Source organism: Grampus griseus (genome assembly GCF_964374135.1).
Source record: "Grampus griseus genome assembly, chromosome: 3".
Classification (NCBI taxonomy): Eukaryota; Metazoa; Chordata; class Mammalia; order Artiodactyla; family Delphinidae; genus Grampus; species Grampus griseus.
This window is the reverse complement of record NC_139019.1, coordinates 149,069,580-149,141,668: the sequence shown is the minus strand read 5'-3', so window position 1 is coordinate 149,141,668 and position 72,089 is coordinate 149,069,580. Positions and strand designations below refer to the sequence as shown.

Genomic DNA, 72,089 nt, shown 5'->3' with positions numbered 1-72,089 from the left:
ACTAAGGAGAAAGACAAAACTATCCAACCATTGGCCAATTAGGTGATTTGGTGTCTAAATTAAAAACAGCTATTTTTCTCCTCAGGAGCTAAAACTGCACTATTGCTGAGTATGTATCTATATGACTCACTATGAGCAAAGACGGCTCTCTGTATTCTCCACGGTAGACGTCAGCAAACTAGAGTGGGCATATGCTGCCACTTCAACATCCCTTCCCCTTTGGGAAACCACCCGTCTCTCTCAGTCCATGAGGTACTGGTGTGGCAGCCCTCCCATTCCCACCTCCCACCCCCACCATGATCCAGATGAGCTGCAGTTCAAGGATCAGCACAAGACCCACACCAGAAGAACCAGGGTCAAACTTGTGAGTTTAGTTGGAACATGAAGAAAAGGGCCTTTTCTTTCCCTGAGGGTTTCTGAGATAGTAGCACGGAAGCCTAGAACCACTGTTAGCCATATTTATTAACATATGGGAAGAGCCTGCTTGACAAAAAGGACAAAACAAAGGGAATCAGAGCTGGGAATTGAGGAAGTATCATCCTGGATCAAGCCATGCCTGAAGGCCATGCAAATGTTTCATTTCTCTTTAATACCTTTTCTTTTCTGTTCAATATGAGTTGGGTTTCTGCCACTTGCAAAGAAAGTAATCTTAACTTAATCCCTTACTCGTTTTCTTGTCCCTGGCCTTCCTAGCTCAGCTCAGCAGTCTCCACTATGCTCCCCAGCTCTTATAGGCCTAACCCTACTGCAGTTTCTTAGCCCTTCATTCCGATGGAGAGAGAATGTCTCAAACTCCTCATCACTCACCCTATACCAACACTACCCAGTGGAGCCATTTGCAGACTCAGGGGCCCAGAGAAGCCCCTGAGGCTGTGTTATTGTCCTGGAGCCCAGTTCTGGCTCTCTGCCTTGGCAGCAGCATGTCTTGTCTGGAGCTCAGTTCTATATCAAGTTTGCAGGCCCTGATTTGGGGACTTCCGTTCCATTGGTCCAGTGTCTGAACACATCATACTGGCTGCCCACCGAGCCAATTGCTTTTCTCCCAGCTACTCCAAGGCAGATCATCAACATACCAGCATCTTTCAGCTTAGTCATAGCCTGACTCATATCAAATTTTTGACACCATTTCTATATCTGGCAAAGAAATGGCTTGGAAAGTCAGACTTGGGGTAGACTACTAAACTGAAAATAAATTCCTTATGGAGATCATTTAAACTTAAGCCATTACAAATCCAAGCTGTAAGAAGAAGGAAGGCTAAGACTTTCTAATGACCTGACAGTTAAAATAGTCATCAAAATCCAGCCTGATTCTCTAAGCCATGATTTTAAAGTCCTATTGGGAAAACTCACAAGGACAGAGTGGGTTTATGCAATGGTGGGACAATTATGGGAGTGTTGAGAGGAAAGAGAGTGAACTTTCTCCTCCTCCCAGCTTCAGGGAGGCCCAGATGTGCAGCCCGAAGGGTCCCAATGCCTGTACTGGAGAACTGAATGGCTGTCCCTGAATGCTTCCTTCGAGACCCATTCCCAGGTGCAACCACACTTGGCTCAGACTAGCTCAAGGAAGAAGACCAGCTCCCCTTCCTGTGAACAGAGAAAGAGACAGAGCTCAGAAGCCAAGGGCCCCAGGTCGGTGACAAGTCCTTTGCACTGCCTTGGATGAGACCCATCGGACAAGGAAAGCCTCCTGGTAGAAACCCACTGATTAGAAATTACGATGGGCAAAAATGACAACAGCCGTCATCTGCCAAACGCTTACTCCATGCCAGGCACCATTCTAAGGCATTAGGTGCACTATCTCAGCTAAACCTCACAATAACCCCATGAAGTCAAGATAATATTAGCCCCATTTTATGCAGGAGGAAGCTGAGGCTTAAAAAGGTCAAATTCCTGTGCAAGTTGTTTATCGCTGTGTTAAAAGTTACTCCAAAACTATTCCCTGGTGGCCTAGTGGTTAGGATTCTGGGCTTTCACTGTCATGGCTCAGGTTCAATTCCTGGTCGGGGAACTGAGATCCTGCAAGCCACCTGTGGAGTGGCTAAATAAAAAAAAAAGTTACTGCAAAACTTAGTGGCTTAAACCAATTTTATATGATCTCAGAGTCTCTGTGGCTCAGTAATTTGGAAACATCTTAGCTAGGTGGTTCTGGCTTGTAGGGGAGGTACGGGTAGGGGGGTCTCTCAAGGGGTTGTTGTCAAGATGTTGGCCAGGGCTGAAGTTAGCTAAAAGCTGGGGGATCCATTCCCAAGATGGCTCACTCACATGGCTGTTGGCAGGAGGCCTCAGTTCCTCATCAGGAACTCAGCCTCTCCACAGGGCCGCTTGAGTGTCCTCACAACATGGCAGCCACTGTCCTCAGAGTGAGTGAACCAAGAGAGAGACCGAGGAGGAAGTCACGGTGCCTTTTACATCCTCATCTCAAATGTCACGCAATGACACTTCCACCACATTCTATTCATTAGCAGGAAGTCACTTAGCACAGCTCACACTGACGAGTAGAGGAATCAGCTGTACCTCTCAAAGTATGGAAGAGTTTGTGAACATATTTGAAAACTCCCAGAGCACCTTATATAAGATCACAGTGTGGCTGAGCCAGAGGATAAGCCCCTGCTCTTGCCTCACAGGGAACAACGAAAGGAAAACTTTTTTCCTATGTGTCCGGGAACGTAAACTCCAGGTACATCATTTGAACAGATAATTATACAAAAAGGGTGTATATTGTAAAGGAAGTCTTGCATTAATCCTTCCAGAGATGGACTGAGCCAGTGGTTCTCAGTGCGACCCCAATCAGCAGCAACAGCCTCACTTGGGAACTTGCTAGAAATATAAATTCTTGGGCCCCACCCCAGACCTAGTGAGTCAGGAACTCTGGGGACGGGACCCAGCTATCTGGGTTATAATGAACCCTCATGGTGAGTTTGATGAACACCGGTGTTTAAGAACCACTTGTCTATGTATTTACAAGCAAAGCATCAAGCAACTTTAAGCTCCTGATGTGCTCCCGCCATCTAGAGTGTATTATGAATAAACTTTTGTACATCTTGAAATTACCTTGTAAGCATCACAATGATGGTGTGTTGCATTATGCCTGAGTGAAAACCATGATGCCATGATATCTGTTGCCTGGCTTTGGTAATTTTTTTTATTTTAATGTCATGGGAACTCTTCCCAAATGGAAGTATCCCACAAGTGCCTTGATGTCTTGGAGGCCCTGCAACTTGCCTACAGAGAAGTCATTTCAAGATGGTTCTATCACAAGTCTTCTCATATGGCAGGGCCCACAATATTTTCTTTTCAAGTTTAAGATTGTTCACCCCGGGCTTCCCTGGTGGCGCAGTGGTTGAGAGTCCGCCTGCCAATGCAGAGGATATAGGTTCGTGCCCCGGTCCGGGAAGATCCCACATTCCACGGAGCGGCTAGGCCCGTGACCCACGGCCACTGAGCCTGCACGTCCGGAGCCTGTGCTCCGCAACGGGAGAGGCCACAACAGTGAGAGGCCCGCATACAGCAAAAAAAAAAAAAAAAAAAAAAAAGATTGTTCACCTGTTGATATCCTGCAGTTTTTCCCCTTTCATGCAAAGGATGTGTGATCTCAGGATGTCATGGAAAGATCCTATGCCTGTTTGACTATTATTGGAACTTCTCATTTATGGAAATCTGATTGTGATGTATGAATTGTATTTGTTGAAATTATACTAATGATAATGGCAATAGGAATACAGCAGCTGTACCCCATCTAAAGAAAACAAAATATGCTGAATTCTAATCCTGACAATTTAGGAAATGACTCTTTATTTTACCGAATTTATTCCAGGTAAAAAAGAGCTCCCTAAAGGCTTCCTTTAGCTGCAAGTCTCATGACCTTTAAGTATGATTCAATTTACAAAAAACCATTATTCACTCATGCAGTGTTCTGGGAATGCATCCACATAATAAAGTGACGTTTGCTGGACAACAAAGGCATGATGACAGTGCTGATGTCCTCAAGTTGTGTTAACACAAGCAACACATCTTACCTTTTTATATATCACACATATTAGAAAAGTAGTAACAAAGATAAAACGTCAGACCTCATTCTTTTCTAGGCATTAGATCAACAAGAAAGAATCTGGGACTTCTGGGTATGTGTCAAAATATAGACACTGTGTGTGTGTATACATGTGTTTCTAGGGTACATTTCTATACCTGTAGCAAGTCTGTTCATGTGTGTTGTGTTAGTCATCTATCGTTGTGTAACAAATCACCCCCAAATTTCGCAGCCTAAACAACAAACATTAACTCATACAGTTTCTGAGAGTCAAGCATCTGCAGTGACTTGGTTTTCTCTTCTAAAAAAGTTAAACATAAAACTACCATATGACCCAGCAACTCCACTCCTAGGTATATATCCAAGAGAATTAAAATCAGTTGTTCAAACAAAAATTTATACAAGAATGTTCATAGCAGCACTATTCACAATAGCCAACAGGTGGAAACAACCCAAATGTCCATCCGCTGATGAATAGATCATCAAAAACTGGTATACAATGGAATCTTATTGTCAGAAAAATAAATGAAAGTCTGATACATGCTACATTACAGATGAACCTTGAAGATATGATGCTAAGTAAAAGAAGCCAGACACAAAAGATCACATATTACATAATTCCATTTATATGAAATATGCAGAATAGGTATTCATAGAGACAGGAAGCAGAGTAGGGTCATGGGGAATAGAGGGAGACCACGTACTGTGTACAGGGTTCCCGTTTTCGGGTGATGAAAATGTTTTGGAATTAGATAGAGGTGATGGTTGCACAATATTGTGAACCTAATAAATGCCATTGAATTGTACACTTTAAAATGGAACCTGTATCATTGTATCTTTTGTGAATTTTGTCTCACTTTGACACGGAAAAGGAAAGGAAAGAGAAAAGAAAAGAAAAGAAAAGAACTTTCCCAAGGTCACACAGCTAATATATTGCAGGATTTGGACCTGGGTGGTCTGGGCTCCAGAGCTGACACCTTCCTCAGATTGGGAGAAACATATCAGACAATTAACAGAAGTTTCCTGGATGATGGGACTGAAGATGATTCATATGTTCTTTTTAAAAATGCTCTGAAATTCCCAATTTTTCCTACTAATGATAATAAATAGTTGCAATGTAATGATGGGGATCTGTGGCTCTTCCACGTGTCAGCATATGACCAAAGGCTAGCCTTGCTTACTTGATGTCATTAAGCAGGGTAAATAACACCTGGGACCGTCAATTTCTTTATCTATTAAACGGGATAAGAGAAATGAGAAAAACATCTATCTCAGAGGATTTTGTGGGGCTCAGGTGACAGAAAGTGTGTGATAGGTCCAGCCCGGCGAATAGGGGATAAAGAGGAGGTCATGAGCATGATCAGAAAGAACTTGGGAATCGTTCCCACTGGGGTTCAAAACCACTCCCATTTATTGACTGTGATTTTGAGAAAGACCCTGTACATCTTTTGGGCTCAATAGGACCTACCTCCTGGGTTTTTTTTTTTTTTTTTTGAGAATTAAGGGGCAGCCCCTGCTAAGTGCCAAGCGCAGTGCCTAGTGCATAGCAGGTACTCAACAAAAAACAGCAAGTGTCACTGATAAATGTTTACTCCCTTCTTGCAAGGAGAGGGATGGGTGGTGTGTGGGAGACACTGAGGGGGGATGCACCTCTGCCCCTAAGTTTCTAATACCAAGCTGTAAATGGTGTGTCCCATTCTCCCTAGGTATAAAGGAAACAGTCACCCCCGCCAAGGTGGCTCCAGGGTCATTCTGTTCTGTGCCCTGCTTTGCCAACTGAAAGGGACACAAGGAGAGAATGGGGGAAATTGCAGTGCTAGGTGGGCAACCAGGCACCTGCTAAGTCTGCCAGGCTTTACGATGCTGGAATTTAAGAGTTGGGGCAGTTGTGGAGAATGACCAGGGTGCTTGAACTGGGGGCTACGGAGGAGGGACTCAGAGAGGTTTGTCCCAAGATCCACTTTACTCCTAAGATATTCGCCCCGAATGAGGTTACACAATCAACTGCAAAGATATAAAGGATGCGGTTCATCATGCAACATCAAACCTGGGTCAAACCTGGGTCCTATTTGCAAATTAATATACGTATTTTTCTAAATGTTGTCATCCGGTGATTCATATGGACCGTGCTTGTATTTTTAAAAAGCACAAACTATTTTAAAATCAAGATCAAACTTACGACGCCAGTATTTTAAATACAGTTGAATATATTTTACTTGGTTCTAGCATTTCTTCTACTCTTCTTGTTTCTATTATTGCGGGAGCCTAGCAAACTGGGTGTGGCCAGGCCACTCGAGATGCCCGGGGCCGGAACAGCTCCACCCACGGCCTGGCGTCTTGGGAACGGACGAAGATCCGAGCCCGCCGGTGGAACGGATCTCAGGGCAAGCAGAGGGGATCTCAGGGGCCTCCGCACCTGACAGGCTCCCTACACCCTGGCCAGAGCGAACTCAACAAAAGGCCCCGTGAAATGCAGCGGGAGAAAGGGCTGCAGCCCCCGTGGGATGGGAAACGCTGCTGCCAACCAGCCCCCGGGCCGTGCCGTCCTTGTCCCCGGAGTGAACTCTCCCTCTCTGCGCCCAGCTAATGGCGGGGCGCGCGGCCGCGGCCCCTCTTCTCCCTCCCTTTAAAGAGAAGGGCGCGATTGTGTGGATTTCACAGTCTGAGCACAGCTGAAAGGGATAGAATTAAGTCTCCCTCACGGCTCTTTTCAAGGAGGCCGAGACTGCGATTCGCCTTCATTCAGAATATATGAAGCTTTTGTGCGTCGGGGCCCGGCAGCCGCGGCGGCCCCGCTCCCCGGCTGACTCTCTTTACAGTGGAAACGTACAGTAATTAACACGGGTTCCGCTCCCGCCCGCGCCCCGAGTTGAAGGGGGCCGCCGCCTCCGAGCGCCTGGGAACCCGGGCCCGCAGCAAAGGCCCGCATTTGTCCACCTGAGAACGCCACGGCGCATTTGTAACACTGGCCTTGCGGCCTGAGAGCCATCCATTTTGGCTCCAAGCTGCCGGGCCGTCCGGGTGCGCGGTGGCCCCCGCATGTGTTGCTAATAAAAGCCAAGCGCGCCTCTTTACCAGGCGAGCCCGCGGCAGGGGGCACTGCCCGGGCTGGGGGAGGAAGCCCAGGGGCCGGCCCAGGTGACCCTTGGGGGCTTCCCCATCTCTGATTGTGAGGAGTCGTGATTCCGATGGGGCAGGACGGGTGTAGACAAAATACTTTACCCTTCCTCCATGGGAATTGTCACCATGAGATTAAAATTTAATTTAATTTAATTTATTATTATTATTATTATTTTTTTGTCTAAAGGAGATGAAATCTGGCCCGAGTGGCTGAGGCCTGCCAATATTTTGGCTGTGCTTAGTTTTCAAGCTTCTGTTTTTGTCACTCTAGTCGGATGATTCATGCTGGAAAGCATGTTGTATCATTTATCCAGTAATGCAGCCTAATAACCACCCCCCCCCCCCTTCAAATACGTTCCTTAAAGAGCCAGAAGAATTTGTTCCTGTAGACTCAAACCTATGTTCTTAATAAAGGCTGATTGAAGAAATGGAGCTCAGGGAGGAAAAAAAAAAAAAAATGGTGGTAGAGAAGGGGGCTAAGTTTGCTGATGAAACTCCAACACTACCTGGTTGTCCCCTTCCTTCCCTCTCCATCCTGGTGGGATTAAAATATGTGGTTTAACACAAAGTTTGAATGCAAAGTTAATTTTTAAAAGCCATCCCTCTCCCAGTGTCAGCACTAGAGGGATGACGATGTTCAGTGTTGAGCTCTGTAAGGAGAAAAGCGGTGTATTAGACCAGTGATCACTGAAGTAACTCAGTGCCTGCCTGTGTTTGAGGGTCACGGTGAGCAAGGCCTCCAGAACAGCGTTCAGTAGGCTCCTTGGGAGGTGGGTCACCTGCTTTGATGTACTACGGGCCTCTTAGAGCAGTTACCTCCATCTCTGGGAAAAATCTCCCCTTCATTTCAGCAAGGTTGGGGAAAGTAACTAGGCCCCCAGACTAAAATGACAGCCCCCTCCCTGCTGGACAAGACTCATTATTAAGGCAGCAGAGCCTAGTGCTAAATTAAGCCCAAGGGCTCTGTCTGGGTTCAGCTGCTGGTGCCACTTACTCTGTGTGGCCTTAGACATGGGAAGTCCCCTTACTGTGCCTCAATGCCCTCCCCTGTAAAATGGGGACGAGCTACCTGCCTTTGTAGGTGTAGTGGTCATCAAATGATATAACACATGTTAGCTATTGGTTCATTTTTAATACTAACTACCGTTGGTTGAGCACTCACTCTGCGTTACGTTTATCGCATCATTCCATCATCAATGGAGATTATTATCCCCATTTCACAGATAAGCAAACAGGTACAGAAAAAGAGAGGTGAAGGAATTGTCAACATGTCACACAGTGGTTCTAAGGGCCATGGTGCAATTTCGAGTCATCCTGGGAGCAGGGAACAAGGGAGAAATCTGGCCAACAGTGAGACAGGGTACGATCTTCAAGGCTCTCTGTTGGTTGAGAAATGATTGTTAACCCTTTGAAAAGCGGCCTTAAAACCTATATGCGACTACAGTTTGGGTGGTAGAGCACAGCAGAGTGGCTAAGAGGCTTAGTTCTGGCATCAGAAAATCCTGGGTTCAAATTCCATTTCCACTAATTACTAACTGGGTCACCTTTAGCAAAGTCCTTAATCTCAATCAACCTCAGACTCTTCATTTCTTTTTTTTTAAATAAATAAATAAACTTATTTATTTATTTATTTATGGCTGCCTTGGGTCTTCGTTGTTGTGCGCAGGCTTTCTGTAGTTGCAGCGAGGGGGGCTACTCTTCATTGCGGTGTGTGGGCTTCTCACTGTGGTGGCTTCTCTTGTTGTGGAGCACAGGCTCTAGCTACATGGGCTTCAGTAGTTGCAGCACGCAGGCTCATTAGTTGTGGCACACGGGCTTAGTTGCTCCGTGGCATGTGGGATCTTCCCAGGCCAGGGCTCAAACCCGTGTCCCCTGCATTGGCCGGCGGCTTCTTAACCACTGAGCCACCAGGGAAGCCCTAGTCATCTCTTAAGTGGGCATCACAACAGTCCTTGCCTCAAGGGGTTCTTCCATAGATTAAATCAGTCAATGCACATCTGATTAGCTATTGCTCTTAGGGAACACTCATCCTACCTTGATTTGAACGGTGCTGATACTTGGTCCACCTGTAACAAACCTTTCTCACAGGCTGGGTGTTCTGAATTGCACAGCTAGAGGTTTATTGCTTAGCATGTTACATTTTACGTGTCAGTGTCACATGCTTACTCATTTAATCCTCCCTCTGAAGCTCAACATCTAGTTACAGGCTGAGCAGGAAGTATTTCTCCTCTAGTCCCAATCCTTCCCCGCCTTCCTCTTTCTGCAGAAGTTTCTGCTGAGCCCTCATCCTGGACTCGGTCCTGCCATAGCCCTGACATGACACCCTGACCTTGCCCTTCCTAACACTTAACACGTGCTCCACTCTAGTCTTCCAAGTCTGATTAGGGAGTTATGAAGACAGGCGTCATACCACTCTTGTTCATGTCTCTATACGTGCCCAGACTGTGGCCTTGAATTTTATTCCCCACTAAAAGGGACCAGAACTCCTTTGGAGAAATGGCTGATTCCATGTCTGAGGCAGGAAATGTACAAGGTGAGGCTGGATCATCCTTTACCAGAAAGCAAGGAGGCTTTCATAGGTGATTGAAGTTATATTAAAAAGGCAGGAGCCAACTTAGAAAAGCTCAACTTGGTCAAAGAGGAATCATTTATGCATCCAGAAAATAACTGGAATATATTGAAATACATATAATATGTTTAAAAAACATGAGTCCACTGACCTTTGGAGAAGGCTATATGACCAACTCATTTTTCTGAAAAATGACAACTAAAGAGAAAGGACGGAACATTCCTCCTGCCTTTACATACTACCTGTAAAGGGCATCCAAAGAGTTGATGGAGAGGAAATTCTCTTTATGGAAGTATTATGGCTAATAAATGAATAGGGAATGATAGAATTAGGATGTCAGTATTTCACAATCCCTAGTAAAGAAATGAATCCAGGACTTGATCATTAATAGCTTTAAATATCACCAAAAGCGAGACAATCAGCTGTTAAGTGCCCTGTGATAGAAGAATATAACACCATCTAGAAAATAGTCTTTCCAGAAGTAGAGCTTTAATCTGATCAAGCCTCTAGACCTAACTGACCATTTGTAAGAATTACAGGGGACAGAGGCACCTGTTAAAGGATGCCATGGTTGTGCAGGAAAAAATCTGTGTGTGTCTGTGGGAAAACATACAGACAAAAAGCCTGGTTTTCTCCATTGGAAGAAAAAAAAGGAGAGAGGGAGAGGGAAATCTCTAAGTTAAAAAAAAAAAAAGACTTTCAGAGACATATCAACAGATTGCAATATATGCACCTTATTTCCATATCAGTTGCAGTATATTGTAATTTTTTTTTTAAATTATGGGACAAAGAGATTTAAACACTACCTGGATATTTAATGATAATAAGGAATAATTGTTAATTTTTAGTTGAGACAATGTCATTGTGCTTACATTTTTTTAATAATTTTGTTTTAATCTTTTAGAGATACATGTTTAAATATTTATGGGTTAAATAATATAATGCCTGAGATTTGTTTCAAAATAGTCCTGAAAAAGAGGAGAAATGGGTGGGAATGTTAAGGTGTAACAAGATTGAGCATGAGTTGATAATTGGTAAAGTGGGTGATAGTAAGTGGAGTTCTTTATCCTATTCTCTCTCTTTTGTATATGTTTGAAAATGTCCAGAATAAAAGGGGAAAAGGAAAAAAAAAACATTGCAGGTATCAGCGTATGTCAGTTAAAAGAGATTTTGGGGAGTCAGGGAACTCTTAGGAAAAGGGAGGCCCATACTCTCCCTGTAACTTTAGGTGGATTTCACATAATGAAAGAATGTGTTCATTCATCTGTTTGTGTTTATTTATTGTCTGTTTTCTCCGCTAGAATGAGTCCCACAAGGGCAGGCTTTTTGTTTTGTTCACTGGTTGTCCCAGCACTGCCATTGTGCCTGGCACTGAGGGAGCGATCTGTAAAGGTGAATGTCCCTCACCTGGGAGGCTGGGATGTGTATTTCCATTTCACAGATGAAAACACTGAGGCATTCGGAGCTGATGTTCTTGCCCAGGATCACATAGCTGGTTAGTGGTGGGGCTGGGACACGCACTCCAGTGTCTGTGAGGCTCCCCATCGAGTACCTTGTGGACAGGGCATCCCAGCCTGGTGCAGGAAGCTGAAAAGGGATCTAAAGGTTCTGGCATTTGTAAGTACATAGTGGTTATCCTTCCTCAGCCATTCTCCACGGGAAAGATGGAGAGTGGGAGAGGTGGGGATAAGAGTAGCTCACGTTCCTTAGGGCTGGACACCACTGTGAGCACTTGACCACAATGAACTCATTTAATACTTACAACTGGGGAGTTGAGTTCTACTATTATCCCCAGGAGGCCAAGGTCCAGGAGCACATGCATTCTGACCCAGAGCCCAAAACCTTCATCCCGACATTAGACCCTTAACTCCTTCATTAAAGACCATTGAGAATTAAGCTTCCCTGGTGGCGCAGTGGTTGAGAGTCTGCCTGCCGATGCAGGGGACACGGGTTCGTGCCCCAGTCCGGGAAGATCCCACATGCCGCGGAGTGGCTGGGCCCGTGAGCCATGGCCGCTGAGCCTGCGCGTCGGAGCCTGTGCTCCGCAACGGGAGAGGCCACAACAGTGAGAGGCCCGCGTACCAAAAAAAAAAAAAAAAAGACCATTGAGAAATAAAACTGTATTGTCGAGTTGGATCAGGGGCTGTTGCTTCTGCTGGAGGCAGCACACATGTGAACCTGAAGGTCGGACTCTCAGGACAGGCAGATGGAATGCTTATCTGACAGTAGCCACTGAACAGCAGGGGGACAGGTTACCGTCGGATAACTGTAGGACCACACGGCTCTCGACTGTCTAGTCCTCTTTGGAGTCAGAAACCCCACAGTAAGTCCCTACTCAGGCAGGTCCCTTTCCCTCTCTGGGCCTCAGTTTCTCCATATTTCAAACCGAGGGAGTTGGACTCGACAAATGTTCCCAAAAGACACTGCACGCTCTGACAGCCTTTCATCAACCCTGCAATTCTATGATCCCACCACGGGAGCCGTGGCATGTCTGGGACGTCTCCACATCAAGCAGTTGGAGTCTCATTTTTAACCCCTCATAGATGTCTCTTACAAATTATCCAGGGTCATGGATTAGTTTAAATACAAAAGCTTCATTTCCTCTGCTTGGCTACTGTTATAAGGAATGATCAAAAGGAGTCAAGGAACAAACACAGTTGGCTGGAGAGAGAATGGCCGGGATGAACTGAGGGACGTTCTCTCCCTGGACCCCTCCGGGTTTGGAAATCTCTGGGGCCTGTAATTCACTGCTGCATTAGGCAGCGCTGAGATGAATCATAACATTTTGAGCCCTCAAAGAAAGGGAGAAGAAAGGAGACAGAGGCCAGGGAGAGGGAAGTCTCAGTGTTTTCTCAGTTAAATACATGTTTTCATTGCAGCGTGATGGGTTGAGAGGAATGAATGGCCATGATTTAGTTATCTTTTGGATGGATGATTTTAAATGCACGTTGGAAATGCTTTCATGAGAGTGACTTTTAAAGCTGAGGCAGAGTGGAAGTCTTTGGTAGAGGAGCTGCTACTTGTTTTGCAGAGGATCTAAAAGCCCAGGACCTTGAGATTCCTGATGCAGGCGTTCTGTTTCTATGTTTTCCACTGGCACTCATTCACTTTCACCCCAGAATCCTTCAGACCGTCATGAGACACCTTGTCAAAAGAGCAGGGAAAACAGGGAGGCGGATTTTGCAAGGGGAGGGAGAGAGGATAGGAGGGGGAAAGGTGTGACTGTAGGATTCTTCAAATCCATGCAGTGTTTCTTTGGGGCTTTGAAGTGCCCATTACTATGGTGCCCATTACTATGCCCATTACTAGGGTGGAGGAGGGACGCTGAAGGATAACCAGAGCTAGATAAATTATTAATTTTTTTTTCGAAAACTCAATGACAATCTTTACTGAGACTTTTGCAACCAAAGTTAGTCACTCGAAGGGCAAAATCACTTTGAGTGTGAAAAGTCTGCCTGTCCACATGCCAGGGATATCGATGAGAGCTAGATAAATTATTAAAACTTCTACTCTGGCTGACTGTGCACTGGCAAAATGGGTCACCTTTGGAAGTCTCGCTCAGTCACACCCACCTCCCTCAACACTGAGAGGTTTCGGGTTATCACCCATATTATTCAAAACGGCACGAGGGAAAAAAGCTCGGTTGGTCCTTTGTTTGCACCCCACCCGTCCTGCACCGACACCCCAGCAGGTCCTGTCACTACCTGCTTAAAAACCTTGAGTGGCTACTCGATGCCCAAGATAAGGACCAGAATCTTCATCAAGAGGTACTAGGTTTGCCGCCACCCGCAAAGGGCTTTCTCCAGGTCAGGCATGAAGAGTAGCATTTTATATACGTTACCTCATTTTATCCTCACAGCATCATCCGAGATAAGTGCTACTGTCATCCACAGGTGGCATGGGAAGAAATCAAGTTCCAGAGAGGTTAAGTGCCTGGCCCAAGACTGGTGGAGCAAAGACTTGAACCCAGGAGCACTGACCTAGAGTCCAGACCCTTCCAGACCCCCCGTAAGCCCATTGGCTCCTTCTGGGCATCCAATCACCTGAACAAACCTGTGTCACCATTTCCCATCTGTCTCAGTACTCTCCCTTCCTACCTCCCTCTACCTGGAAAGGGAGACTAATGGTAAATAGTACTCTTTCCTCTCCTGTTCTCCTCAATATGAATATAGTGGAACCAAAAAGAAACCAAAACAGAGCAACCGGTAGCCCCTGGGTGTGGTGGAGTTTATTCCTGCTTTATCCCACCTGCTAGCTTTGCCTGGGGAGTTTACGAATCAGTTGGACATCTGTGAAGCCGATCCTCATGGAAGAGCTAAAATTGTAGTAAGCAAGCACCCACCCACCACCATCACCACCACCGCCCACCTGCCAGGATTCACCTCTAGAGGCTGGGCAGATGGTACCACGTTATCCTACCCCTGACCCCAATCTCCCAGCTATAGTGACTGACTCAGCCCCTAACTCCTTTGAAAAATAAATCGTGTGTACTTTAGCTTGAATTTCCTGTCTGCAGTGGAAGTCTCAACTCTTCTGAGAAACTTGGGACCCTCCCCCGTCTATAAGCCTCTCCTTCGTGCTCCACCTGCCTTGAAGAAAGAACGTAGGTGACAGAACTTTGTAGAGTGGTGCATTATTGCCACTCCCGACTCACTGGTTATGAAATGGGCTCCAGGCAAGCTTTACAGTAACAGTACCCCATGTCTGCCATGCAGCCTCCCATCCATGTAGAGTAGCTGGGGTTACCTGGCTTCTTGAAATCCCCTAAAAACCCAAATAAATGAACCAACACAATCAACCCGGAGCCCTCGCCGTCACAAAGTGCTCTTTGTTCATTTATTTTACGTGAGTCATTTAGTTTTCATTTATGATCATATTTCATAATCTACCAGCAAACGGCCTGCAGTTCGTGAGAAGTGATGAAGGGCCGGTCACGTGAGACCTCATTCTGGCCCAGAGTTTAGAAATCTGGGCTCTGATAAGTGCAGGGCAACTGTCAGACTTTGGGGGAGATTTTTACACTCTATGAATTAGTAACGTGTGAAACGGTCAGGTTTCTTTACAATAACCTCAAAAATCAAGGTACCTTTCACAAACGCTTATTGCAGCCCCAGATCTGGGCCCTGCGACCTGCGTTATTATGTCCTCCAGGAAATCACAGCCCTCCCTCAACCTCTAAAGAGACTTTGAGTTGAGCACAGTTCAGGATAGTAAGGGTGACACTTTTTACTCTGAAATGAATAGTTTTTAATTTCCCACTTGATTCCTAGAAGTGTTATTTTACTTTAAAACCCTATCACTTGTCTCAAGGGAGCTGGAGAATATTAATTATGCCTTAACTATGCCTCTAAGAAGTACATCTCAGGGCTGCAGAAGCAGGGACCATAGGTCCCATATTAAGAAAGAGAAAACAGAGGCTCTGAAGACAATAAAAGAGAGGCTGTCCTACTGAGTGAAACAAGTCAGACAGAGAAAGACAAGTATCATATGATGTCACTTATATGTGGAATCTTAAAAAAAAAATGGTACAAATGAACTTATTTACAAAACAGAAATAGAGTCACAGATGTAGAAAACAAACTTATGGTTACCACGGGGGAAAGGGGGCGGGGGGATAAATTGGGAGATTGGGGCTGACATATACTCATCACTATATATAAAATAGATAACTAATAAAGACCTACTGCATAGCACAGGAAACTCTTCTCAATACTCTGTAATGACCTATATGGGAAAAGAATCTGAAAAAGAGTGGATATATGTATATGTATAACTGATTTACTTTGCTGTGCACCTGAAACCAACACATTGTAAATCAACTATACTCCAATCAATTTTTAAAAAATTTTTTCTGGAGATTCTCCTCTCCTTCCAAAGGAGCTGCAAATCAGAGCCAGCACCTGCCCCTAGAACTCCTGTGAGTGAATGCGTTAATTAACCTCTGGACCACCCTGTAAAACAAACTCTAAAGAAGTGTCCTACATCCACTTAGACCATTTTATAACTCAGGAGAGTTTCATTTAATGCAATGCTGTAAACATTTTTTGCCCATGAAACATAAGGACAAGCAGAACTGATTCTACAGAGTCTGGCTAACATACCAGTCAGGGTCGTGAAAGTTTCTTTAATATTCATCTGTGACCAGTCATCGCAGACTTGAACCAAATCAAGAATTTTTTATAACTGCCCTGATAGCACTACCTGGCCCACCTTGCCAAATGTAAATCATTTTTATTGTCTTGGTGAACTGAAGCAATGTTTTAAAAGCTTGAACTCATGGTAAACCTACATATTTCCTAAAAATTTTAAAAATCAGCAAAACCCAGAGCTTCCAAGTGTTCCCAGAACTATTCCGTCGTTTGGTAAAACATTCACTTTCATTCATTCAATAAACCCTGTGCTTACTGAGCACCTTCTAGGGCCAATGCACTGTTGAAAGCACTAAAGATACAGTTCAGAACCAGACAGAACAAAACTTTGCTCTCTGGGCTTCCTAGCTCTTATCCCACTGCTAATCCCTGCCTTGGTTTACACATAAAGTGAGACTCAGGGAGCCATCGGTGGCTGGTTTGGACTTGAACTCAGTAACTCAGGCATCTCATTTGATGGTCTTTGGTGGAAGCCCCAAAATATCAATAAAAAGAGGGGCAGAGCCAGAGCAATCTTTCTGTAGGAGAGTATGATGGGGTTGGAGACGTTGCCTAGCAGGCATGCTATTTTTACCAAGATGGCATGTTACAAGATGAATAAAAATAGCAAAGTTTTCTGGAAAAAAGAAATGCTTTTGCTCACACTTTCTCTGAGCTTGGGAAAATATTATTTGTTCAGATCAAATAATAGACACATATGTTTTTAATTTGGAGTGGCTGCGGGACATGGATGGATATTACTGGGGACCAAAATCCATGTGCCCTTTCTGGTGCTCTTGATCTGGACGCCTCTTTCATTGAGCTAATAGCGTTTAAGGTATAGGAGACCTAGATTTCAGGTCACTCAGAAATCAACTTTCCGAGGTCTGCTTGAGCTCAGATCAGCTGAACTGAACTGGAAATGTAACTATACCCCCCCCTTTTTCCCCCCATATTGTTCTTCCACACAGCTCCTATGTGACTTTGAGCAAGCTTCCTCCACTCTGAAACTCTTGTACAATATGATCACAAAATTCCCTTCTACCCTAGCATTTAATGGTGTAGCTCTTCAATGTAATTCTACTCCTCGTTCAAGATATTAGCCTGCAATGTCATTTTGCTTCAGATGACAACTTCTTATTTTAAATCAATCCAGAAACCCAGTGGGCCCAAGGACCATCTCTTTCATCCTGGTTTCTGTTCCCATAAGTCACAAACCCCAAATTCTTGATAAAACAGGGAATGCTCTACAATAACAGTTTTGAGACCATGATCCTTGGATTCCAACCGTTCAAATCCCAGCTCTGCCATCCACCAGCTGTGAGACCACTGGCAAATTACATGAGCTCTCAGGGTCTCAGTTTCCTTATCTATAAAATGGGGTGACATATATTTGTGCTGCTATTCGCATTAAAATGAAATTAGGGATCTACTTCCTAGCACATAGGAAGTGCTCATTTAATTCAGTTATTCTCCAAGGAGATGAACAACATCATCTTTTTCTTCTTAGTTGTAGTATATTTGAATAATTCTGTTTGGAGAATTTCAGGAAGATCCTGGGGCATGTAGGGATCGATGTTCGAGATCACAGGTATGCGCTGAGACCCAGCAAATAAAAGATCTTAACTTGCTACTGATTTAAGGAGAAGGGGGGCTTAGTTTTCATGCCGGCAATTTTGAACTCCAAAGAGACATCACACGTTTTTTTACTTATCTTGCTTTAAAAAGCACATGATTTCCCTTTTCTAGACCCTGACTTAGCCAGGGATGTCATGTAGAGGAAAAGTTGGACACTATTGCCCCTGAAAGAGACATTTGAATCCGGCTCAGTTTTCATCACAGTTGGGAAATCTGCCTTCCTTCCCCTAATTGCTTCCTTCCTTCTAAGACCTAATTTCCTTGGCACTCTCCTGCTACTTGCAAGGGAAAAATCAGTTTTACTTTCTCATCAAAGTGGGCTGTGTCTTAGTGCTACCCACACGGGGCAGAGAAGTCCCTAACCCTAGGAATAATAGATCTGCAAGTCCAGCCGCAAAGGCAAAGCCACCTCACACTGCCCTCTTCCCGCACCCCCTGGAAGGCACTGACATCGCAGACACGTTGCCCCACCCTCATCTCACCCCACAGTGGGATGACTTCACTGCCCAGTTGCTTTCCTGGAATTCTCAAGTCCGAGATCATATTCCCCACACCCACCCCTGGGATTTTTTACATTGTCTTTTTGGTTCCTCTCTGTTCCCATTGCTAAACAAAGAGAAATCCAACCGGAAAGACTAGAAGGGGTAAGTGGCTGATGTGGTGGGAAGGAGGGGGAGAGGGACACTTTGCAGCCCTCTGACTTTCCCTAAATTGGCCAATTTCACATCAGTAAGTGCCTCATCCATCACCACCACCTTTCAGGTGATTTTCTGTGATGGAATTTCGGGAGGGGAGGCACTTAGCATCTTACACACAATTCCTTTACAAAGTCAGTTTTTCCATCATCAAGCATTCTCAGCGTTCAAATAAAAATAGGCAGAGCTTTGCTACTAAAATAGCTCTTTTTATATCAGGCCCTGCAACCCAGAAACCCTTTTCAGGGACCTGTATACTTTCTCGAGTCAAAAAAAAAAAACAAAAAAACGGCAAGCTAGACAGACTTCTAGTCCAGTGAGGACTTAACCTCCGCCCCCCCCCACCCCACCCCATGCACAAAGAAACTACACAATTATCTGTCAACCTGGCTCTGCTTCCTTGCTGTTTGACCTTAGGGAAGTGGCCTCGCCTCTCTGAACACCCTTATTTTCTATGACATGTGGATAATAATAATACCCCATCTATTGCTCTGAGGGCCAAACGAGGATGAGGGTATTTTGGACACTGTCATGTACTTTATAACAAAATCTAAGGGATTAAGAAAGCGTATGGCATAAATAAAGTCAATGGCTGACTTTAGATGACTCTTGCCCCTTTCATCTTTTTTTTTTAATTAAAGTATCGTTGACTTACAATTTTATATTAGTTTCAGGTACACAACGTATCTTTTTTTTAATTTAGAAGGGTTCTTAATAAGAACTAATAATAATAAGTATAAAATTCTAGGTAATGAATCTTAGGTAATTAAACTTACATCATAATGGGCAATTTTTTCTTTTACAGTGGAATATAAAATGCATATTACAGTTGATGGCATCTTTGTTTAGTTGAAATACATTATATATCTTTAACATAACTGACTCTCTCGCACGCTCTCGCTCTCTCTCTATTTAGATGCTATATCCTGCTCTTTCCACTTAACATTTTATGTCAATATCATTGCAAACTGACCTAAGCCAATCTGGCCATTTGGCCTCACACAATAAGTCGGTGTCACCTGCTTCATCCTTGTTTAGATGTATAACTGTTATCTCCCCATGAATGGGAAACTACGTAAAACATAGACGTAATGTGCTCTTTTTAAAGCTAAGGCTCTTGATAGAAGGGTTTAGTGCGATGGAAATAGCTGGAACCGACATGACTTTCTGGGCTCTGAGTTCATCAGCTGTGTGATCCAGCCTTGCAGTGCCCCCTCTCTGGGAACTTTGCTGTCTGAGGTTTGTTTTTCTGCTCTGCGAAAATGAGAGAAGCCACAGTTGCCGAATTGCAGGGTAGCGCCGAAGGTAAAGAGTGCAAAAGGGAGTCAAGGATGGCATTCAGGCAGGAGACAGGTCAGGATCTCAGTTTGAGGGTGCCCTCCCCACAGCTCACACCGGAGCTCAGGCCCCAGTGTCCTCATCTGGAAAACGGCATACTTCCCAGAGTTGGTGAAAGGAATAAATAAGCTCCCATAAGAAGTACCTGGCTTCAGGTGTTGGTCCGCACACCTTAGTGCCAGGGCGCCAGGTGAATCTTTCTCCTCTGGGAGGCACTATCGCCTCGTGTTTTTACCCATAGCCCGTGGAATTGCCGGGTCCCAAGTTCCCGTCCCAGAAGGGCCAAGGCCTACCTTTGCCACCTGGGGAACGTTGAAGAATAAACCTAAGAAAGTTCCCTTAATTCAAACGGAGATGCTAACACCTCCCAGACAGAGAGGGTGGTGAGACTCCAAGGAGGGTGTAAATCGCTGAGCACCAGTGTCTGGCACTTGGGATGCGCTCAATAAAAGGGGACTGTTTTTATCTGCTTGGCTTGCTCCTCTGGGCGTCGAGGTGTAAGTTTAATGATGGGAAGGGGGTTGGGAGTGGGATGCGGGGCGCCTGGTCGGCTGAGATCTCCTGGGCCAACGGGCCAGGCCGGTGTCAGCGCGCATTTATTGATGGCAGGTATTTGGGGAGTAATTGAGCGCGGCGGCCGGCCCGGGGCGAGAGTGGGCCTCCACGAGCAATTAAATGTGATTAGGCCGAGACCTTCAGGATCCAGCTGGGTGATTGATAACCCGCCCGCATTCCTGCAGGGCCTGCGACATCAAACGGGCGGCCGGCAGCGGGCGGGGCAGAGGGGCCGCGCGCGGGGACCTGGCCCTTCTCCGTCAGGCGGCTGACCTTCTCGTCCGCGACGCCCAAGGTCCCAGGGAGAAACCCAACGACGGGCCGTCCTCCCGCTCAGGGGTCTCTCTCTTACTGGCTTGCCAGGTGCAGCAGGGGCGGGAAGGGCACAGAAGGGATGAGGTGACCAGGAGCCCCCTGCGGTAGGGCGTAGCGCCCGGAGGAGCAAAGGCGGCTCGCGCTAGCTGGGCTCCCGCAATCCGGTACGGAATCTCCGGAATCGGGGAAGAAAGAATAGAAACAGAGAACGAGAAGGGAGAAATAGGTGGAATAAGAATAAATAGAAAACGGAAAAGTATTGAGAGATACGGTGGAGGAGCAAAATGACAGGAAAAGAAGACAAGAAAAGAGGAGAAAAAGAGAAAGTTAAAAATGAGAGCCTGCAAAGGAATTATATAGACCGATGATTAAAAAAAAATTAAAAAGATAGAGAGTGGGACAGACATGAAAAAGAATGGAAGGAGGAAAACAGTAAATAAAAGCGCAAAAAGAAAAAAGATAAAGTGAGGGGTGGGCTGAAGATGAAAGACAAAAGAATGGGGAAAACAGGGGAGGTAAAGGAAAAAGCCAAAAGGAGGCAGCGCTGGTGAAGGGGGTTGTCCCTTCCTCGCTTCACCTCCACCCTCATCCCAGTCCCTGCCTCAATCTCAGTCAATTCTTTGCCCAGAGCTAAGTGCTGCCTGGTGCCTGGGAGACCTGGCATGTGCCCCCAGCAGCTTGACTCTGACCCAACCCAAGCCCCAGGCCAGCTCCTTCCCCCCTCCAGGCTGGATGAGGGGCAGCTCTCCCCACCCCAAGCCCAGAGTGAGCAGTGGGCTCCCTGCACCCCAATTCTGGCCCCACAAGCCATAAATCACAAGTGGAGGTGCGGGGGGGTTCCCGGGGCCATTGCCATCGGAGTCTCTGGAGCCAGAGAACAATTTCTGTCTGTGCTGACTCCACAGACAGGATCAAAACAGCATGAAAGAAATCAGAGCGAGAACGTCGTCAGCAGGAGCTGGACTTCTAAAACCCCCTTCCGCCCCCATAGGCTTCAATATTAAAAAACCCCCTAGGAGCCTCAGACACTGTATTAATTAGTGCAACCACCCATGAAAAGTTGGGTTTGGAGCGGCATTCTTTGCCCTGTGTGAAAAACCAAGTCTAATAAACAATTGTTAAGTTGGCCTGTTGCCGCTGGTAAATTACATAGCATTAAAAAAATAATGCTTTTCATATTAGGCACTAATTAAAGGTTGGGACAGCTTTAAAACAAGAGAGGGAGGGGGGAAATCAAAGAAAATATAAAAATGTTCTTTCAAGAGTTATGGGAGGTTAATAAAGTAGGCCTGTTAGAGTGAGCCTACTTTGCCCCTAGCTACAGCCAAACTGGAGCCGTCACAACTGGGTCTCAATAAGATAATGATATTCTTTTCTCTACTATTAAAAGCCTCCCAGTGCAAACTTAAAATGATTTATTTAATTTAGGAAATTATGAGGTGTAACTTCAAAGCCCGAGCCGTTAGTAATGGAAAATACCAGGTTGTTTAAAATTATAATAATAATTGTTTGGAGGACTCAGGACATCAAAGTGTTTTCATCAACAAATGCAGAGGGGTCCGGAGGAGGTTGGAAAGAGTCAGAGGAGGTGGATGGAGTTTAGATTTGATTGTTATGAACCTTATCAGGGCAGGATTCAGGATTCCCGCAGCCTGGTACTCTGTTCTGCTTTGAAGCAGGCTATTTTGGAAAGTAATTTTACTGCTTTTTATTTAGTTCCTAGCAGGGAGGAGGTGAGAGGGGTTGCTGGGCGTGGGAGAGGGGTGGAGGGGTCCTGGAGTTGACAGCAGACTTTCCTCATTGCTCTCTGACCGATTTCATTAAAAAGACCTACGGCATCACCAATCTGGAAATTTTTTTTTTTTAAGTTACATGGAAGGGGAAAACAGGCACAATCAACTTCACCAACTGAGGCCTGTGATTTCAGGGAGGGGTGTGTGTGTGTGTGTGTGTGTGACGTGGGGTCTTTTATAAATGAGGTTTATGTTTATTCCAAACCCAGCAGTGGAGAGGGAGTGGGGGTGGGGAAGTGGCCTCTCCAACCCGTGGCAAATGAGCTGCTTTTATGGCAAAGAATGGCCGTGGGAGTTTTCATTCGGTCAGACAAGGTTCTGCTCAAAGGCAGGGATCCTCTTTTCAGTCGGGTCAGGCAGACGTTTTACCAGCGCCTGCTCTCATCCAGCCAGGCCTTCGCTGCCTACCTCCTGTCGGCCTTGCCCCAGCATCACCTCCCCGGGGCTGCAGGGGGGAGGGTGGTCAGGCTGAGCCCCAGGTCCCCTGTGATAGAGAAGCTGGGCCCCTGTGTGGGGAGCCCCTTACAGCAATGAGGGGTGGGGAAGGGGATGCAGAGAGGGGCTCCAGAGCTGGGCTGCGCTAGGATCTGGGCTGGGGCATCTGGAGAGCTCCCTAGGGCCCAGCATCCCGCAGCTCCTCTGAGACAGCTCCTTCAGGGACCCCCTTTGCCAGACTTTATGCCCACCACCAGGCTCACACTTAGGTCTGAATTCTGCTGCTGCCCCTTGCCGACTCTGGGACCTTAGTGAGCCACCTCTCTGAGCCTCAGTTTCCTCAACTATAAAATGGCATCAGTAATACCTCCCCAAGGGTGTGCAGCGACTAGATGAGATGAGCCGGAAGATGCCTAGTTCTGTACTTAGCAAGAGCTCAATAAATGGGATCTCCTCTCCTTTTGTCCCCTCTTTCCTGAAAGCAGGGCCGTCTTTCTGGGAAGTTTTAGATAAAAGCACTGAGAAGTACGGGAGGACTTGGGGGGAGTTGTGTGCCAGGCTCCCGGCAGCGCAGGCGACGATGGCCAAAGCCGGCACAGTGGCATCTTCGGTTTCAATTTCCAAGGCGCGGCTGCGGGGTTCTTGGTGAGACAGGGTCCTTCTGTCGCCCCAGGTGGTTAGCCTGGTCCCTGAAACGCCTGGCATGCCAAGCGCGACCTAAGCGGAGACCGTGGCGACCGCCAAACCTAATGCTGGGCAGGCGGTTCGGAGGGAGCCCCAGAGCAAGGCGCACCGGCGGGCCCGCGGACCTCTGGCCGTTGTCTGGGCCCCGGCAACACGGCCGCGTCCTCAACTACGTAATCCCATCCGCCCAGGAGCGCAGGGGTGCGTGTATTGGCGCCTGAGCGACTCTTTTTCCCTGTCCCGGCCTCAGTTTTTCTTTGGGATTTAGGGTGATTGGGGTAATGCGCAGGCGCTTAGATGGTTTCCAATCCACCCGGCTGACCACACAGGACGCAGCCCGGTTCTCCGAAAAACACTCTAGCCTGTGACCCCCTCCTCCCGGGAGCAAGCTGAGTCTTAACCCAGAGTCGGCGTCTCCGGATCCCCCACCCCGGGCTGAGATTTCCCGAGGCTGCGGGGTCCGAGAGGCTCCGGGAAGGAAGCTCGCGGTGGACGGGCTAATTAGGGCCCCAATTTGGCGGCTGGTGACGAAACCGGGAACGGCTTTGGCCTTTGGAAAACGTATCCCGCAAATGAGGATGGCTGGGGTGGCCCAGCGGGATGGCCAGGGCACACTCGGGGAGGTTTGGGACGTTCCTGCGGTTCACTCCAGCTCGGCGGCCGAGCTGGAAGAAATCGGTCGGACCCCAGCTTCGGAGCAGATCCCTGGGTTTGGATCACACTCCGTAGGAGAAACTCACCGACCGACCTTGGGGGCCTCTGCCCCACCGGAAAAATGGAGTTTCCGGCGCCCACCTCTAAACTGGGTGTGGGCACAAAGGAAACTGGGACTAAAGCGCTAGTCCTAGTAGGTGCCAGGTGCCAATCTCCCCACCGCTCAGGCTCCGCAACAGGAAGTTCTCGACTCCCTTCCAACTCGTTCCCAGGTCACTCGAGCTTCTCATCCGAAAACAGCCCTCGGAAAGTCATCATCAATGGCCACTTGGTTTCTTTGTGCGACAGAAAGTGGAGTTTAAGATTCTTCCCCGCCTCCCCCACCCATCACCAATTTATTTTCATGGTGATGACTCAAAACCCAAGCCTGACCCCCGTTCTGTAACCAGTGGAAAGGCAGGCTGCAAAGCAAAGGGAACTTGAATGAACTACCTTCCCCCCTACAAACCGAAAAGAGCATTTGTTCAAGGCCGATCTCCTTGGAAGGAGCTAGGAATGGTAAACGGAATGTGATTTGACACAGTCCTGAAAAGGGCAGCAGGCATCCATCTACCCCCCTCTCCCCCTCAGTGAACGCATCTAGTTACCATCTACATTTGCAAAGAACTATATAGGTCCCTTCCCTCAGCTCGAAGCTTGTTGTTGTGGTAGCTGAGAGATTTCAAGTTCAAGATTCCCGCCCCCCCCACCCCCGCAATCATCCACAAACCCCTCAGATTCTGGCCGATCCCTGGGCCCTGCCACTTCTAAGCTCATCTTTCACTGGAATTTGAAAAACTCCTAATAGCAATTTTCCATGAGTAACACAAGCTGCCAGAGGAAGCATTTCAAAGTCTTTTGCTATTTGCTGTAGACTTCCCTACCCCGGGCTGAATCTGGCCACAGCTCTGGATTGATTCCCATTAAAATCATCATAAAAATCACCAGCCCCCCTCCCCCATCTGGGTGGCATTTCTGGGCTAAGACCGGCTAAAGAACAGAGAGCACCTCTTAAAAATAATTGTGACTTTGGACAGACTTTACTGCAATAAAACGTTTAATTTAATTCAGAATAAGAGATAAGAAATAACTCTTCAATAAAATATATAAAATTATACAAGGCACCCTTTCAAAGGGATAAAAGTATACTTGGATGGGGGAGGGGAGCTGGATAGAAAAATGAAATACCAAGGAGCTATATGGGCTGTCTGACAACACCATTTTTTATCAAGTCAAAACATGGCTTTACCCTCTGCCCCCAACATGTTAAAAAGTATATAAATTTTTCTAATAAGTTTAGCACATACAACAGGTACACACACAGAGAAAGCATGATTTTTTTTCTTTTTAGATCTATTCATTGTTCAGGAATATTTAGTATAGATAATGGTTACAAGATATTCATAATTTTTAAGCAGACAATTAACTACACACACACATCCACCCAAATCACCTTTTCAAATGTGTGAGGACTGATGTACCTAGTGGTTCACGGAAACCATCAATTCCTCCCGACATGCTCTAACTTTTCACTCTCCAATTATCTGAAATGCAGTTAAGCAACAGCCTTGAGAGGAATTAGGAAGGACTTCCATTTTCCACCTTACCCCGAGGCACTCTCAGGATTCTTCTCATCCCCCTTTTATTGATCTTACAAAAACTTTGAACAATGTGTAACAAACAAGGTGGAGAAGGGGGAAAAAAACAGGGCCAAATATGGTCATATCTAGTGAGTTTTTAAATGCACGTAAAAAACGCAAAAACATGATGTGTCCCCTTCTCTGGGAGGAATCTTTCCATATCTACTGCCTATGCACACAGTGTCTAATTCTAATGTTTGCAAGTCAGTGATCCAAATGATCAGATTTCAGTAATTTTAGCAAATAATTTGTCTCCCCCATAAGAAAAAGACAACAGCTAGACTTAATTAAGCAGTCTCTTTTAGGAAGGTGATATATAGAGAAAAAAGACATATATATATATTTATATATATATGTATATAAATTTTACCTTTCAAAATAATTTGATTTTTATGTCTGCTGTATAAAAATGTATTATATTTTATTATATACATATTTATATATAAAAACCATCAGAGCCAATCTTGTGAAAGGAGAAGGGGGGCTGGCATCTGGAAGATTACACCAAGAAAACGGGGTTTGGGTGTCTCCAGTCAAAAGAACCAATTTCAACTATGTCTGTGGCCCTGTCGATCTAGCCGCTGACGGTGGTGCATGCAAGGTTTGCAGAGCGGGACTGTCTTCTTGGAGAGGGAGGGGGAAGGCTTTTAAACAAACATCCATCCCGGAGTCTATTGAGCTGGTCTTCCTTAGGACAGGTGGTACATGCCATATCCCACGGGAGTCGCATAGAGTCCGACGGGCGGGATGGGGAGCACAGGTCTATGGAAAGGGTAGGACGCGCCGTATAGGGAGGCTGCTTGCAGGGGCGAGTTGATGGGGAAAGGGAGGCTGAAGCCAGAGGGCAGCATAGGTTTTGCAGCCATTTTCAGCTTTTCCAGTTCGGCCTCTTGCAGTCTTTTCGCCTTGGCTCTTCGGTTCTGGAACCAGATTTTGACCTGTGTCTCTGTGAGGTTCAGAGAGCTGGAGAACTCTGCCCGCTCTGCGATGGAGAGGTACTGTTTCTGGCGGAACTTGCGCTCCAGAGCGAGGAGCTGGGAGGTGGTGAAGGGTGTGCGTGGCTTCCGATTGGTCTTGTGTTTCCTCAGGGTGCAGGTGGTGGGGCTCATGTGTCCTAGGGAACAGAGAATGGGGAGTGAGTTAGCAAAAGAAAGTGGCTTTCTCGCCAGGTGTGTCCATGGGGGGGTGGGGTCTTCCCTCTTCATCTTTCAAAGAGGTACCTTGGTCAAAACCATGTGTGGTTGGATTTTGGGGGGGGGGAGGGATAGAGAAGGACCATACTTAAATGGATAAATTGTTTTGTTTTTAAAAAATTGAATCTTTTCCCAAAAGTTTGGGAGTTTTATGGTGTAACAGAACTTTCTATATGGAAAACAAACAGCATCAGAGATAATGAAATATGAACAGACCCCTCATAAGTCAAGAGAGCTGAGGGTTCTCTGAGAAACAAAACCCCATCTCTTCTTGATATTGCTTATCTTAAAAATGGGGGGCTGGGCTCATGATAATCCTCACATCCCTAGGACACCGAGATAATCACATATGAGAAGGAAAATGAAAAGGGTCTTACGAACTGGGTCCATCCCCTCTCTGCACCAGGAGAAGTTGGATTGCATCAACATATTTGTGAAGGATAATCGTGCCGATAAGGTCTGCAGTAAATTAATAGCATCTATGGATTGGTGAGCAGCCTCATGCAATAAACAACCACACAGATGTCATTCCCTCCAGTCTACAGATTATAAAACCTGAACATCATTTTACAGATCTGGATGTGGGATAACTTTCTTGGCTGGGTGCTTCTGTAATATAAACTTTACTAAGAAGGAGGGAAAAATTAGCTCGCCCATAAATGTAAATGTCAGGGGAAGTCATGCTGCCTCCTGAATTGAGAGCATGTGATGACATTTTAGCCATCTCTCCTACCCATTCTATGGTTTGGAGGCAATGTGTAAATGATTAGCTTCTTGCTGGAATTTAGAAAGAAGGAATAACAAGCAAAATAAAGGTATGCCTACAGCATCCAGACTCCATATTTAAAATGGGTTCAATTATAGGAAATCATAGGACAGGGCATCCTTGTGATTCCATAGCATCAACTAACTTCGGGTTTTTCCTTAAAGGAAGTTGGGGTGGAGCTGAGGGACAGATGCTAAACAATTCATTTTCTGCATTTGGCTTTTATGAGCTATGCTAATTTTCCAAATGTAGCCACCGTAGTAACTCCAAAGCACTCCAAAGGGAGAATGTAGCATTTCTTGTTTAGTTACTTTGGTGGCCCAAGAGAGAGTTTACACTTCATACTTGAGGGTGACACAGCACAAGTCCCAACCCAGCCTCCATTTCCAACAAGAAATGGATTTGTCCTAATGTGACATTATTAACCATCACTTTTAAGTGGCTAAAAATGAAAGAGGTAGTGGGTTCTGCCATCAATCAAAAAACAGAAATCTGGGAGAGAGATGGGTAAGAAACTACCACAGGAGTGTAGACTTTTGCATATGCTAATCCCTAAGTAAGCCAGAGAGCTGGGGGTGCCTACTTCTTAATTTACAAATAAAATAACAACAATCAGAGACTCAGGGACCTGTGAAATTCTCACCCTTCACAAACGTGACCTGGCTAGCTGGGAGGATCCAGTGGCCACAGCTCAGATACCAAGCTCCTAGAATCTACACTTGCCTCTGCTCTATGTTTGGAAGTGATTCTGTGCCTGGGCACGGTCATTCCGGCTGCTCCTAGGGGCTGCATTTGAATTATGAAATCCAGGTGACGGGATCTCATGTGTGTATCAAAGCGTCCCTCCCAGCGCACCTCTCTCCACCCTCCCACTCTCCTCCCCATTTTAAACCAGCCTGAGGAAGGGTGCGATTATACAAAGCAAAACAGCATTTAACCTACGGCCTCCTGAGAATAACAAAACCCGGGCCTGGGCAGGTGGTTTCCTCCTGCCCCAGGCTCTGTCGCTAGGCTCCCCCCGACCCACCGCTCCTACCACAGGGCTCCTGAGGCCATCTCCAGGCCCAAAGCACCAATGACCCACTTTTTTAAAAAAAATTAAATCCTTTCTCAGAATCTCCTACTTTTCTCATGGAAGGGTCACATCCAGGGCCCACGGCTGCCTTACCCTGGGCCCTGGCAGGCATGCTTACAGAACCCCAGGAACCTAAGAAAGTGGAAATGTCTGACCTCTGGACACCACTCCCTGTAAAGCCTGAATCCTTGATGCGCAGCTGGGAATTGACCCAGGCCTAGGCATATACAGGCACTCAATATCTATCAAACAAATTAAGTCCCTTAAAGTTTCTAAGCCTCTATTTCACCATCGATAAAATGGGTAACTAATACTGATCCTGCAGTGTGGTTCAGAGTACCAAATTTTAGAATGCCCAGAGTCTTGTCTGCCATCAGATAGGTGATCATTAAATGTCCCCAAGTCTTTCTTGTCAAGCCCAAACTCGATGTGTGCAGATTCCTCTGAACTCTGTTGAAATGTCCTCATCTGTTACCGGGAGGCCAGCTTCAGCCACACGGAGATCAGATAAGATAATACGGTGAAAAGTGCTATAAAGTACTGTGCAAACTTGAGTTTAAATTCTTTGAGTCCTTAATCTCCACGCCCTTTGAATCTTTGGGAGTTTCTAACAGGGTGGAGAGAAGAAGCCAGAGGGGACAGCCACTGATGCCTGGTTATATGGCCTTGTTTTGTTCACAAAATACTTTGCATCTCGAGTTTTCAGGGCTGATGGGAATGGGGTAAAATGTGATGCTCCCAGCTTTCGAAAAAGTCCCTACGCAGGCATCCTCTCTCTCGCCTTTCCTAGAGGCAGAGTGCAGATAGAGAAATCTTAAAGGCTGGGAGACAGAAGTAAAAGGAGCTACAGGGAATGGCTTCCCCATATCGCAAGAGGACCCAGGGCCCAAAACTGGACGTAAACGCTGGAAGAAAAATCAGCTCTCCTGCGACTCTCAGTTCTCCTTCCTCATTGGCAGGAAGCGGGGTGCAGGTGTTCGGCCCTCTGCTTGGTCTGTCTGGGGAGAGGGATCAAGGTGGCCAGGGTTGGGGCTTGGACACCGGGGCCCCTTGCCCAATTCAGCCATTGTTGGTGACCTGGCTCAAGCAAGTTCAGTCCTCAAAGTATGCATGTCTGAAAACTGGGATAACCACAGGTCCCGGGCTTCTGCCCACACTTCGGGGTTCCAGCGATGATCGGATCTGGTGAACTAATAAGCATCACTTTGTAAACTGAAGCGCTGCTGGAATGCTGTTAATTATTACTCTGAGCCAAGCGGAGCCCCACGCTGCTGACCCCAGCCCGCTCCCAGCGAAGCGACGGGGCTGGCCGCCGGGACGACCGGGAGACATTTCCTCGCCGCATAAGTCTCTGCCGCCATCCCTCCGCGTTACCGTGCTTCGATACCCGCGGGACCAATGGAAGATGATCATTTCTACCCAAAATCGGGTTAGATTTTAATTAGCTCATCTTTATAGTGAGGGCACACCTCGCAGGGTTGTGAACTTTGAAAGGTAGTTAGACACTCTGCCTCTGCCTGGCATATATTCCGGTGCTCTTTAAACGTGTATCCTTCTTCATTCCCCAGACTGAGACCCCGAGGGACAGTGAAAAAAAAAGCGAAGTGGCCTAGGGCTGAGGGCTAGAGAAACGGATACCCAAGCGACCCCGCAAACCCAGCTGGGTTCTCCCTTCAACGATCAGGGCGTTGGCATTCGTGTCGAATATTCTGTACAGCTAGGGGATCCCAAACACGCGCTGCGCGGATATTACCCAGAAGGTATCTTGGATGCCGTGGGCGCGCTGAACTCTGGGGATATTAAGGGGCCAAGGACTTGTAATGCTTGCTTTTTCAGGGCGCATAGTACAGAGGGGTCTCCGTACCCCTAGCTTGGAATACGGACCCCCAGTTCCCTCCTGTACCCCGCGCACCCTCCTACCCCTGGTCCCGGCCTCTGCAGGCACTCACTTGGCGGCGGCGAATATCTGCCCGGTTCCTGCATCCACGCCGCTCCGTCTTCTGAATTTTCCGACTTGACCGAGGCTGTCTCGAAGGGCTTGACCAACGGCCCGGGGCTGTGCGCCTCCCGGACGCTGTGTCCCGGCAGCAGAAGTGGCCGCAGGGTGGCCCCGGCGGAGGCGCTTTCGGCTGGCAATGGGGAAGTCTCCTTGGGCGGCTTCTTGTCCGACATGAGCGCCTCCACGCTGAAGGGCAGGCTGGAGACCTTGACGCGGCGCTCCTCCGCGGCCCCGTCGGCACCCCCAGGCCCCGGGCCCGGCTCGGCCACCATCGCCGGGCCCTCCTCATCAGACGAAAACAGGTCATTGCCTTTGGACGGAGAAGCCATGACTTCTCTGCCCCACGTAGCTCCCGGCGCGCGACTCCGCTGGCAACCAGGCAGCTGCGACTCAAACTTTTTTGGGGGGAGACGGGAGGGGCGCGCCGGCAGCCGTGCCTTTCCTCCAAGGGGAAGTGAGAGACTCGGCTCAGCCAATCCGAGCCGGCCCTGGCGCTGACGCCACGGACGCTCGCCTCCGATTGGCTCTTCCGGAAGAGGCTGGGGCCTTTTTTTTTTTTTTTTTTTTTTTCTGTTTGAAATAAATTAGGAGTTAATTACAGGAGCAGTCAGCAGAGTTGTTATCAGGCGATCCCTCAAGGGTTATAATCACGCCAAAACTGAAAAGTCTAAGGCGTAATTAAGGCCGATTATTTAAACAGGAAGTTCGCGGAGCCCCCATTTCTTCTCTCTGTTGACCCCTCTTTTTAAAAGGTACTCCGCGCCAGAACATGTTTAAAATCTGCAAGTGACATGGCAAAAACATTTATTAAGCTCCTACTATGGGTCGAAACTGGGCGAACGTAACAGTTTTAGGGGCCAGCACTGAAAGGAAGGGCCAGCATCCCTGCTAAAAGAAATACTACATGCATGGCGCTTAGAAAAGCAGGTATTTCGCTCTCAGCAAGTGCTCGACGGCGTCCGCTATTACTATAACTCCCTTAGGAGAGGGGCCGGAACGAGCCAGAGAGGTAGGTGGTCACGGCTGCCCTCTCCCAAGTAGTTCCAACTGGAAGATTTAAACCAGAGCTTTCCATCTCTTCCACTCGAAAACAAAACCAGCGCACTCTTAGAAACTTGGAATCCTCGAGTTTTCTTTTCCCTGCATCTCCTCTCTGGACCTCCGGATCCGACCTTTTTCTCAAGACTGCGTGCATTGTGTGTTCATGAGTTTGTCTGAGCCCGTGTTGGTCGTGTGTTTGGGTGCCAGTATTTGCCTTCAAGGCGGAGGAGGAGTGAGGAAAAGGCATAGATAATATCTAGTGCTTCCCACCACCACCACCCCCACACACACACCCTTGCAAGTGTCAGAACTGGGTGCCAAGTTTGCCCACCCCGGACCTGTGTATCTTTTGGGGAAGGACATTTTTATTCATTGCACCTGGTTAAAAAAAAAAGTATAGATATCCCCACCCCACTTCAAATTATACCCTGGGTAATTACATCTCAAAGCCTTAGTGATGACTGTCTCAGTATGGGAAAGGGGAGAGCGCGCGAACTTCCAATGTGCAGAGGCCTCCAATCACTCTGCAGGCCGCTGGGCCAACACCTATTTCTTCAAATGACTCTTTCCAGGCTGCGGCTGCCTTTTCCTATATCTGAGCGATTATCCCGCAAGTGATGAGGTGAATAGAAGTGACCCGGCTCAGGGACTTGCACACAGCAGATGCTTGCTAAACAGTTCCCAAAGCCTTGGAAGGAAGGGACACTGTTTTTAATTACTGAGATGCCCAGAGCTTGGAGCTACTTCCCCATTCACGACTTTTAGAGACTTGACCCCCAGATCCACTTCCCAGAGCACCTCCCTTCACCCCAAACCTCTGCCTGGAGTGAAACTGCGCTGGCCTAGGATAACCAGAATAGGTGTTATCTGAATCCTAGAGGATAAAAACAATCTGCATTGGCCACTTAATTCAATTTGATTAGAAAGGGTCCTGAATAAAAGTTTAAAAGTAAAGAAGTTCTAACTACAGCCTTCTAAAACCCCCTTCTCCCACCACTATCAACAAACTGGAAGTTCAGAGAAAGTTATTTAAAAAAAAAAACTAGGAAAGTTATCTGGAGATATATGCCTTATGCATTTTCCCCTTGAGTCATACCTGATGATAGTTGGCTCGATATGCATCTCAAATACAGTACAGGTAAACCCAGATTAAGTTCTCTGCCTCCTAGAGGAAACTAGCAAGGTGCAGGCTACATATTTTGGAAGCAAACCTGAAATTCGTTTAGCCCTCTGCTGCCAAAACGTACCCAGCCACTGTTTGATAATTGTTCTTGAAAACTCCTTGTTAATATTTGTCAATTAGGGGGCATGCAAGCTCATTCCTGGGGTTTTTTGTTTGCTTGTTTGTTTTAATTAGTACTAGTAGAGAGAGCTCTTTTATTTTGATGAAGTTTTCTGGGAGAGGATAAGGTAGGTTCCCCTCCCTACTCTTTGGTCCTGATGTCCAGGCAAAGGACAAAAATTGTAAAGCCAGCAATGAGAAAATAGTAGAGATTAAACAAACAACTGGTGTTCCAAGGGAGGTTGCCAAGCTCTGGCCATGAACAGGAGAGATGTCCAGGGAGCAACCAGCCTGCCCATCTTGTTTTCTGCCAGCTGAGGTTGGGACAATTCAGGAAAGGGTGTCTCTTCTGCTGTGAAAAGAGTGGAACCTCAACACAGTTCTAGCCCTTTGTGGAAAACCCCGTCTGTGCATCTGGTGCTGCGTTAGCTGCGTTTTCAGAATGTTGTATACACCTCTTCCTGGCCGCGTGCCCTTGGTCGCGTTCCTTCCCCTCCCTTAGCCTAATATTTTTTTCCCTCTAAAATGAGAGAGAACCCCTAATCAGGATGGCTCTTGCCGCAATTCAGTTCAAGGGGCTACATAAGATAACTAGCAGGTGTAGGCGATCCAAAAAAGCTCCACCATATCATTGTATATCAAAAGCAGCAACAATGTATCGAATGCTTTCTCTTTGCCAGATATCCAAAATGAGGCACTTTGCCCCCTTTCACGTAGTTCACGGTGGGTTCTTTGTAAAATCTCTGGGACTGAGAATTCGGCTCGCCCTGAAAAGTTTATAGTCCCTTAGCGGAGGTCTGTCTTTGGCACTTAGGGAGCATTCAGTAAAGGTTAGTTCCCGGTGACATATACGCAGGCAGAAACGTGAGGTTCCAATCATAACTCAGTCACCACTAAGCGTCACCTCTGCTTTAGTACCTGGACCTGTCCTCCATGATTTCATTCGTTTCTTCCAACACATCGCTCCGGGCAGAAATTATTTTCCCCATTTTACAGATGAAAAGCCTAAAGCCAGGAAGCGCTAATTCTGCGGCCGGGTCACGCAGGTAGAAAGTGGTGGACCCGGGCATTTCCCCTCACGGCACCGGCGGGTGCGCGCAGACCCGCCGCACTCCACCTTAGCGCGCGCCCCGGGCATTTCGCACGCGCCCGGGGCCTGCGTGGAACAGCCGCGCACGCGCACCGCAAGTCCCAAGGCGAAAACCGTGAAGGACAGCGCGCGGACCGCGGCGTCTGCAGCCTCAGGACCGATCGCTGGATCCCGGCGGCCCGGAGGAGGCGGGGGAGGGGCGGAGGAGGGGGCTGTAGACGGGCCAGGGGTGCGGGCAGGCGCCAGGCGCGGGGAGATGAAAGGCGGGCTCCGGGGGAAGGGGCTGCGCCGGGTGACCGGCTCCAGCCGCGCCGGGCGCCCCGCCCCCGCCCCGCCCCGCCCCCGCTGCCCGGGGCAGAGGCGGCTGCCCGCGCCGGAGCCGCGTTAATTGCTCTCGGCCCCGGCACTCAGCCTGCGCGGAGCCGGGACAACCTCGCTCCAGGACGAATGACAATTCGCCCTAATGGGACAACCTCGCTCCCAGAGGAGTGACAATTCCTCCTAATGGGCCGCTCGTTAGCAGCCTATTCTCCCGAACCCGGGTATCAGAAGCGGGCAGACAAGCGGGCGCCAACGTCCGCCTGGAATTCCACAACACCGCTCCCCCACCATCCCCCACCCTGCCCCAGTCCTTCGCTGTGTGACCTCGGGCAAAAGGCTGCTCCTCTCTGGGCTCATTTTTCTTACCTGTGCAGTGCGGAGTAGGAATGGGGAAGATCAGACCTCACCAGGGCGGGCATATTTCCGGGCATTTGAGAGATCACTTTTCGAGTTACAGAGCAGGAAGGCGAGTAGACGGGCATTCGGGGTCGCTGCTTGAGGTTATTGGGGGGTGGGGGGTGCAGATCCGTTGCTTGTGAAGTTCTGGACGCTCCAATCAGTTTGCTATGGCCCCCGCCCACTGAGTTCAGGACCCAGTCTGAAGAGAAGGGACCTTTGCCAAAGCGCTACACAGATTACGTAAAGCTACCTGAAGCCTGAGCTTTCATGGCTCCCCATTTTACAGATGAAGCCGAGGCGCAGACAAGAGAGAGGTTGGCCTGAAATTTGCTGTGGGCGGAGTCTGATTCGACAAGGTCCCCCTGGAAGTAGCCCACAACGGAGACATCCTCGGAGGAGGGGGGAAGAAATGGAGGCAGATGTTGTGCCTCTCTGCAGGTCCCACAGCCTCGGAGAGGAGTGGGCCAGTTCATGGAGACGTAGTTGTTTCTGGCCACAGCAGGTGTGAGAGTTGCGAAAGGGGAAAGAGTCGTAAGTTCCGCGCTCCATCAGTAGTTCCGTATTCAAATCCAGGCCCTACTTTTTGCCATTTGCCACCATCACTGCGCTGGGGGCCTTAGTAACCTCTTTTTAGAAAAGATGCCCAGTATATAGGGTGGCTGGTGAGGACTAAGTGAGAAGCCTTATAAAAAGCAGGTAAAAGGCCTTCCCTGGTGGCGCAGTGGTTGAGAGTCCGCCTGTCAATGCAGGGGATGCGGGTTCGTGCCCCGGTCCGGGAAGATCCCACATGCCGCGGAGCGGCTGGGCCCGTGAGCCATGGCCGCTGAGCCTGCGCGTCCGGAGCCTGTGCTCCGCAACAGGAGAGGCCGCAACAGTGAGAGGCCCGCGTACCGCTAAAAAAAAAAAAAAGCAGGTAACACAAGAGTGTGGCTGCCTCAGGCACCCCACCCAGGAGTGACTGTAAAGGTTCTGCTTCCAGTCTCCTGGAGGATTTAAACAGGGCTGAGCCACTTATTTCCTGTGGGACTCTGGATAAATCACTCCACCTCTCGGCACCACCGTTTCCTCAGTATGGGAGTGTCTAGCGTTCAGTAAATGTTGGCTGTTATTATCGTTTCTTAAATCCTTGTTGATAGTATTTTTTTACCACCCTTTTCAATAGATCTGCCTGACATCACACACATCTGGGATCCACTGATACAAAGTTGAATAATTTGAGGCATGAGGAGATAACTTTTTTGAGCCTTTTCTTGCCCTCTATGCAAAACGGGTATAACTACCCACCTCTTCAGAAGGAAGCAGATTGACAACTCTGTCAAGTGAAGGATGGGGATCAAGGGAAGAAGAAACGTCTAGACAAACAGGAAGGCGTATCTCCCGTTTCCCAGACCTTGGGCACAGCTTGCTGGTACCTTCCCAATCCCAGCCTGTAGTGGCAAGAGGTTCCCACGAGCAGGGCCCAAGCCCTGAGGTGTCTGCACAGAAAGACCCAAAAGGCTCCCTGGAAGAGGTGGCTCCAGGAAGCTGGGTAGCTGCAGTTCTGTGGAGTCAATCCAGACATCCGGGACAGCACCAAGGGCATCTTGCCCAGCCCTTCACATGTCTCTGCCCGCCCCCACCCCATCCCTTCTCAGTTTGCCCATCTGTAAAACCAGGAAAACTACCCATACTGAACTGGGCTAAGATGAGCTTTAAACCACCGTTCAGCTCCCACCTATACCTTAAGCAACCCTGTGGTGGAAAGGCCTTCATTCCTCCTTAAGGAGGAGAAAATTGAAGCTTAAGACTTGATAAGAGTTTTTCACAACTAGTAAATACCTGGCAGAGATTCACATCAGGGTTTGGCTGACTCTAAAAATGTCTGTATTTTGCCTGGGGCAGAAGTTGCTGTAAAGGTGGGAGGAAAGGCATCTGCAGTTGTTCAGAGCAATGAAGTATCTACTATTTCCATTTTCTTCCAATTAGACAGATGGAACTGTTGAGTCTGAGATGGGCTTAATTAGTAGCTAGGGCGCAAAAAGGAAGCGCGTGCTACATTATGGATTCCCAAATAGTTCGGCAGGAATCTGAAATCTCTCTTATGTAGTGGCCTCCAAATTGGGTTAGATTCAAAATGCAGTTGACTGGGCATGGGCGAGGAGGGGAAAAGGAAATTTGGGGAGTTACTTAACAGACATAATTATATTTTTTAATTAAGGAATATAGACTCTCTTCCAACTGCCCCACCCCCAGCTGCCTGGTGGGGAATAAGCAAGGTTTGTTTTACCGTAAGGATGAAGACAATTAGAAGCAATTATTCAGAATTCTGTTAATCATTTCTAGGGGAGGGGTTGGGGCATTGGAGCTGAACCCAGAGCTTGTGCCAGCCTTGGGAGGGGGTTGCAGGCTACCACCGGCAGGAAGACCCCTCCCCGCGGTGATGCAAAAACAGTACACCTTGAGCTGTAGGCTTCGCAAAGTGCTTTCACATCCAGGACTTCACTTGTTCCTCAGGATTGCCCTTGGGTGCGAGATACCCTGCTCTTTCCTATACCCCACATGCCTCAGCTCCTTCTACTCCAACACCTTATTTCACCAAAGAGGTACCTGCAGCTCAGAGAGGCGTGGCCACCTTCCTGAGGTCACAAAAGGAGTCTGGTGGGAGACCACATCAGTTCCGTCCTGGAGCCGCCCTGCACCTTCCAGGGACCCTCTGAAGCACAGACCCAGCCTCTCCAGGTCTGGATCCAGAAAGGTCTGATTTCAGAATCCCTGGGATTTGTCATGCCCCCACGGATCTGTGTCAGGTGCCCTAAAGATCCCCTGACACAGGGAGGGACACAATAAATATTGGCTGAGTTAGTGAATAAGTTCGGGAATGGAAGCAGTGGCAGAGACTGTAGGTACCTCTCAGCCGGCTCAGAAGGTCGCCTCTCCCAGTGACTAGGAATGAACCTTGAATTGTGAGGGGTAGTAGACTCATGTGTCTCAACAATTGGAACTGACACTGGATTCTTGCGGGGAGGGGTCGGATTTTTAAATTGTCCCCAAAGAAACACTGAAAGCTCATTTTGCCCCAAACCCTTAACTTGCTAGGCTTTCAATTAATCTCTACCTCCCCGCACCCTCTCTCCCGTCCCTTCACAGATGGAGAAAGAGTTGGGGAGATTGTTGCCTGCCCAAGGTCATGCAGCAACTAAGTGACCCAGTCAGCATTTGACCCCTGGTGCATCTGACTCCAAACCCCAAACTGGTTTCTGTTTATCATCCTCCAGATCGCACTTCTCCTGCCCCTGACATGACGCAGCCAGAGAAACTCAGCATCCTGCTGTTATCTTCTCGGCTCACTTTAAGCAATATCTTGACTCTGTGGCATTTCCCAGATTTCCTAAAACAAGAGCGTGTTTATACGATAGGAAAAAAAAAAAAAAAAGACCTAAATGTATTCAGAAAAATATAAACTCATAGATTCTCCTCCTCCTAATAATAACAGGCAATGCTTACTGAGGGCTTAGTACACACCAGACCCTGTCCTAAGCACTGACGTGTACTCACTCATTCAATCCTCACAACCCTATTTAGTAGATGCTATTTTATCTTCATTTTACTGAAGGGCAATCTGATTCTCAGACATGGAAAATCTAGATAAATATAATTTCTCTTTCGAACTGTGCCTGTGCAAAGTGCATTTTTCTCCCCATCCTCTACCTACCTTCCAACCCTAGAAAATAAAAGTCACCATCATTTAAATAGAAAAATGAACTTTATTAGACCAACAAACTTTAAGTATAGTTAGGCCTTCCTCATAATGCTATTTCTGTTCATAAATTAAAGTGCTTGTGTGTATGGTAGGTTGATAAAATTGGCACGTTTTCTCTTTTCCATCTTTGCAGCTCATGATTTTTTGCAAATGGACTTAGTCTTTGTGGGGAGGGTGGGAGAGTGAAGAGAAAGGACCTGGGGCCTCGGCCAAGAACAAGGGTTCTGAGCCCCACATGTCACTCACTTGCTGGGTGACTTTAAGCAGATGCTCCCCCTCTAGGGTCCCCTATTCACCTCCCTGGCAAATGAGGGGAGTGTAGTTGCCTTTCCTGTCTCTTCTGGTTTTGTAGTTCTCTGATAAAGGAGTGTGTGTTCCTTGTTCTGTCTCCCGCCAGGCTGCCTGAAGGGTCCAGGAGGGTGGCGGCAGAGGATGGAAAATATCCCAGGCAGTAGGAGACGCTAGTGGGACCCCCATTTTATCCTGGGCCAGCTGTGTATCCTGGGGCAAGTTCTCCCCACTTCTCTGAGCTGAGCCTCACTCTCCCCACCAGACAACTGGGGCTAAACATCCTTATTTCAGGGTGGTGGGAAGATAAATGGGCCCGTGGATATAAAACTCTGGGAGAGGTTAGTCCCCTCTTGTTCCCTGGTGCTGGTCTCCTGTGTGAGAATAGAAGAAAGTCTCTGACTCAGCAGATGAGAAGCCTGGGAGGAAACCTTGTGGATAATTGTTAATGATACAATTAGAGCTGACACCGTTGGTGTGGACAATTGCAAAGAGGCTTAGGAAAATGATGCTTGCTAAGAATGCTTGGGGCCTTTGGGCAGCCCAAGGAAGCTTTGCCCCGTGGTGACACAGCCCTTCCCAGAAAAAGAATCTTAGAGAGTCCCTTGGACAGGCCGTGAAGTAACATCTAGGCACGTGACAAGAAAGTTATTCCCTTTTCAGCGACCTGATAATCAAGCCATTATACTCAGGACACTGTCTCGGCACAACTTTCATACCTCGGCAATGATTGCTCACCTCCTGTGGACCAAGCAGCAGACTTCAGTCTTCAGGAGGCAACAGCATCTCATGAGATAAGGACAATCTTTCTTCCATTCTACTTATTTTCAGAGTGAACCCATCCACAGCTGGTAACTAATACTGTGACATGAATTTCCCTTTACAAATCATTTTTGTTGTTGTTGTTTTAAAACGAGAGTTTAGTTAAACGTTAATTAAATAATACTACTGTTGGTATTGGGATAAGGCCAACAATCATAATGATTGTTCTTTGACAAGGGAACAATCGTGTAGGCGGATGCTTGAAATTCAGGTTAGCACTGATTTACAGGAGAGAACACTGCATTTCCAACGGCACCAAATCTAGTTGGAATCCTGCTTCGCCTCCTCCTAGCTGGGTGGCCGTGGGCAAGTTACTTCCCCTCCCTGGACCTTGATTTCCTTATCTGTAAAGCTAGGGGAATGGTGATCATTCTGATCTAGGTTTGCAGGAAGAATCTACTCCAGAGATAATAGATAGATGACCATACCATGTTAGAGATATGGGGTTGTTTGTATTATTAGTAAACAATGAATGGGAGAATTTGGCCAAAACACTGGCTTATTTACCCGGGACCTCATTATCTGCTAGCTTAGTAGTAATTGTAAAAGAGGGGAAGAATTCTTTGAAAGCTGAAGGTTCTATTTAAAAATCACTTACCCTTGTTTAATAGATCCATCTTCAGTGTCTGGATACTTGGACCGTCTAACAAATACTTCCACAATATTCAGAGAACTTCACTGTACTCTGTAGGCAAAATTCAGCTCCTCTAAATTGCAAATAAGGCAGAAAATGTTTTTTCCTTTGTCATTTTTTTTTTAAATGTTGAGCCTTCTTTTAATGTATTTATTTTTATTTTTGGCTGTGTTGGGTCTTCGTTTCTGTGCGAGGGTTTTCTTTAGTTGTGGCAAGCGGGGGCCACTCTTCATTGCGGTGCGCGGGCCTCTCACTGTCGTGGCCTCTCGTTGCGGAGCACAGGCTCCGGACGCGCAGGCTCAGTAGTTGTGGCTCACGGGCCTAGTTGCTCCGCGGCATGTGGCATCTTCCCAGACCAGGGCTCGAACCCGTGTCCCCTGCATTAGCAGGCAGATTCTCAACTGCTGTGCCACCAGGGAAGCCCTCCTTTGTCATTTTTGTAAATGATGAAATGCATTGCCTGATCTATCATTTTGTTTCATTTCTTTCAGCCTTCCTCCTTATTTCCCTCCCTTCCTCCCTCCTTTCCTCAGGCAGCTGTGTGCTGAATTAGTGCCACACCTGGAAGACAGACATTACCCAGGCAAGTTCCTGCCCTCAAGAGTCTCCCACTCTAGTGGCAAGACAGCCTCATCAGTTACTCCATACAAATGTCAAAAGGACTGACCTGAAGCCAGATTCATCTTGCAGAATTCTTTCACTCTCACAGTGTTGTCCCGAAGACAGTTTAATAAAACATCTGAATACATTGCCAACATTTAAAAATCAGGGGACTTTCCCTAGAAATCTGGCATTTTGGCTTCTCTGTATCAATGTGCAGGTGAGTGGCCCCAGGTGTGTTCTCAAAGCACTGATTCTTTCTGAGATGAGACATGCCTTCCGTATGCCTCACCAGCCAGAGTGTAAACCCTACTATGGGATATGATGGGATGCAGTTCCGGAAAGTACAGGGGAGCTTGTGGGATGGTGGGATGCCCAGAGGTGGGACTGACCCACTCAACCTTGGGTGTTAGGGTTAGGCTGCTGGAGGAAGTGGCATTTGGACTGAGCCACGGAGGGTGTTGCCAGGTGGAGAAGGGGAGAGAGTTGCTGGCAGAGTAGATAGTATGTGAAGAGGGACAAGAATTGAAATGACCCGTGACCTGTGTGTTTGAGTTTCAAGAGGCTCAGGAAGAAGCGGGGGTGGGGGCGGTTGCGGTGCTGGGGGTGCGAACAGGCTGGGGAGAAGGGTGTTGGAGGGAAGAGCCGCACTCGGGGAGCTGCAGCTCAGCGGTGAGGGGTCTTTCTTCTTTTTCTTTCCTTCCTTTTCTTTCTGTCGTCTTTTTACTAAATTCTTCGTTTAGAATTTCAAAAGCAATAGATATTCATGATAACCAGTGAAGCAAATCAAAGATAAGTTAGCAATGAATAATCGCTCTCATTTTTTTTTTGCCATCGACATAAGTAGGATGAACAATCGAGTATCTTTAGACACTCCTAATTCTATACACACACAAAATAGCATACGGAAAAGTGGAAATTGATGGTGTTCTGTATGTCCATGTGTATGTGTGTGTGTGTGTGTGTGTGGCTCTCTCCATGTAACTATCTGTGTGACTTGCCTTCTTGTCTAATTCATATCACAGACATCTCACCATCCATTCTTTTTATGCTTCATCGTAGGGCTATATTAGAATGCATTTCACCATTTCCTTCTTGATGGACCGTTTTTCCCCCAATTTTTCCTACTGCCAAAAATTCTTGAAAAAATAATCCTTGCAAACCTTCATACTCACACTTTTATTTTTAAAGGTTTAATTTCTAAAAACGGAGACTGCCAAAGCCAAGCGTGTGTAGTTTTCATCTGAACAGATATTGCCGAATTATTTTCAAAAAACCCTTTTCCGGTGCACACTTCCACTAGCAGCATTTGTTTCTCCCCCAGCTCTGCCCAAACTGGATAGCATTGCTCTGGTTTAATTTCTGCCACAGAGTGTTTTTTGAGCAAGAGAGTAATAGAGCTCCAGATCCCTTTGAGAAACTCCCTGGGGAGCATTGTGGAAAATGGGAGGGGGTGTGGGGGAGATGCTGGAAGTAATAGGACCAATGACGAAGGCTGTTGCAGGCTTCTGGGAAAAGGGGAGCAGCCCTGAGGATGGGAAGATGAGGAGGGAACGGAGAGGTAAGTCATGAAGAAGTAGAGATGCTGGTTAGAGCATCCCGTGGCTAGAGGGTGCCCTGCCGGCTCTCAGGTCTGACTGCATGGTAAGGATGGGAGTATACCCTCCTGCTGTTTCTCATGTGCCTAGGGAGCAGCCACCCCAAGCATCCTGTCCTCCAAGTTCAATTTCAATAACCTCACATGTCTGGAGCCCTGGGCCAAGGCAGCAGGCCACTTAGAACAGAAGTGCTCTCTCACTGTATCCGCTCAGGGCCTGGGCAGGTGGGCAGGGCAGGGCAGGGCAGGGTGGGGCAGGGCGGGCAGACAGACATGCTTCCATGCAGGGCGAGCCTTGGAGCCAGCCTTGCCAATGAAATCACTGGTGAGGTCACAATTTAGCTTGATAATTAGCAGCGTTGTTTCACCTAATCCTCACTGATTTGCTTTTTAACCTACGCAGCACCTAGCGACAGGTGTGTTAGCAACAACAACATTCAAAGGCTTGGATTCCTAGAAATGGGCTAGACAGGTCCAGGCGCTGAGGGAGGGGTGAGATTCCTGCTAATGTTCCTGGGGCGCCCCTGAGAGTTTTCCTCCAGCCCCCATGCCCCCCTCTTTCTTTTGCTCTGTTGCTCTCTCTCTGTTGCTTGGGCTCTTTCTCCCCTACCCTGGCATTGAAGAGCAGACTTACTTTCTCACAGGCCCCTGTAGTGCCTGTAAGGCCCTGGGAAGCTCTGGAGCCCAGGGATGAGGCCATCTTCTTCTAAAGGGTTTCCCCAACCCTATGGGAAGCTGGAGCAGTGATTCAGGGCCCCGGGAGAACCAGAGATTGTCATCAGTACAGGACGGCCTGTACAGTGTGTTTGCTCAGCCCTTAAATGGTCTAAGAGAGTGTGGTAAATTTTCCTTGACCATGGGTCCATCTGACCTCGTAATTAGCTCCATTCTCTATGGAGCACAATGTGGGGAGCTCGGATCTAATCACTGAGGTTTCTACTCTTGGCATGACCTCATAACTGATCCTTGAACAGTCACATGGACCTCCAAGCTCATGGGCATCAAATGGAGGTATTTAGCAATCCTGGACATGGATTAAAATGTGAGGGGTGGAATGGAAACGATGCATCCGGCCTTGACAGTGGGTCCTCAAACCAACACTCAGGTCCCCTCTTGGAAGAAGCAGATCTCATCTTCTCATTCATCACCTCTGACCTGACTGCATAGCACCAGAGGAAGAGTATACACCTCAGCGTCACTCAGACCAAAATGTGGGGCTGTGTGACCTCCGGCAAGTCACTTAACCTCTCTGAACGTCAGTTCCTCGTCTGTAGAATAAGGTGGTAGGAGTACTGACCGCCAAGAGCTCTTGGGAATATTAGTGGTGAAGGAGAGCAGGCACCTGCCACAGTAGGCACTTAACTCATAGTGACAATTTTTGAAAACCATTGGCTAAAATGACAGAGACCAACTGACTGTTTAAGGAGGAGAAGGAAAGGTGATGGGAACTGTTCCTTTGCAGCTACCTCATTCCATTTCTGAGGCTGGCTCTTGGTCACCTAGGCAATGCCAGGTCATGGAAGCCAAGCTCCTCCTAGAATGTGCGCCCCTGTGGAGGTTCCAGGTGGTGTGCCCTGCCCCCACCCGCTATGAGATTTGGGTTGCTCAAGTGCGTCCCTTGAGTCCAGGGGAGAAACTGAGGCTGAGCCATTAGCTGACACTGCAGTGTCAGCCCTTGCTATTGGCAGAGATTGTTGGGACATGGGGCTTAACTCTCACGGTGAAAGGGAGCTCCAAACCAGTTGATGTCACGTTAAAACAAAAAAGAAAGAAATCGTTTTTAAATGAAAAATTAAGTTAAAAAAACCCCAGCAGAACTCCAAAATCAGTTGGTGTCAAGGGGAAGGGAGGTCCTCAGGTTTGTTTATAAACAGAGTTAAATAACTAAATAAAGGGGGAAAGAAGAGGGGAAGCAGCAGAGTGTTTGGGGGGCTGACCTCTGTTTTTCATGGAGTATGTTTCCCATTACGAGGGGGAAAGGCAGGCCACACATGGGCAGAACGAAAATATGCAGACGGGAGAATAATTGGGGATGTCGGGGTCGTGGGATAATCTGTGAGTTTGTTTTCAAAATCTTCTTGAATGTTTCGTTACTTTTATAATTGAAAAAAAAAAAAGTTTAAAAAATCAACTCGAAGTTGAATTTGGCCGGAACGAACTCACTCTGTTGGTTTGATTTCCCATATGATGTGTCCTTCCTTTTACTCCAGGAAAGGACCGTGGTGGTTTTTATTTGTATTTCTTTGCTTCTCTAAAATCCACTTCATATCTCTCCTGCCTGATCAAGTTCAGTTAGAATCCGGGTACCCGTTTCAGAAGGGGTTCCCTTGCTGACCAGTTACAGCATGTGTAGTGGTAAGGTCTGGAAGCCATGTGCCGCCATGCATAACCTTGTCTTTATCATCCCTATTTACAGGTGGGGGACCCTGAGGCTAGGAGGGAGCAAGCCATCTGTCCAAGCTTCATCAGCTGTTATCAGGATATAATAGGTTTCAAACTTCTGAGTTTATAAGTTCTCTTATAGCCCCAAATATTTCCCTTTCTTGGAAGGCATCTCCTTCTAGAGTCTCCCAGGAAATATGGGAATCAAGATAGTGTTATTTACCCCCCTCTCTCTAACATGAATCTATGGGAGCTTGCAAAGGGGGCAAACGTATAAAAATCTGAGCAGAAACAGAGACACACAGGTAGAGAACAAATGTATGGACACCAAGGGGGAAGTGGAGGGGGGGTGGGATGAACTGGGAGATTGGGATTGACACATATCCACTATTGGTACTATGTATAAAACAGACAACTAATGAGAACCTACTGTACAGCGCAGGGAACTCTACTCAGTGCTCTGTGGTGACTTAAATGGGGAAGAAATCCAAAAAAGAGGGGATATACGTGTATGTATAGCTGATTCATTTTGCTGTCCAATAGAAACTAACACATTATAAAGTAACTATACTCCAATAAAAATGAACTTAAAAAATAAAATAAAACATATATTAATGAAAAAAAAAATCTCTCAATCTCTCTCACACTTGCAGTCAACCAAGCATTTTCATTGTTGAGAAAACCCAAGTGTCATAAAAGCGATTTGGATAGAAAACAAATAAAACCCTGGTTTGGGAAGGAAAGCCAAAATTCCTCATTATCAACGACACTGCCTCTGGATAAACATTTACCTAATCCGATTCTTCTTCCTTTCTCCCCGCTTCCTTTGACTTTCTCGGGAGCCGCAATGGCCCTGTTAGAACAGACGATGTTCAACGTTTCCATCACAAGGCATGTCTTTCTGGGGTTTATTACTCGGCTGTAGAAATGTGCTCTAGGCAAAAAGTTGGCATGAAGTCTCATCTCTGAGGTAATTGGTGGGGATTTTTTAAAACACCTTTTTTCTTTTTACAGACAATCTTGGAAAGGGTAACCAAAAACACATCAAGAATTTACTGTTGGCAACTATGGGGTTTCACTCCCATGGGTTTTCCTCTTTAGTTTGGTTTGTTCTGTATTAATTTTGTTCTCCTCTGACCAGTTATTTGGAGGCAAAGTTATAGACACTATATCCCCAGACGTTCATCATTCATCCATTCATTCATTCTTCCTTTTGCAAATCTTTACCGAGTACCTACTACACGCCAGACACCGTTCTAGACTCTGAAGCCACAGAACATCCACGCGGTCTAAGCTCTTATGGGGCTGGCGTGCACACACACTCACGCACAAACCTCACGTGTTTCCGGCCCCCAAAGAAATTCAATTTGCAGTAAGTGGTTGGCGTGGAGGGAGAACAGGAAAGGAGGTGCAGGCATGGGGGCACTCACTTGAGAGAGGCTGGCCCGGGAAGGCCCTCCAAGGAGCTGACATTTCCTCTAAGACTTTGAGGTTAACAGGAGCCTCATGCCAAGTCTGGGGAGAAGCCGGGGAGAGAGGAAAGCACGCATGAAGGTTGGAAAGAGCGTGGTGTGTTTGAAGAACACAGAGAAGGCCTCTTTTCTAGACAGCATTGAATGGGTGGGGGGGGGGGGCGGGTGGAAGATAATAGTGGACACCTGTGTGGGCAGGGAGGCACGGGCAGATCAGGCAGAGGGATTTCAGCTTTTATCCAAGTGCAAGGGGAAGCCGTGGAAAGATGCTCAGTAGAGCATGAAATGGTTTAATTCTATTTCTGGAAGGTCTTCCTGGCCTCTGTGCAGGAGGCTGCCGCAGTTGCCGGGTTGTGGGCTGGTCCTAGAAAGCAGCGGGGGAGGGGAGAGTGTGGGATGGAGGGTGGTTGAAGGGAGACCTGGACACGCCTTGCTGGTGGCAGGGGGGAAGAGGGCTCGGGGATGACCCAAGGTGGTGGCGTCCAGCTGGAGCCAGGGATGAGCATGGTGCCATGACCCGAGGTAGGGAAGGAGCAGGAAAGGTGAAGGGAGGGAGAGGTGAAGAAGGACTCCCTGGCTTCTGGCGCAGCCCAGGGTCGTTCTGATATTGACGGGTCCTGAGACAACGAGACTCACTCTGGAATCGCTGCACATCACACATCCGTTTTGAGTGAGGATCCCCAAATGCCTTAGAAACAGTAATTAAAAGACATGGCATCCCAGATGGGCTGGTATAATTATTACCATTCAACTAAAGAGGAAAAGAATGTGTTGTTTGGCTTGGTGGGGAGAAGGCCTCGTCAGAGCTGTCCGTGGGCCAGTGGAGAATAGTAACCCGCTCTGGGTCCAGACTGGACAGGGGCTAAGCCTGTAAAATGCACTGTGAGGTGTGTGCAATTAACACCCATATTTTACAGATGACAAAACCAAGATCCAGAGTTTCTTTCTGGGCTTTCTAGCCCAGGAGGGACTCAAACCCTCTGGGATTCCAAGCCAACAGTATTTTCACTACTCCTCTATGCTGCCTCCGAATAATTGTTCATTACATCTGCAAAGCATTTTATAGTTTACAATGCATTTAATGTTACAAAGCATTTAAACATGCATCACCGGGCTTCCCTGGTGGCGCAGTGGTTGAGAGTCCGCCTTCCGATGCAGGGGACGCGGGTTCGTGCCCCGGTCCGGGAAGATCCCACATGCCGCGGAGCGGCTGGGCCCGTGAGCCATGGCCGCTGAGTGTGCGCGTCCGGAGCCTGTGCTCCGCAATGGGAGAGGCCACAACAGTGAGAGGCCCGCGTACCACAAAAAAAAAAAAAAGAAAAAAGAAAAAAACATGCATCACTTTGTTCATTCCTTACAATAACTCAGCTAACAGGAGGTGCAGATGTGACTAGCCCCATTTTATAGATGAGGAAATGGAGGCTGAGAAAGGAGGAAGTAATTGCCTATGTTCCTATAGCAGCAATAGTAACTCACGTCTATATAATGATTTATAGCTTGCAGAATGCGTTCTGGTTTTGGACATCACAATAGCTCCATGAGGTAAGTAGGCCTGGTGTTATTATTTGTACTATTATTATCCTCATTATTATTAGTGGCAGTAGTAGTATTGATAGTATTCCCCTATCACACATGAGTAAACTAAGATTCAGAGAAGGTAAGAAAGAAGATGAGAAATGAACATTTATATGTCAGACCCAGAGCTAGGTACCATGGCTATGTTATCTCACTAGTAGCCCTCAGGAAAATATTTGCAAAGGCCTTCCGTCATTCATTCCCCGATTTATTCATTCACCGATTTATTCGTTCATTTGATAAATGTTTGCAGAGAGCCTGCTGTGGATCCGTTACTGTTCTAGGCACAGGGAATACAGTAGTGAACAAAAGAAAATCCTTGTCTTCACTGAGCATGTATTCTTTTGGGTGTGGGTGGAACAGACCATAAATAAACAAGTAACTACATACTATATGAGATGGCACTCGTGGCAAAGAAGGAAAATAAAGCAGGATAAAGGTAACAGAGAGGTGTGTGATGTCATTTTGGTGAACAGGAATGTTCAGGAATGACGGGGCGGTCTGATTTGGTGACAAGAGTAGAGATCTGAGTGAGGTGAGCAGAGAGGGCTTTCAGTGGGGTCTTGAAGGATGAGTAAGCACTGAAATGCTTTAGTGGGAAGCAGAGGAGAAACCCTAGTGTGATGAATCACTCTGGTGAGAGCAGCTTCTCTAACTTGAGGGTTTAAAATGTGCCCAGACTGTTACAGTGTTGCTTCAGTCCTAACCCTTACAACAGTGGGATGTGGGTGTCGAGGGAAATTGAGGCTGAAAGGTGAACTTCACTGTCTCATAGCTAATAAGTTGCAGATTCAAGGCTGGATCCTGCCCCTACCTGGCACCAAGCTGGCACTCCTGTCCATCCCACGTCCTCTGTGCGAAGGCCCAGGAGGAAGTGCAGGGAGTAAGGGGGAGGGTGATGGGAGTGCAGCCGTGGGGAGGACCACACCCTTTCAGGACTTGAAGGTCAGGCTAAGAATTAGGCCTCCAACCCAAAGGTGGTGGGAAACCAGGGTGGGGGGATGTTAAATAAGGGCAAGACAGAAACAGGTTTATGTTTCGTTGAGAGCACTGTTTCTGGAAAGGGAAGGGGAGCATCTAGGGGCTCCTGGGGCAGCTGGAGGGATGAGGGTACCATTTACTGAGATGGGGAGGTGAGGGGGGGGGCCTCCTCTCTGCCAGTCCTCCTGTTATCACGTCTAATGCCAAAGTTCTTAAACTGGAGTCCAGGACCAGTGTGGGGGTGAGGAGAGGAGAATGCCTGTGCAGCTGGATGGGAAAACATTACATCTTTATTTTGGTTGTCCTCTGAAATGCATCATTTCTTTTCATTATAAATGTAGGCAACAACCCAGAGCAGCAGTAACTGTGACTTTGTCACCTGTAGTGTTTTCAGGTCACGTTACAGTTGTTATAGATATATTGAAACTTTGTTTCTACTATCACTACTTGAAAACTATGAAAGTCAGCACCAGGTGGTGTTGACTGATACATGAACAAAGAAACACCAGTCATAACACATTGCAACCTTTTGATAACTGTATTTAAATACAATTAAGTGGCTTTGTTATTTGATTTCATTCACTTCAAAACATTACTCTGAGAAGACATCCATAGGCTTCAGCAGCTGCCAGAAAGATCCACCACACACAAAAAGGTTTAGAACTGCAGCAAGGAATCCGCCAGTTTCTTCTGCATCTTCTACCTTCAATTCTCTGCATTGGTTCCCTAAGAAACAGTAGTAGTGATTCTGGCCTGGAGGCTCCCGGAGGCCGAGATCTGGTCTTGTGCAACTCCTTAGGCTTGAGGTTCATGGCTAGAGCTCAGGCAATGTTATTTTAATTTGGAATTGATGTTAGCCAAGGGTTTTCCCCCACATCTGGATTTCTGGCTTCTCTTACAGAATCAGAAGGTCTGGCAACTCTGGGCCCCTCCACCTCCCATGGCACAACGACAGGGGTTCAGAAGCAGCCAGCCCTGTGGACGGAGTGCCCCTCCCCAGTTCGCCACAGCTCCCAGGCACCCAGGGGTACACTCCCCGATAAGCCCCAAGGCCTTTGAGGTTTTGGTCCCCAGGTTGCGGACAGGTGTGACTTGGGGATACCTCCAAGCCACACTCCAATTCCAAGGGGACACTTAAGGGCAAGTGGCAATTCACTGAACTGCTCCCAGCTGCCCCACTTTAGGAGAGAACAGCTGAGGCTTCTCCAGGCCCAACTGGCAGGTCAGAAGGCAGGCAAATCCTGACCCCAAGTGTTGCTTCTTGCTTCGCTGAACGCGCTCCCTGAAAACCTTCCCATTGCTTCTCATCACAAGGAGAATATCGTCCAGGCTCTGGAGAAGGTCCTGAGCACCTGGGCCCTCACTCCCCCGCCAGCTCCTCCAAGCCCGCTTCCTTCTTGGCTTTCAGGACAAGTATCATCTCCTGGGAGGGAGGGGCTCCCTGACCACTCTCCAAAATTGTGCTCCTGCCTCCTCCCCCGCAACACTCAAACCCTTTCTTGCCATCTCGCTTTCTGTTCCTCAAAGGTCTTATCATTATCCAAAAAGGACGTTGCTAACTTATTCCTTTACTCTCAGCCTCCTACTGGCATGCAGACTTCACGGAGGCTGAGGCCGGCACGCTGCCCCATCACGAACTTTCAGTAAATACGGATGAATAAACAGTCAGCGGATGGAGGCCTTATGCCATCCTGGTCCTGCACCTCGTCTCTCTCCTCCCTCCATCCCTCACCCAGGGGTCAGTCAGGCTTAAGGACTGGGTGGAGATGACCGTTTTTTAGATTTAAAAAAGCTGACTTTTAAATCTTGGTCAAGATACTCTTGCAGTAAAATGTTGTGCGTGCCGCTGCCTTCCTGGGGGTCACTGGGAAAATCATTGAACTTTTCTGCCCCTGGTTCCTCATGCATGTCCCAGGGATAAATAACACTTTCCTCCTGGGGCCATCTGCCTGTGACCATGAAAGGCCACAGGCCCGAGGAGTTCCCACCAGCACCTGAACACGTAGTAGGTGCTTGACTAAATACCTTGACCCCTTCATTCCCCATCCCATCCCCCCGCCCCTTCGCCTTTTCATTTGGAGCTGGAAGAAAGCGCGTCAATCACAGGATAATTTATGCAGCATGATATGCCTTTATTATTCCACACTGAGTCGGGGCTTCTACTGTCCAATGAAGGTCAAAAGGAGGTATGGCTTTTATCTCTCCAGCAACTCTGGAAACACAGGGGGGAAGGGGCAAACTCCCAGAGGTTTCCTCTTGAAAACAAACAGATCCTCTCCCCTGCCCTGAATAGCTTTCCTCAATCAAAGCTGTAAGAGTCTGCAAGCAGCGGGACTTTGCCCTGAGCCTGGAGGGGGCTAATAAAGCATTGAATGGAGAGAGTGACCCCTAACTGGCAGAGGGGTCCCCGCTGGGCCCGGGCCCGCGCCTGCTGCCTCATGGAGAATCCAAAGGTCACGTGTCATTAGTCAGTGTCTTACAGCGACCCTTTCAAAATTATCGATAAAGGGGGAAGGCGACCCTTTCTGTTGAGAATCCCCCAAATGAGATTTTCTTCTCCTTTTCTATCTTCTTTTTTTTTTTTTTTCAATGTTGGAAAAGCTGGGCTGCGACATCTTTTTCTTGTTTGCTTTCAGAGGCAAAGAGAACCAGTTTGAAATCAGGAGTTTCATGCTTTGGGAGACATAAAAGTCAGGACCTGGTACTTTTCTTTTTGCTGCAGTTTTTCCGTGAAGGCTTGGGTCTGAGAAGCCACTCGATTTGGGTTCCCATGAAAATTTGTCTTGTTTTGTCCTTGTCCTCAAACTCTTCTCAACAGTTTTAAAAACTCCCAAGGTGTATCTTTCCTCCTTCCTAACCTCAGTTTGGCCCAAGGCCTGGGACCTCTGTAAAGACATGAGGGGATGCACACGGTGCCATCTCCTTCTCTTCCGTGACTCAGTTTCCTCGTTGGTACAGCGTCCCAGGCCCAGGGGCAAGTGACCTGGATGACCTCAGTAGGGTCTGAGGAGCACTTGAAAGAGGTAATCGGCCCTTCCTCCAATGGGAAGAATGACAATGATCTTATTTCCTTTATTATTTACTTAGCCCCGGCAGACAGTTTACACCTGAGGCCAACATGGGGTTGTGGTGGCATTCATCTTTAATCCATTACCCTCAGATTGCTTCAGTGACATTCCTAGGTAGCCGTTATATTACTTTTTATTTGTTGTACATTTTGTGAAGTCATGAAGGGCCACATCGTACCTCCTCTGCGATGCCTGCTGCAAAGGTAAATCTTGATGCATGCATGCGGGTGTGCGTGTACATGCGTGTGTGTGGGCAATACTGGCGTGTTGTATCCTGCACTTAGTAGAGAAGGTGGGAATCACCCGGAGTCAAAAATCCTCTGGGGAATTGCTTAACTCATTCACAGAGCCCTGTCTCTGTGGTTATGTGTGTAGAACACTGCAGAGGAATAAACACGTACACAACAGACACAGAAGCAGCAGCATTGGAGCAAATTCCTTTCGCTTTGGACATCAGATGAAACGCTTGGCTGGTATTTAGAGGACAGGTTATACGAATATTTTTTAAACACTAGAATCTTGTTGCTCAGGGCAAGATGTTCAGAGGCACCCCACCTTATTTAAATCTCTCGTGTTAAAATCGAAGTCGAGTAAGTTGAATGCCCTTGTCATGTGACCTTCACAGTAATATTTTTTTCCACTTGCCATCTGTGGGTATTGGGTTACTTTAACTCCCAATAAATTAATATTCCCACGTCTCATTTGCCTCGTTGGAGGGGAACAGTTCTTGTGCAGGCCAGCACAGGCCACAGGTAAGCCATGTGGTTTTATAAAAGCGATGACATTGAACCACAGTGGTACGTGTGACTGCGGGATGAGATTCCCCGCCCACCCCCCATGCCCCCAGCTGGCAGCTGCCTGGTGGAGAGCTCAAGGCAGGAGCTCTGGGGTTGTTGCCTCTCCCTCCAGCAGAAGAATTCCTGGAGAAGGAACAGGGGCTGCATCATCGTCCCGCCCCTGGGCATTATTGGGCCAGGATGTAGCACAGAGCAGGCATCCACGAACATTTACAGAATGAGAGCATATGAAAAAGGAGCCTGGCCAGAGGCTGGGGGAGGGTGGGGGGAGGGGTGGGCAAGTGGGGAATGAGGTAATAGAGGTATGAGAAGGGGAAATTATCAGGAAAAAAAAATGGGGAGATGGGGCTGTGAAGGCACAGCTGTTATGTTGAAGAAACAGCTAACCAAACTGAGATCTTTTTTTTTTTTTTCTTTTTTTTTGTGGTACGCGGGCCTCTCACTGTTGCGGCCTCTCCCGTTGCGGAGCACAGGCTCCGGACGCGCAGGCTCAGTGGCCATGGCTCACGGGCCCAGCTGCTCCGCGGCATGTGGGATCTTCCCGGACCGGGGCACGAACCCGTGTCCCCTGCATCGGCAGGCGGACTCTCAACCACTGCGCCACCAGGGAAGCCCCACTGAGATCATTTTTAAAATGAATGATTCAAGGTCAGAACCTGTGTGCTCCCAGGGTTCCCTGACTGGGATGCTGGATTCTGCTCCCTTTCCTGACCTACTGGGATCTCTCCACTTCTCTCTACCCCTGCCACTTGCTGCTTATAGTTCCAGCCTGGTCTACTGCGGGCGGGCTGCAGGCCCCTCGGGGATGAAAAGGAAGATCCATTTGCCTTCAGTTCCTCTGGGCTGGACCAAGGCTTGGCCAGAGCCGCCACTCGGTGGCTTAGTGAGTGGTGGACAGCTTCTGAGTCCCACTGGACTCTCTGCTCACAAGCATTTAAGAGCCCACCAGACGCTCTGGCTGGCTTGACATCAGGACCTCCTATGTTTTTCAGTTGTCCCCAGAGGACTTCCCAAACCAAGTCCCTAGCCAAGCTGCAGGATCTCAGCCTTGGTCCCTTCTTGAACATCTACCAGCCTGAGAAATGGGGCCCAATTGGGTTTGTCCTCCTGAGAAACAAGGCCCTAGGGTTACTGGATGCCTCAGTTTTCCCACCTATAAAATGTGGCTTTGTAATATTTCCTACCTCATAGAGCCATTTTGATGATTAAATGAACAAATGAATGAAGAGAGCCTGGCACAGAATTAGCTGCTATTATTATTGCTATTGCTGATTTTTAGTTTGTTTTTTACTTATTTTATTTTCATCTTTACTGTTTACTATTTTATTTTATGATTACTGTTTGTTATTTCACTTCTTATAATGATTTGTATATTTGTGATATTGATTTTGATTCTGTGTGTTCTTTTTATTATTGATAATCAGCTGTTATGATGGTGATGCTCAATGATTACATTTTTTTTTTTTGCGTGACGCAGGCCTCTCTCTATTGTGGAGCACAGGCTCCGGACGCGCAGGCTCAGCGGCCATGGCTCACGGGCCCAGCCGCTCCGCGGCATATGGGATCCTCCCGGACCGGGGCACGAACCCGTGTCCGCTGCATCGGCAGGCGGACTCTCAACCACTGCACCACCAGGGAAGCCCTCAATGATTACATTTTTACCAGCCAGAATTTTTTTTACTGTCAAGCAGGAGTATGACATGCTCCTGCTGTCTCTCTCAATGTGTGCATCAATCTCAAATGGTCATGAGATGGTCACGTACGATGCTTAAATAACTTTCCCTGCTCACCTGTGGTGGAGAATTTATACATTTATTTATTCCTTTATAATATTTTTAAAAATTATTTTTTATTTTTTAAATTGAAGTATATAGTTCATATACAATGTGTTAGTTTCAAGTGTACAGCAAAGTGATGCGGTTTTATATATATATATACACACGTATATACATACATACATATATATGTATATATACATACATGAGTATATATATTCTTTTTCAGATTCTTTTCCATTATAGGTTATTACAAGATATTGAGTATGGTTCCCTGTGCTATACAGTAGGTCCTTGTTGTTTGCCTATTTTATATACAGTAGTGTGTGTGTATATGTTAATCCTAAACTCCTAATTTACCTCACCCTCCACCCCCACGTTCCCCTTTGGTAACCATAAGTGTGTTTCCTATGTCTGTGAGTCCGTTTCTATTTTGTAAATAACTCCATGATTTCTTTTATGTCACACAAGAGGCATCAAAATGTGACATGACTCATTTGGCTCTGTTCAGACATCTTAAGAGGGCACAGTTACCAAGAGTAGGGGGACAGCGTCACCTGTGCGCTGCACCTTGGCTTTTTCCCATGTGGAATGTAGACAATGACAGCATCTAATTCACGGGCCTGTTAGGAGACATAAATGGGACACTGTAAAGCTGTTAGCACAGAATGGTTCACAAATGCCAGCCATCGTGAGATAAGAGGTGGTTCCCGGGACCTCAGTTTCTTCCCCAATAAGTGGATGTGCTGCCTTACCGGGTCTTCATCCCCTGAGGATCTGGGCTACCCAGTAGTGGGGAAGTGTGCAGTTTTTTGTAAGTGCTACGTCACTAGCAATTCCCCCCTTCCTCTCACTTGCTCACCCTTGAATCCCCAAGAGCCCTTGTGAAAGAGAAAAGGAGAAAATACGCAGCATGGCCTTGCCCATTGCAGAGGCTCATTCCCACAGGGAGCCCTGAAGTATTAGCCCAGCCAACAGAGCATTGAAGTGAGACAGTAAACGGTACCCATCACTTCAGGAGCGGAGGAGACAGCAGGATTTTTTTCTTTTTTCCCTCTGGGGGATTGACACTTTATTAGCATAGAGGTAAATAAGGCCAGATAAGAGTCTTCTGGTTTTACATCTGGGGCTGTAGGAACTTCGTCTGGGAGAGAAAAAAACATGACGTTTCTTGCTGGGGCGAATCCCAGCCGGGAGGAGGGAGGCAGGGGCCCACCAGGACGTGCAGCCAGCAGCTTCTCAGCTCGGTGGGAAGCAAGTTTTGACAACAGCAATGCTAATTGATTAAATGTTCTCATCAGAGATTACAGTGCAGACAGTGATCATATTTTTATTTCTTTTGGGAGGGAGGGCTTTCCCTTCCTTTAATAATTCTATTTATCCCTGTATATTCTATCCCAAACTACAAGAGGCCCCGGTTAGGTTAGGTGAGTTATTCAAGGACCCTGAGGCTAAATCATTCTTCATCCTAAATAATGTTTACTACAAATGACCTTGTGCGATTGCCTTTGGTTTTCTGGGTTTGATTGGAATTTGAGCCTGTAGCTGGCTGGGACCCTGGACTCTGGGTCATAGGATGGAATCCTAGTTCTGCTTTATACTGGTGTGTGCATCAGGGAAGGGATTTGCACTCTCTGGGTGGGCTTGACTTTTCTTATCTGTAAAATGGGGATTTAATATATCCCTTTAAAAAGTTACTGTGCAGGAGCAGGTGGGGGGGAAAAAGCTTTCTTTAAAAAAACAAACAAACCAAAAAAACAAATAAAAACCTGTGGTGAAAGACACCGTTAATATAAAAAGGCAGCCAGAGACTGGGACAAGACATTCACAACACATATATTTGACATAGGATGTGTAATCAGAATATATAAAGAATTATTTCAACTCAATAATAAGACAAATTTAAAAAATGAGCAAATGACTTGGACTCTTCACCAAAGAAGTTATGCAAATAGTCAGTAAGCCCATGAAAAGATACGCAACATGATTAATCATCAGAGAATTGCAAATTAAAACCTCAATGAAATACCACTACACACTCATTAGAATGGCTAAAATTAGAAAGACTAACAATACTCCTGTTGGCCAGGGCATGAAGCAGCGGGAACTCACATACACTGCAAGTGGAAATGTAGACTGGTAAGACCACTTAGATAAACATTTTGGCAGTTTTTTAAAAATAAAATTAAACATATTCCTATTACATGCGCTAACAATTCTACTCCTAAGTGTTTACCCAAGAAAAACTTGACAACTTGTATAGCAGCTTTATTCATAATAGCCCCAAACTGGAAACAGTCCAGCTGTCCATGGGAAGGGAATGGAAAACTTGTGGAATACCATACAATGGAATACTACTCAGCAACAAAAAGGAATAAACCAGAGATACACGCAACAACATGGATGAATATCAAAAACGTTATGTTGAGCAAAAGAAGCCACACGAAAAGGTATGTACTGCATGATTTCATTTCTATGAAGTTCTAGAACAGGCAAAATGAAGGTACAATGAAAGAAATAAGACCAGTAGTTATCACTTGGGGATGGTAGGAATAGTCTGGAAAGGAGCATAAAAGAACTCTCTGGGATAATGTTCTCTATGTCTGCTTGGGCAGTGGTCTCATGACTGTGTACAAATTAAATGAGACATCATTGAGCTGTACTCTTAAGATTTGTACACTTTATGTACATAAATTATACCTTAATACAGTCATGTTAAAAACATAATCAGACATATTATTCTCATTATTGAAAAGAGAAAAGCAGACCAGTAACAATCCAACTCAATCTGGCTGCCCAAGAAATTCTCTTTCCTAAACTGACCCACTGGCAAATTCAATTCTATTTTATTTTAAAAAATGCATATTTTCAACCAGAATGGCTACAATGAAAAAAAAAAGATAATAACAAATATAGGTGAGAATAAGGAGCAACTGGAATTCTTCATGCATTGCTAGTGGGAGTGTAAATTAGTAAAACCACTCTGGAAAATTGTTTGACAATATCCGATCAGGCTAAACATTTGTATACCTTAAGACCCAGAAATTCCATCCTGAGTATATCACCATATAACTAAGTCCACATGTCCACCAAAAGACAGAGGCAAGGGCTTCCCTGGTGGCGCAGTGGTTGAGAGTCCGCCTGCCGATGCAGGGGATGCGGGTTCGTGCCCCGGTCCGGGAAGATCCCACATGCCGCGGAGCGGCTGGGCCCGTGAGCCATGGCCGCTGAGCCTGCGCCTCCGGAGCCTGTGCTCCGCAACGAGAGAGGCCACAGCAGTGAGAGGCCCGGGTACCGCAAAAAAAAAAAAGACAGAGGCAAGAATATATACAGAAGCACTCTTTGTAATGGCTCCAAACTTGAAAGTATCCAAATGGAAGTTGCAGTGGAATGCCTAAATGGATTGTGGTACAGTCATACACTGGAATACTACACAGCAAGGAGAATGAACCAAATGCAGTTACACACAACACTGTCATATGGAGCAAAAGAAGCCAGACTCAGAAGAATACACACTGCAGAATCCCACTTACGTAAAGTTCAAAAACAGGCAAAACGAACCTACAGCAGAAGACATCTGAATAGTGGTTGCTCTTGGCGTGGGAGGTGGCAGGAAGTGATTGGGAAGGGGGCACGCAGAACCATGGTGGGATAAGGGAAATGTTCTCTATCTTGATTGTGTTCATGGGTTCCACTGGTGTAGACGTTTGCCAAATTCATCAAACCATGCTTTTAAAATGGTTGCATTTTATTGTATGTCATTTGTACTCCTCTAAAGTTGATTTTTAAAAATACCCATCTCAGAGGTTGATTGGAAACTAACTAGCATATATAGCCTCTTAATAAATATTATTTCTGTCATCACTGAGAAGCATGTTGAGAGCACCGAAAGGGTGTTAGTTGATGAACTGATAAATATTCCTCTCCCCCAAATTAGAGATGTAGAGATGAATTTGATCCTGGGTCTGAGAACTTGGTAAAAGGAGTCAGCCTTGGAGGGCAGGGTGGGGAGAGGTTTTAGATAGGGCCACAGGAAGGGGATCAGTCAGCTCAGCCCCCAGATCAGATTTACCTTTCCTCCTGGGGACCCACAGCACTGCATTTTGAGATTGGGGTTCAAACAACCATCATTGCTGTCAGGTCTGATTTTGCCTTCCATCCTTTTAAAAGCACATTTAGTTGTATGTTTTTGTTTGTTTGATAGTTTTTTTGTTTGTTTTTTGTTTTTGTTTTATAAAAATGGTATATGCTCTTTCAAAAGCAATTGTAAAACAGAAAGAAGAAAATAACCCCAATTCCCACTCTCTAAAAATAACCACAGTTAAAGTTAGGTGGATTTATTTCTAATCTTATCTGAGTATAGATTCTTTCTTGCTATGGTTGGGATCATACTAACATAAGCAATTTCCACACCTTCATAAACTTTCTGCCAATGTCATTTTAAGGTACAGAGCATGTCCCATGGTCTTATTAACTAACTCCTCCTTCCTGTTGTAAATTTTTCATTATTATAGCTAATTTTAAAATGGTTATCATTATTCAGAAAGGTTTTTTTCCCCTGTGATTAATTTTCTCAGAATAGAGTGTAAAAAGAGAATTACTGTGCTATAGGAATATTTTTTTGTTATGTTATACTATATTTATTTTTTTATTTTTATTTTATTTTTACATCTTTATTGGAGTATAATTGCTTTAAAGTGTTGTGTTAGTTTCTGCTGTACAACAAAGTAAATCAGCTATACGTATACATATAACGCCATATCCCCTCCCTCTTGAGCCTCCCTCCCACCCTCCCTATCCCACTCCTCTAGGTGGTCACAAAGCATGGAGCTGATCTCCTTGTGCTATGCAGCACCTTCCCACTAGCCATCCGTTTTACATTTAATAGTGTATATATGTCAGTGCTACTCTCTCACATCATCCCAGCTTCCCCTTCCCACCCTGTGTCCTCAAGTCTGTTCTCAACGTCTGCATCTGTATCCCTGCCCTGCCACTAGGTTCATCAGTACTGTTTTTTTACATTCCATATATAAGCATTATGCTATAGGAATATATATATATATATATATTTTTTTTTTTTTTTTTTTTTTGCGGTACGCGGGCCTCTCACTCTTGTGGCCTCTCTCGCTGCAGAGCACAGGCTCCGGACGCTCAGGCTCAGCGGCCATGGCTCACAGGCCCAGCTGCTCCGCGGCATGTGGGATCTTCCCATACCGGGGCACGAACCCGTGTCCCCTGCATCGGCAGGCAGACTCTCAACCACTGAGCCACCAGGGAAGCCCTATAGGAATATTTTTAAGGCCTTTGATAGATAATGATCTTCAAAAACTTGGCATCACTGTTGGTCACCAGCAGCAGCACATGAGTTCTAATTTCATCACACTGGCAGTACTAGGTTTTATTTTTTTTAAATCATTTGTATTTGGAGAGACAAATAATCCTTCCTTTCTAGTGATATTCTATGAATTCCTTAAGACATTGATTATTTTCCCATATATTAGTCAATCAACTGATTTTCTCCTTTTGGTAATCATCAGTCATTGACCTTCTCCACTAATCAGTTAGGATCTCAGATTCTCCTTTTGTAGGAAGATCACTGAGCCCAAAAGTGGGTAAATGACTAGACTGAATTCTTGACCTCTCTGTGCTTTCTAAGATGAATCAGGAGTTCTGCCCCAGCCCCCAGAGCACAGATTCTCAAACTTCATTGTGCACCAGATTCATTTGGGAGGGAGCTGATTTAACTGAAAGATGCCTGCACCCACCCGCTGAGATTCTGAGTTAGCAGGACTGTGGTGGGCTCTAGGAATCTGCATTTTTAGTAAGTGTATCCCAAGATGATTCTGATGCTGGTGGTTGATAGAATGAGCAACAAAGTGAAAAACACTGCCCCAGAGGGCTGATGGTCATTATCATGATGGTCACATGGGCAAGGTGAGTTTGGGTGATGAGGAGTGAAAGGACTCAGTGTCACTAGAGATCACCTAGTGTAGAGTAAACACTCAATACAGGCTTATTTCATTGGTTGATGTGTCTTAAGTCCAGGCATCCAGTAGGTGCTCATTAACTATTATTTCTGCTTAGCGATTAGGGGCTAGGCATGCAACAGACAAGTAAAGACAAGTCACACCAGGTACATTTAAGTGGTAGGCAGACAATAGGTGCTCAGTAAATGTGTATAAGAAGCAGCCCTGTGGCCAGTAGGTAGCAGCGACTGGTCTTAATGCAGCCCCAATATTATTTCAGGGAGAATGGTGTCGCTGGAAGGTTTCTTGGGTGCCTGGTCTGGGAAACTGAAGGAAGAGGTTAAAAGAACAACATACTTACATTCCAGGCTCAACCAGAAGAACTGGCAGATCCTGTGAGCCGGACTGTCTCCCCAGACCCTCAGGCTTGTGTCTCTCATGACGTGATTTGCCTTTTTCTGTGGTTTTGATGTTAAGACTTAAGCCTTTTTAGATGCTCATTTGCCCATGGCAGCAGCCTTAGAAGGGTCCTTCCCCGGGCCAATCCTAGCCAAATGCCCATCCCTGGGTACCCCCTTTTCTTTCTTCTGGACTCCATCCTTCCATACTTCTGGAAATGAAGTCTTCCCTAAGACCCATGGGGAGAAACATAACTCTCTTCCCCAATGGAGTCGTCCAAAGACTTTTAGAAGGGTACAGAAGTGGGGGTCCTTCTTTGAAAGATGGAACCCCTCTTCTGGGGGGCTGGTTTTTTTTTTTTTTTTAATAAATTTACCATCTATACTATTTTTTTATTTTTTATTTTATTTATTTATTTATTTTGGCTGTGTTGGGTCTTTGTTTCTGTGCTTGGGCTTTCTCTAGTTGCTGCAAGTGGGGTCCACTCTTCATCGCGGTGCGCGGGCCTCTCACTGTCACGGTCTCTCTTGTTACGGAGCACAGGCTCCAGACGCGCAGGCTCAGTAGTTGTGGCTCACGGGCCTAGTTGCTCCGCGGCCTGTGGGATCTTCCCAGACCAGGGCTCGAACCCACGTCCCCTGCATCGGCAGGGAGACCCTCAACCACTGCGCCACCAGGAAAGCCCCTGGTTTTTTAACTGAAGAGCAGGAATAACTCTCTGATTTCTTTGTGAATTGAATGCCATTTGGTGTTTTCAGGATACTCCTTGTGTTTGCCTGGTAAACAGTGTCCACAAGCCTTGTGGTCCAGCCAGTCTGCAAAATTCCATTGTCAGCCCTGTAGAACTCCTGAAACACAATACCTCATAAGCATTCACCACAGTGTTTCCTTATGAAATAAGGGAAATATTGTCTGTTCATGGAGGTGTTTGCGCATAAGTTATACCCTTCTGACTAGAAATAGCATCCATGTGTGTCAGCCGGCTTTACCCCCTGCAGCTAAACTCAGAGATTGTCACAGATATTGGAAGGAATAAAGACTGGAAGCATGGGAGGGAGGGAAAGAAGCAGGGTAGAAAGAAACTATGAAATCCTTAGCAGCCAACAGAAGAGATGTCAAGAATACACAGTGACATGAGATGTCCACAAGCCATCTGTAATTGAAAAATGTAAGTTTTATAGCAGTGCAAGTTCATTATCTCAGAAAAATATGTAAACCCAGAAAAAAGTCTGGAAAGATATTTATCAAATTATTAACAATGGCAATCACTAATGCAATTCTAGGAGATTTTTACTATCTTTTTAAAAAATGTTTCCATGTGTTTTCAGAAGTTAATACAATAACTATATTGTGCTTTTCCCATGTATTCAAAGTATATACCCAAAGAGTGTTAAATGAAAAATAAAGTTTTCCTTTCTTCACAACAACCATTCCTATTTTTTCAGAGCTAAATATGATCGACAGTTTTATTGTGTTTAATCTCAAAAGATTCAAAGCATAATAAAAATGTATACATTAGATATGTGTGTTTTTAACACAATAGTATCATCCTATATGCACTTATTGGGAAATTCCTGCTACCTTATTCTTTTACATAGCTAAATTTTATTCCATAGTATGGACATGTCACAAGTTATCTATTTAGTCTCCTCTTAGTGATCATTTAGGCCATTGATTGTGGGGTTTTTTTTTTATTCCTAAGTATTATATTGTAATTTTAAAAAGGAAGGAAAGTAGTAAAGCAGGAAAGTAGTCAGGGATTTGATCACCTGGGGGAAATATCGAGATCCAGAGCAAAGGATTATAAGACACAAACAGCCAACTGAGTGAGTAAAATAAAACTCAACAAACCAAAAATTCTCTAGTAAACTTCTTCCTGGCCCTGTCTCCTATCCCTCTGACCGCCCATCCTAAGAGAATGGGGGTGTTCTTAATAACCCACTGACACCACAAGTTCCCAGAAGGAACAGTTCAATGACATTTCAGCAATTTCTTCTTTGAATCCAGGACACACAATTCTTTACCTATTGGCATGCAGATACATACCACCCTCTGGTAGAAGTGTTGGACATATGGGTTTTATCGTTCAGGAGAGAGATCAATGCTTTACTGAATATCGGATTATGCAAACCTAAAACTTAATGTAGAGTCATCTCTTGAACATAGAGTTACATACAGAGGGGAGTGTGCCTGACTTCGCCTGGAAGGCTCAGAGCAGGTTTCACAGAAGAGGGCGCAGTGGAGTTGGGTCTTGAAGGATGAATAGGAGTTTTCTAGCTACAGACTAGAGGAAGGGCACATTAAGAAGATGAAATAGCCTGTGCAAAGACATAAACATTTTAAGTAAGGTTTGTTTGAATAATGGTGAGTCAACTGGTATGGCTGAAATACGGGGAAGTGGCTGGAATAGCCTAGAAAGATGAGTTAGGCCAGGTTGTGAAAGTCTTTGAATGCCAGGTTAAGATTTGACTTTTCAGTCTGAGGGCAGTGGGAAGCTATGGAAGGTTTCAAGCTAGGAAGTGACACATAGAGATGATCACATTGGCAGGCAGACTGGCTGGACATGAAGAGAGTTTGGAAGCAGGATGATAGACTAAGGCAAGACAAAGAACACTGGGAGTTTTGTTTGTTCCTGGTGATCCAAGTCCTTAGCAGGAGAGCTAATAAGTATCCCACTAAGGATATTCACTTTTAGGCATTTCTCTTGTAACAAAACTCCCATATAGGATAACGTACACGGGCATTTCTTGCAATATTACCTATATTAGATGGAACTATATAAAATTGTTATTTTTGTAGGTCCAAAAATGGTCAAATATTGATAATTTCATATGGTTCAACTTAATAGCAGCAAAAGGTCAGGCAAGACCTCAATGCTGATCAACAGGAAACTGGTCACTTGTGGCATCTGTGTGGATAGACCAGCTTTATGTAAGTGTGTGTGTGCTCCAGAACTATCTTTAACATCTATTAAGGTCTTACTGTTCTTTTAAGATATGGTAATAATATTACATGTATATTTCAAAAAGAATCATCTTTTAGCTATACAACCTGAAATATTTACAGTTAAAATAATACGATGTTTGGTATTTACTTCAAAATAGTCTGGGGCAGGGTGGGGTGGGCGGGAGGTGGGTGGAGATAGAGGATAAATGAGATTGGCAGAGAATGGACGCTTGCTGAAGCTGACTGATGGACACATGGGAATTCATATTACTCTTCTGTCTACTTTTATATAGGTCTGGCATGTTATTTCCATAATAACATGTTTTTGAAAATGCACAAGGTAGAACAGTTTTTAAAGAAAGCTGCTAACTGTGTAAAAGGAGGAGATATATGCAAGTGTGCATACACACGTACTATATGCTGGTATAGGCATAAAATATTTTTAGAAGGAAGGTCAGGAGAGGGAGTTGTACTCTTTTTTACTTAAGAAAACCCCAAAAAACCCTTATCCATGTATTATTTTGACCCAGCAATCCCACTTCTAGGCATATATCCAGAGAAGACCATAATTAGAAAAGATACATGCACCCCAGTGTTCATTGCAGCACTATTTACAATAGCCAAGACATGGAAGCAACCTAAATGTCCATTGATAGAGGAATGGATAAAGAAAATGTGGTACATATATACAATGGAATATTACTCAGCCATAAAAAAGAATGAAATAATGCCATTTGCAGCAACATGGATGGACCTAGAGATTATCATACTAAGTGAAGCAAGTCACACAAAGATAAATATCATATGATATCACTCATATGTGGAATCTAATTTAAAAAATGATACAAGTGAACTTATTTGCAAAACAGAAACAGATGTACAGATATCGAAAATAAACTTATGGTTACCAAAGGGAAATGTGGGCAGGATAAATCAGGCACTTGGGACTAACATACACACACCACTATATATAAGACAGATAACCCTCAGGGACCTACAGTATAGCACAGGGAACTCTATTCAGTATTCTGTGATAACCTATATGAGAAAAGAATCTGAGAAAGAATGAATATATGTACATGTATAACTGAATCACTTTGCTGTACACCTGAAACTAACACAGCATTGTAAATCAACTATACTCCAGTAAAATTGAAAAGTAAATAAATAAATAAAAAGTAAAAGTGCGATGTAAAAACAAACCAGAACGTAGACCTGCGTTCTATTTGCAGCTCTGCACTAACTCCCAGTGTGTACTGCCCTCAGTTTGCTCATCCAGAGACTGTAGAGAGCAGTGCCTCCCTACCCGGTGTGGTTGGAACTGAACTAGAAATAACGTGGGCAGATTGCACAGCCCAGGGCCTGGAATAGGGATGGTTCTCAGGAATAATGATAACAGTGGTGAAGGACACATCATGAAATTGTATACGGGAAAGAAAGTCCTACGGGGCCTTGGGAAGGACCATGCGATGAAGTGTCCAGGTGTGATGCCCGTTTCATACTCCCTGTGTCCTTGCTCCTCGTTAGGCAGGGAGGCCGGGTTTCTGCCCCCAGCTGTCTCCAATAATCAGATTCACGAGCCCATGGCTCCACTGTACCCGTCACTTCCTACATGTGGACTCTACTCAAATCCCAGGCTCCTTCCTCCGGGGATGAACCCGAAAGCTGACTCAGACATTTTTCCATGAGTTCATTTCTAGGGTGAGCTAGAGGCAGACCTTTGCAAGGGCCAGAGAGGACTTTGCTGGCTCACATTTCATCAGACTCTTCCATGGTGACGCTGGGGACGAGCACAAACAGCCCATGCATGAATTCCAGTCCAGGGGAGGGTAGATTACGCCTTGGCAGACTGTTGAGGGTGGCTTGCGGGTTTCTGGGGTTGTTTGTCTAGCACCCGGACACCTACGAGGCCTGAACCTTGGCCCCCTTTCTTACCAATAACTCCATCCCCGCTAGGGTCCCCAACTTCTCACTCACACCATGGGTCTCTCCAGGGCCCAGAAGGTCAAGGAGGATCAAACTAGCAGTGAGGCCCTGAATCCGACAAGTTGATGCCTCTGAAAACTAACGGTGAGGGTTAGATGCCTTAGGCGGCCTCTAGTGAGAGATTATTTCCTCCACTTTCTTTATTTTTTATTACAGAGGGGATTGTAAAAATTCTTTTCTTTCCCTCCATAACTAACCACATGGATTTGAAATGGGGGGCCCCTTGGTGAAAAGGGGAATCTGAAATGCGTGTCTGCAGAGAAGTATCATTTGGAAAAGGAAAGTGATCTCTGGAGCAGAACTTTCAATAGCAGAAAAAGGCAACGGATACTTTACTCACTCACCAGTTGATTGCCACAATCAAAAGCTCGAGACGGGGAGGGAGGAATATCAATTGAACGAGCTGTTTGCCTTTGGGGACACAGATAAAGTAGGAGATGGGCTCACTTCCCCCAGATTGGCCCAAGATGAGCCATTGTGACAGGTTCCAAGAAACCCAGGCTTTCAGGCGAAAGGGCTTGATTTCTCACTCCTCATAATTATATAAATAATATAATACATATTACGTATTATTATATATTATAAAGTGCCAACGTATACTGAGTATTTACCTTGTGCAAGAAACTGTCTGTGATAAATGCATTTTACGTGTGTTTATGCATTTAATCCACACAACAACCTTTGAAGGGATGCTCTTTTATTCCCATTTTATTGATGAAGCAGTAGAGGTACCCAGAGATTAAGTTCCCCAAGGTTACATGGCTGATGGATAGCGGATCTGAAGCCAGGTGGGCAGGCTGACTCACTAAACTGTGCTTCACCTGCAAAAGGAACAGAAAAGAAATGAACACTTTCCAAAGGAGTCTCAGCGCCAGGTAGGTGTCTTACCTGGCTAACAGCCTCTCCAGCACCTGTGAGCTAGGTATGCTCACTCTTAGGTCTCTTGTGGTTACAACCACAGAAACCCAATTTAAACTGGTTTGGGGAAAATAAAGGGAAACTTATTGGAGCCCATTCCTAAAACTACAGGGCAAGTTCTGGCTTCAGGCATGGCCGTCCCCAGGATGTGGTTCCTTTCAGCTTCTTCAGGTCCGTTGCTGTACCTGCCTCCTGGACATGGGAAGGAGATTCTCTGATTCAATGGGCCTGTGTCACTATTGAAAGTCAAACCACGTGGACTGCAGCAGGTCAAGAAAGTGTCCAAAAGGAAAAATCAAGGTGCCATTACCAGAAGGGAGAACAAGCCTGGATGTGCCCAGTTGAATGATGTCCATGATTGTATGTCCCTGAGGAGGAGGTGGGGAGTCACAGACAGGAAGTGATGGCCCCAGACTCTTTTGACTATACAAGTTGGTCTCTAGCAATAGTAATAGTGATAATAACAATGATGATGATAATGATGATGATAATCAATACCATCCTCAGGTTGTTATGAGGAATGTATCACAGTGCCTGGCACATAGTAGGTGCTCATTAAAAGTTGCTGCACTGAACTGAGTAACAATTCTCATGAATCAAAGGTGTCATGTGGCAATACTACCAAATTCTGCTCTGGCAAATCTAACGTAATAGGATATTCTTTTCTCTTTTGGCATTAAAGCAGAAAACAAATCCGTTTCGTTCTTTCAAGATGCAGAATAACAGAGGAGGCAGAGGGGTGGGGTGGGAGGGGGAGGGAGGAAAATCTATCCTCACAAGTCCTTCCAGGTATTTTTACACCAAAAGTCATGCCTCCAGCAAAGACTCTCACAGGCTCCCTGTGGAAAGCTGCTCGTTCATTTCTGGGTGGTGACGGCAGCACACACAGATTTCTCAAAAATGATTTCTTTACTTGCTCCAAGCCAAGCTCAAACACTTGGCCTAGATGCAACTAATCTTTGATCCAGATTTAATGAAGGCACAGACATATGCCATTGGGATTTGAGACACACTCAGGGAAAAGTGTCGGCAGAGCAATTTGCTAACTAATGAATGGCTTTTGGCAAATGGGTTGTGAACCAGGGTCAGAACGAGCTCTGAGAGAGGCAGGGGAGAGGCCTGGCTGTGAAGGATCAGAGTTTCTATGCCATAGTCAGATATCAGCCCTTCTCCATCAGCAGACCAGGGGTGTGGGTGATAAGGGCTGGACAGAAGCCTGGACAGGGTGCAGGCGCTGTGTGGACACACAGGAGGGGCCGAGAGTCAGCTGGGGAGTGAGGGAAACATCACAGGGGTCCAGATGAATGAGGAGGCTTGAAAGGAGGCTAAGGAGTCATGGCAAAGGAAAGTGCTGGATAGATAGATGGTCTCAGGACAGTAGCCGCTGGGGGGTTGGGGGGCGGGGGCATAGGGAGGAAGACTTCCTCACCTCCCTTTATACCCTTGTGTGTCTTAAATTTTAGATGCTATGAATGCATGTGACTTCATAAATGCACATTACAAATACATAAAATACGCAATTTGTATATATATGTATGTGATAATAGATTCTATTCATACACACATGTCTGTGAAAATTTAAGAAATGAACTGGAAGGCTGGTTTTTGCTTCTAGGGGGGAAGGAAGAGATCGAAATGGGTGGTAGATGGTTAAGGGGAATTAAGTTTTATCTGTAATCATTTATTTTTTTTAAGAAAAAGACTAGAAGCAAACGCAAAAGCTTATGGGCAATGGGATGCTTTCCTATTATTGTTGATGGTTTTACCATGTTTGTAAACATTTTCCAAAACAAAGCAAGACCTATCGGAGCACAGGCCTGGCACATCTGGGGAAGTGCAAGAGAGTATTAAGTGTGAAGTTCAGTTTCTGATGGCGGGAGAGGAGGGCTTGGAGAACCACGGGACCCAGGCCAGACACATGGCAGGGGCATCTCGATGTAGCTTTCAATGCCCAAGGACTCCCATCTCCCAGGCCTGATCCCTGGATCAGGATCCTTGAGTAGATAGATCCACTAGGAAGGAGACTGGCTTTTAGCAGGGGGAGGTGGTCCTTCTGGGCAGGAGAGGATTGGAAGGGGGAGAGATTGGAGGCTGAGAAGAGAAAAGGATGGCAATGGTTTGGGCCTGAGATGTGGGTCTAAGCACTGTAGCAGCTGCAGGAGCAGAAATGAGAGGTCCCTTCTGAACTTTCCTAAGGCCTCCATGCACTCGGGGTGGCCCTAGAGGGAGGGAGGGGAAGGAGGCAGATTAGCAGAGATCTGAGAGTCAGTGGGAATGCAATCACTGTGAGCAAAAAGCCAGACAATACCTCTTAAGTGGGGAGCACCAAACCTCGGAGGCAGCTTCGACAGACTCTGGGCCTCTGCACCCCAATCAGATCCAGAGCAGGTGAGAGGAGAGTGTGGTGGCCGGACCCACTCTGGATTTTCCCTTGCAGTTCCTTCTCAGCAAGGAGTCTTTGTCTCCAGCCCTGGGATGGCATTCCAGGCTGGAGTGAATGGAACACTTCACACCCACTTGGCCAAGTCCATTTATTTTGATTATTCTCATACCCTTGTCAAAAGTGATGCCAAGGTGTATAAACAGACCAATTTCTGGGATTGTTTCAAGCTAATCATATTAAATTATTTGCTCTCTTGGCCTTGAGGGGGTTCCAAGGGAAAGCGATTGAAGTCGGGTCCAAAAATAGCTACCTTTGATTTCCAATCCTGGTGCTAATGTGCGTGAACTTCTTAGAGCTTCTGGTGTTGACGTCAGCGATCCTGGGATGGTCTGAGTCAGGCACTGGGAGCCCAGGGGTGGGGGAGGGGCGGGGGGGAGGTAGGCACCGCCTCTGCTGATTTTTCTCCTAAAGCCCCATGACGAGAGGAGACATTTTAAGGAAGGCTTTTCGCAGCGATGGTTTCACGTGCCAGCTGCCCCCACAAAAAGAGCATAAATCTATGTCAAGACTCTGCGTTGATTGGGAAGAAAGGGATTATAACCAAGTCTACTAGGGGAGAAAGAGGCCAGAGAGGAGAAAGAATGCCTAAAGTTTGACATGCTTTGACCACAGACCTCAAAGTCAAATAAACCTCAGTGAGAAGATGTGGTGAATGGGAAGAAACACATTATGGCAGCATGCCGGGACTTTGGGATAAAACAGATGTGGGTTTGAATCCTGGCAACTTCCTATCTGTGTGACCTTCGGTAAGTTTCCGAGTCTCCCCAAGGCTCCGTTTTCTTCCCTGGAAAACACAAATCATAGGAATCACGCAGGGTTGTCGTCTTTTAAGGATGTCTGCAGAGTGGCTAACTCTGGGTACAGCTTGCAGAAGGCAGGCCTTTAAGTCAATGTGCTCCCTTCCGTTCCATTACAACACAGCTGCCTCGCACCACGTTGGGCCCTGGGGCCTTTCCGAGTGTTTTTGCACTTTGTAGGTGTTCATTAAATGTTTACAGTTTGATTAGAGGGCAATTCTCAATTCATCCTGCATTTATATAGTTCTGGTCTTTGGGGAATATCAATCAGGGCAAGACAGAGTCCCTCCAACACTGGTTCTAAGTAGGACATGTGAGAGCTGCATTATGTGCTTTGGAGAAGAGAATATATTAGTCAGAGGCGTCTGATGGAGACGTTGCTGCACTAGTGTGTTTAGCCTGAGAGCTCCATCCTGATGCTGTGGACAGGGCTTGGCCTGTGTTTTCACCAGCTCTGGGAGAAGAAAGAGCCACAGTCATGACATTCCTGCCTGGTAACCCCCAAGTTCCAGGAAGATGATGTCACCCACAACCTTGGGTTTCAAAGGCAAATGTCCAGTCAGATATGATCTCTCTTCTGATTTCTCCAGCTGTCTCCTGGGCATCTCCAGCTCGTGAGCTCATCATCATCTCTCTCCAGTGTTCCCATCTTAATAACTGACACCACCATCCATCTGCCGCTGGAACAGAATCCTTCATGACGCTGACAAATGCTTACGGAGGGCCCATTTCTAGGTACTCGGGAGTCAGCAAAGAACAAAGGCAGACCAAGAACTTATCCTCATGGGACTCATATTCTAGGAGTAGAAATAGGGCTTTTCTTATTTATTCTGCCTCCTACATATGTTTCATACTAGTTCTCTTCTCTTCCTTTCTAATGCTGTTCTCAGAGTTCTGCTTTCATCTCTAGACTATTGTCAAACTTTCTCGCTGGTATATGAGCTCTTCTTCAACTCCCATTTCCAATCTATCCTCGGCACTGCTCTAAAATCGTCTTCCTAGTATTCAAACCTGATCATGTCACTACCTGCTTTAAAGTGGTCAGTGGCTGCCTATTTACTGATGGAAGCAAGTCTCAACTATTAGCCCTTTACAGTGAATAGAGAGGTTGCAAACAAGTGGCCTAAGGCCTGCACCTTCCAACAGAAAGAATTTGTTTGAGCATCACAGTGTTGGCCTAGAAAGTATTTAAGATATGTTACCACTATTTACATATTGGGAGATATCACCCAAAAGTTCAAATTTCCAGCTTCTCTTGAAAAATTCTAATGTCTGGCAATACTGGGCCAGCATTCCTGCCTGGGAGCAACTCTCTGGAGCTGATTGGTCTTGTCCACGTGACACTGGATTGGATATAGATGTTATTTATCACCTGATGCCTGGTCGCCTCGATTCATTTATGTTGGATCCTTGTAGGTGTTGGAGTTGTGACCCTAACCTAACTGAATTTCACTCGGAGATATATTCTCTAGATATATTCTCCAGTAGTGCAGTCCTGCTTACCTAGTTTGGATTTCTGGCCTCCAGAACTCTAAGATTAGTGTTGTTTGAAGCCACTAAGTTTGTGATAAGTTGTTCCAGCATTAGTTAAAAAAACAATCCAGATTTTAGTACAGGAAGTGGGATGCTACTGTAACAAATACCTAAAGATATAGAAGTGGCTTTGGGATTGGGCGGTTGCAGAGGTTGGAAGAATTTTTAGAGTGCGATAGAGAAAGCTTAGATTGCCTTGAAGACACTGTGAGTAGAAATGTGGACATTAATAAGCACTCAGAGGGAAGTGAGGAATGTGGTAGAGAAAAACTGTCTTAGGGAATATTTAGATCACCACAAACAGACACTTGGTAGAAATGTGGATGTTGAAGGCACTCTGGTGAGAGCTCAGAAAAAAATGAGCCAATGTCATTGGAAACTTGGAGGAAAAGGGATCCTTGTCATAGAGTGGCAGAAAGTTTGGCTCAATTGCAGTCTGCATTCCTCCGGGAAGCAGAACTTGTCAGTGAAAGAGCCTGGATATTTAGCTGAGGAGATTTTGTTGCAGAGTTGAAGGTGTGTCTTGGTTTCTTTTGCTGCTTATAGTAAAATATGGGGGGAAATAGTTACACGGA

The 72,089-nt window shown here is 46.3% G+C and overlaps 1 protein-coding gene across 1 annotated transcript; it reads right to left on the bottom strand.

Annotated features, from left to right (window-relative positions):
* Positions 1-26,319: 26,319 nt before the first annotated feature.
* On the bottom strand, positions 26,320-30,992 carry MSX2 (msh homeobox 2; the record flags this gene model as incomplete). Its single annotated transcript, XM_082651284.1, has 2 exons — positions 26,320-26,744; positions 30,614-30,992. 2 exons carry the CDS (start codon positions 30,990-30,992, stop codon positions 26,320-26,322), a joined length of 804 nt encoding a protein of 267 aa, XP_082507410.1.
* Between the last annotated feature and the right edge of the window lie 41,097 nt (positions 30,993-72,089).